The 72089-nt window shown below is 44.9% G+C and overlaps 3 protein-coding genes across 4 annotated transcripts in view; 2 read left to right on the forward strand and 1 right to left on the reverse strand.

Moving 5' to 3' along the window:
* The first annotated feature begins 27505 nt into the window (after positions 1 to 27505).
* Positions 27506 to 33929, forward strand: LOC123054784 (auxin response factor 11). Of its 2 annotated transcripts, none has more exons than XM_044478629.1 (14): positions 27506 to 27937; positions 28642 to 29011; positions 29116 to 29214; positions 29321 to 29377; positions 29501 to 29656; positions 29754 to 29838; positions 29951 to 30041; positions 30558 to 30722; positions 30804 to 30923; positions 31263 to 31338; positions 31419 to 31554; positions 31669 to 33026; positions 33142 to 33332; positions 33472 to 33929. In XM_044478629.1, the coding sequence occupies exons 2-14, from the start codon at positions 28790 to 28792 to the stop codon at positions 33581 to 33583; spliced, it is 2868 nt and encodes a 955-aa protein (XP_044334564.1). In that variant the 5' UTR covers positions 27506 to 27937; positions 28642 to 28789; the 3' UTR covers positions 33584 to 33929. The 2 variants fall into 2 exon arrangements, with proteins under 2 accessions (XP_044334564.1, XP_044334565.1); XM_044478630.1 differs by having other exon boundaries at positions 29754 to 29835.
* LOC123056002 (peptidyl-prolyl cis-trans isomerase NIMA-interacting 1) lies at positions 33773 to 37074 on the forward strand. The gene is made up of 3 exons (XM_044479780.1): positions 33773 to 33824; positions 34198 to 34734; positions 36715 to 37074. The coding sequence occupies exons 1-3, from the start codon at positions 33773 to 33775 to the stop codon at positions 36837 to 36839; spliced, it is 714 nt and encodes a 237-aa protein (XP_044335715.1). The 3' UTR covers positions 36840 to 37074.
* A 32818-nt stretch (positions 37075 to 69892) lies between these two features.
* The window catches only part of LOC123050228 (disease resistance protein Pik-2-like), a 3090-nt gene continuing 893 nt past the window's right edge, over positions 69893 to 72089 (reverse strand). The window contains exon 3 of the mRNA XM_044473052.1: positions 69893 to 71789. Coding sequence (XP_044328987.1) covers positions 69893 to 71789 — 1897 coding nt within the window. The remainder of the gene's footprint in view (positions 71790 to 72089) is intronic.

The following is a 72089-nucleotide window of genomic DNA, read 5'->3' on the forward strand; positions in this document are numbered from 1 at the left end:
CTTGGACATCATCATGTGCTCCTTCTATTCCACCATGAGTTCTTTCCATGCCTTTTCTTCTTTAACCTTGATCATCCTCTCCTCCAAGTCGGCCTTGCGCTTGGCTCCTTCACGCCTTACTTCAACTTGTGCAAGCTTCACCTCTTTCTTCTTCTCGGTGATAAGAAGCTTTGTCTCCAATGTCTTCATTGTCAATGTCTCCCTTGACCTCATCATATGCTCCATCTTCTCCCTTATGTTTGACTCTTCTACTTCCATCTTCTTCCTTAGCTTATCCTTCTTGGTTCCCTCAGACTTGCACAAGTTCCTTTCCTCCTCATCACTATCATCCATCCTAAGCATTGCTGCCTTCTTGGGTGCAGTCTCTTGATCCCTCAACTTCCACTTGTCAAAAGTTTGAAGAATTGCCCAAACATGCTTAAATGAGAATGCTTTGCCCTTGGTAGCGGCCATCTCCTTGTACCTCAAGCCGGCAATTGCCTCCTACAAACCCAACAATAGCATAGTAAACACACATAAGAACCTAACAATAGCTGTAAGAGCATCAAAATAGATGTGAAAACACACACATGTACTCACATAGTCACTCTCCACAGTTCCACTAGGCGGTGCATCCTTCACTTGGTCTATTGCCGCACTCCAACGAGCACATTGGGGCTTCATCAACTCCCACCGGCCTTGAAGCGACCGGTATGTACGAGAGATGTACCCACCGGTCTTCGGCTTGATCTTGCAATAGGTGTCCTCTATGCGTTGCCAATTGCGTTTACCGGTTTGATCGGTACCGGCGCTTGCATCCATCCCCACATGTGCCCAAGCACGAACCAAGAGAATATCTTCGGCCTCGGTATAGTTTGTCGAACATAAGGGAGAAGATGGCGGGGCGGGCAACGGCGGCGAACACCTCCTCCTCTATCTCGGTCACCTCCTCCTCATCTTCCCATTCCTCCTCCTCATCACCCTCTTCCTCCAAGTCATCACCAAACCCAAAGGGTTCGAGAGGAGGAGCCCCGAGGTCCACCTCCGCGCCTTGGAGAAGTCCCATGAACGACGTCGTCATTGCGGGCATACCGTCGAGCACCACGTGCACGACGGGCGGAGGGTCGGCGATTGGGGGCGCGGGCGTGGTCTTCATCCAGGAGGTGGTCCTCTTCACGACCAGGGTCCATCCCGCGGCGAGCTTGGCGACCGCATCACCCTTCGGCCCTACCGACGACTTCTTCCGACCGCGCTTGGTGGTGGGCGGCTGCGGCGGGGTGAGTTCGGGCGGGGCGAGGGAGGAGGCGGGGGCCGGGGCGACTGCGGGCTGCGGAGGGATGACGTGCTAGCCAACACGCCGCCGCTTGGCACCGATGACGTGGGTGGCGGCGACCACCGACGCGACCTGCGCCTGGCTCGGGACGGGCGGCTGCTGGGCCGACGCAGGCGTCGCGAAGTCGGCGATTGGGGGCGGGGCAACGGGTGGGGCAAGGGAGGGGTCGGGCATGAGGATGGAGGCGGGCGGCGGCTCCATGGCGCGCGGCGGCCGGCGGCTTGGGAGGGAGGAGGCGGGAGGTTGGGGACGGGATTTTTCCCTCCTGCGCGACGTGGGAAGAGGAGTGCGGGTTGGGGTCGAGTGCCCCTCTCCAACCCTCACTTCTACAGGTTGGAATTGGGTTTGAGGGTTGGACCCTTACTTTTTTTGAGGGTTTGAGGGTTTAGGGGTTCTAGTCTTTGCGTTTTTTTTGTTCCAACCCGGAAAAAGCGGTTTATTTCTAAGGGTTTGAGGGTTTAGGGGTACTACTAGACATGCTCTAAGGGCCTCTTCGAGTAGATGATAGTCGAGGATCGATGAGCCGTTTCATGAAGCTTTCCTTCGATACAGGCACTTCAAGCACGATCTTTGGCAAAACTCACAGTTGTTAGTCAACGAACGTGATCCCCTTTGAGGAGACTTTGCAAAGGTCTCATATTGGCAAGTCGGCGATGCCAAAGCCAGCCCACATCAACTTTAGCCATTAGGCACATCGCGGTCTTATTGGGTCGCTCTGAAAAGTTCACCACATAAAGACCGTTCTCGACATGCCCAACAAAGGCTACTTTAAGAGTCTTGCTCCACAAAAGGGCCACGGTGTCAAGATCAAAGAATGTTGCAAAGCCCATGAGTGCAAGTTGACGAATGAAAGCAAATTGTATGCAAGGGACACTATTGCAGGATGCTGCTAACCCGACAATACGGTCTGAGACCCTTCGAGAAACTGTGTGCGATGCAATAATCGCAAACGGTGGTGTATGAAAACCGTCAAAAATGTATAAAACGTTTGCGATGACGGATGCATCAAACACGGTTCAGATTTTAGTTGCGTGTGCGATGAAGGGCATACGGTTCAGTTTAATTAACTGTTTGTGATGAGGAGGAACAAAAGAAACGGGCAGCCAGATGAAGGCATGTGCAATACACAGCATACGGTTCACTCGGATGAACTGTTTGTGATTAGGCAACACAAAAGAAACGGGCAGCCAGATGAAGGTGTGTGCGATATACAGCATACGGTTCACTCGGATGAACTGTTTGTGATTAGGCAACACAAAAGAAACGGTCAGCCAAATCAAGGTGTGTGTGATTGAGGGCATATGCTTCAGAAGGATTAACTGTTTGCGATTAGGAAACAGAACAGAAACGGGTCAGCCAGATCAAAGTGTATGCGATTGATGGCATACACTTCACATGGATTAACTGTTTGCGATTAGCCACAACAAATTGAAACAGTTAGATAGATCAACGTGTGTGCGCTAGACGGGCACACACATTCTAATTAAAAGAAGCGTGCGCAATTCAAAAAATAAAATAAAAGAAGCATGCGCGATGGTAATAACGAGCGTGCATGGTTGTTGGAACAAGACGTGTGCTGGCATTGCCTATTGCGGTGCACCCTATGGGGAAAACTGAAGCAAATATGCCCTAGAGGCAAATAATAAAGTTATTATTTTTTCCTTAATTCATGATAAATTTTTATTATTCATGCTAGAATTGTATTAACCGGAAACATGATACATGTGTGAATACATAGACAAAACAAAGTGTCCCTAGTATGCCTCTACTTGACTAGCTCATTCATCAAAGATGGTTATGTTTCCTAGCCATAGACATGTGTTGTCCTTTGATGAACGGGATCACATCATTAGGAGAATGATGTGATGGACAAGACCCATTCATTAGCTTAGCATTACGATCGTTTTAGTTTTATTGCTACTGCTTTCTTCATGACTTATACATGTTCCTTAGACTATGAGATTGTGCAACTCCCGAATATCCGGAGGAACACTTTGTGTGCTATCAAACGTCACAACGTAAATGGGTGATTATAAAGATGCTCTACAGGTGTCTCCGAAGGTGTTTTTTGGGTTGGCATATATCGAGATTAGGATTTGTCACTCCGTGTTTCAGAGAGGTATCTCTGGGCCCTCTCGTTAATGTTCATCACTATAAGCCTTGCAAGCAATGTAACTAATGAGTTAGTTGTGGGATGAAGTATTACGGAACGAGTAAAGAGACTTGCCTGTAACGAGGTTGAACTAGGTATGATGATACTGACGATCGAATCTCGGGGAAGTAACATACCGATGACAAAGGGAATAACGTATGTTGTTATGCGGTTTGACCAATAAAGATCTTCGTAGAATATGTGGGAGCCAATACGAGCATCCAGGTTCCACTATTGGTTATTGACCGGAGATGTGTCTCGGTCATGTGTACATAGTTCTCGAACCCGTAGGGTCCGCACGCTTAACGTTCGGTGACGATCGGTATTATGAGTTTATGTGTTTTGATGTACCGAAGGTAGTTCGCAGTCCCGGATGTGATCACGGACATGACGAGGAGTCTCAAAATGGTCGAGACATAAAGATTGATATATTGGACGGCTATGTTCGGACACCGGAAGTGTTCCGGAGAAGTTTCGGATAAAACCGGAGTGCCGGAGGGTTATCGGAACCACCGGGGAACTAATGGGCCTCGATGGGCCTTAGTGGAAAGAGAGAGGGGCGGCCAAGTGATGACCCACAAGTATAGGGGATCAATCCTAGTCCTCTCGATAAGTAAGAGTGTCGAACCCAACGAGGAGCAGAAGGAAATGATAAGCGGTTTTCAGCAAGGTATTCTCTGCAAGCACTGAAATTATCGGTAACAGATAGTTTTGTGATAAGATAAATTGTAACGGGTAACAAGTAACTAGTGTAAATAAAGTGCAGCAAGATGGCCCAATCCTTTTTGTAGCAAAGGACAAGCCTAGACAAACTCTTATATGAAGGAAAACGCTCCCGAGGACACATGGGAATTATCGTCAAGCTAGTTTTCATCACGCTCATATGATTCGCGTTCGGTACTTTAATAATTTGATATGTGGGTGGACCGGTGCTTGTTATCCTTACTTGGACAAGCATCCCACTTATGATTAACCCCTATTGCAAGCATCCGCAACTACAAAAGAAGTATTAAGGTAAACCTAACCATAGCATGAAACATATGGATCCAAATCAGCCCCTTACGAAGCAACGCATAAACTAGGGTTTAAGCTTCTGTCACTCTAGCAACCCATCATCTACTTATTACTTCCCAATGCCTTCCTCTAGGCCCAAATAATGGTGAAGTGTCATGTAGTCGACGTTCACATAACACCACTAGAGGAGAGACAACATACATCTCATCAAAATATCGAATGAATACCAAATTCACATGACTACTAATAGCAAGACTTCTCCCATGTCCTCAGGAACAAACGTAACTACTCACAAAGCATATTCATGTTCATAATCAGAGGGGTATTAATATGCATAATGGATCTGAACATATGATCTTCCACCAAATAAACCAACTAGCATCAACTACAAGGAGTAATCAACACTACTACCAACCTACAGGTACCAATCTCAGGCTATGAGACAAAGATTGGATACAAGAGATGAACTAGGGTTTGAGAGGAGATGGTGCTGGTGAAGATGTTGATGAAGATTGACCCCCTCCCGACGAGAGGATCGTTGGTGATGACGATGGCGATGATTTCCCCCTCCCGGAGGCAAGTTTCCCCGGCAGAACAGCTCCGTCGGAGCCCTAGATTGGTTCCGCCAAGGTTCCGCCTCGTGGCGGCGGAGTTTCTTCCCGAAAGCTTGCTTATGATTTTTTCCAGGGTAAAAGACTTCATATAGCAAAAGATGGGCACCGGAGGCCTGCCAGGGCGCCCACGAAGCAGGGGGCGCGCCCAGGGGGGTAGGGCGCGCCCCCCACCCTCGTGGATGGTGGGTGGCCCCCTATGGTACTTTCTTCGCTCAGTATTTTTTACTAATTCAAAAATAACTTCTGTGGAGTTTCAGGACTTTTGGAGTTGTGCAGAATAGGTGTATAATATTTGCTCCTTTTCCAGCCCAGAATTCCAGCTGCCGGCATTCTCCCTCTTTATGTAAACCTTGCAAAATAAGAGAGAATAGGCATAAGTATTGTGACATAATGTGTAATAACAGCCCATAATGCAATAAATATCAATATAAAAGCATGATGCAAAATGGACGTATCAACTCCCCCAAGCTTAGACCTCGCTTGTCCTCAAGCGGAAGCCGATAACGATAAATATGTCCACATGTTTAGAGATAGAGGTGTTGATAAAATAAAATACGGACATGAGGGCATCATGATCATTCTTATAACAACAACATATATGGATATTGTCATATTATTTCTTATTCTAAAGTAACAATCTATTCACAATGTAAAGTATGAATCAGAAATTTCATTGAGAACTAACAAACTATAATCTCAGTCATTGAGGCAATTGCATTGTATCATAACATCAGAAAGAGTCAATATAATAACTTTTCAGCAAGTCCACATACTCAACTATCATTTAGTTTTTCACAATTGCTAACACTCACGCAATACTTGTGGTTACGGAGTTTTAATCGGACACAGAGAAAGATAGGGGCTTATAGTTTCGCCTCTCAACCTTTTACCTCAAGGGTAATGTCAACAATAATAGTTCATGCTAACTTACATCCAATTAGATATATATATATATCAGGATCACGATGTGCTTGCCAAAGGATAAAATGTAAAAAGGAAAGGTGAAGATCACCGTGACTCTTGCATAAGGGTAAGGGATAAAAGTAAAAGATAAGCCCTTCGCAGAGGGAAGCAGAGGTTGTCATGCGCTTTCATGGTTGGATGCACGAAATCTTAATGCAAAAGAACATCACTTTGTATTGCCACTTGTGATATGGACCTTTATTATGCAGTCCGTCGCTTTTATTTCTTCCACATCACAAGATCGTATAAAGCTTATTTTCTCCACACTAATAAATCATACATATTTAGAGAGCAATTTTTATTGCTTGCACCGATGACAACTTACTTGAAAGATCTTACTCAATCCATAGGTAGATATGGTGGACTCTCATGTCAAAATTGGTTTTAAGGGTATATGGAAGCACAAGTAGTATCTCTACTTGGTGCAAAGAATTTGGCTAGCATGAGAGGGAAAGGCAAGCTCAACATGTTGGATGATCCATGACAATATACTTTATCTCAGATATAAGAAAACATAACCCATTACATTGTCTTCCTTGTCCAACATCAACTCTTTAGCATGTCATATTTTAATGAGTGCTCACAATCATAAAAGATGTCCAAGATAGTATATTTATATGTGAAACCTCTCTTTCTTTATTACTTCCTATTAATTGCAACGATGACCAAAATTATGTTTGTCAACTCTCAACAACTTTTAATCATCATACTCTTTATATGTGAAGTCATTACTCTCCATAAGATCAATATGATCTATTTGTTTCTTTTTATTCTTCCTTTTTTTTATTCACTCAAGATCATAGAAAGATAATCAAGCCCTTGACTCAACACTAATCTTTATTATATAGCTCACAGACTCGATTACATAAGGGGATCATAAAGCAAAACTCAAAACTAGATCATACCAAAAACTTTATTCTAATAGATCAAGATATTACCAAAAGGATCGAACTAAGAAAAACAGTAAAGATAGGAGTGTGAATGTGATACGATACCGGGGCACCTCCCCCAAGCTTGGCAGTTTCCAAGGGGAGTGCCCATACCCATGTGATTATATCTCCTTCTTCGGGGGTGGTGATGTGATATTCTTCGCTATGATACCCCTCAGGATACGATTCTCCTCCTCGAGCTTGTTGACTTGCCGCTTAAGATCCATTATTTCCTTACGGAGCTTACCCGTGACAGTTAAAGCTCCTTGCACCCATGGATGCTGCATAGCTGCGGGAGAACAAGTAACACTCTTCTTCATATTTTCATAAGAAAGAAATCTAACATTGGAAGGGATAACCGAGTTTGGAATAGCCGAGCTCTGTAGTTCCCCCATCGTGAATCCGGCCCAGTAGCGAGAAGTGACTTCTTGATCCTCCTCCATGGCATCTATCCTTTTCAAATCGGCCTCCATCTCTTCCTCCATTACTGGCCCAAAGTGGTCAGCATCGCAGCTTGTTCCTAGTCTCGGTGTCGGATGAGACACCCGACTCTCCCCGACCGACTCTTGAGAAGACATCTTGCTCTAATCTGCGGCAGAAACGGCTCGAAACGATAACAGAGGATATTTGCGTGATACGAGAGTCAAAACCTTTGGGAGATTATATAATGAATTTTTACCAACCAAAAGAAGTATTGTGCAAGAAAACGGAGTCCGGAGAGTGCACGAGGTGCCCACGAGGCAGCGGGGTGCGCCCAGGGGGGTAGGGCACGCCTCCCACCCTCGTGGAAGCCTCATGTCCGTCCCGGACTGCTTCTTATTTTCCTATTTTCTTAAATATTCCAAAACGGAGAAAAATTGCCATTAGAACTGTTTTGGAGTCGGTTTACTTACCGTACCACGTACCTATTCCTTTTCGGAGTCTGAAACGTTCTGGAAAGTGTCCCTTATGTATTCCTCCGGGGTTACAGTTTCAATAATATTAGTTTCAAAATTTATAGGATTACCTGAGATATAATGTTTGATTCTTTGACCGTTCACCACCTTCGGATTTGTGCCTTCGAAGTTGTTGATTTTGATGGCACCGGAACGATAGACCTCCTCGATAACGTAAGGACCTTCCCATTTAGAGAGAAGTTTTCCTGCAAAAAATCTTAAACAAGAGTTGTATAACAATACATAATCACCTACATTAAACTCGCTCTTTTGTATCCTTTTGTCATGCCATCTTTTAACTTTTTCCTTAAACGGTTTGGCATTCTCATAAGCCTGGGTTCTCCATTCATCAAGTGAGCTAATGTCAAATAACCTCTTCTCACCGGCAAGTTTGAAATCATAGTTGAGCTCTTTAATGGCCAAGTATGCCTTATGTTCTAGTTCGAGAGGTAAGTGACATGCTTTTCCATAAACCATTTTATACGGAGACATACCCATAGGATTTTTATATGCAGTTCTATAGGCCCATAATGCATCATCAATTTCTTGGACCAATTCTTTCTAGATCTATTAACAGTCTTTTGCAAAATTAATTTGAGGTCTCTATTGCTCAATTCTACTTGACCACTAGACTGTGGGTGATAAGGAGATGCAATTCTAGGATTAACGTCATACTTAGCAAGCATCTTACGAAAAGCACCATGAATAAAATGTGAACCACCATCAGTCATTAAATATCTAGGGACTCCAAACCTCGGAAAAATAACTTCTTTAAGCATCTTATAGAGGTGTTATGATCAGCACTACTAGTTGGAATAGCTTCTACCCACTTAGTAACGTAATCAACAGCAACTAAAATATGAGTATACCCATTAGAGGAAGGAAACGGTCCCATATAATCAAAGCCCCAAACATCAAATGGTTCAATAACAAGTGAATAATTCATAGGCATTTCCTGACGTCTACTAATATTACCAATTCTTTGACATTCATCACAAGACAAGACAAACTTACGGGCATCCTTGAAGAGAGTAGGCCAATAAAAACCGGATTGCAATACCTTATGTGCAGTTCTATCTCCAGCGTGATGCCCTCCATAAGCCTCGGAGTGACACTTGCGTAGGATCTATTCCTATTCATGCTCAGGTATACAACGTCTAATAACACCATATACTCCTTCTTTATAAAGATGTGGGTCATCCCAGAAGTAATGTCTTAAATCATAGAAAAACTTTTTCTTTTGCTGGTATGTGAAACTAGGTGGTATAAATTTAGCAACAATGTAATTAGCATAATCAGCATACCATGGAGCAGTACGAGAAGCATTTATGACAGCTAATTGTTCATCAGGAAAGCTATCATCAATAGGTAGTGGGTCATCAAGAACATTCTCTAACCTAGACAAGTTGTCTGCAACGGGGTTCTCAGCTCCCTTTTTATCAATAATATGCAAATCAAATTCTTGTAGCAAGAGAACCCATCTAATAAATCTAGGCTTATCATCTTTCTTTTCCATAAGGTATTTAATAGCAGCATGATCAGTGTGAATAGTCACTTTAGAATCAACAATGTAAGGTCTGAACTTATCACAAGCAAATACAACTGCTAAGAATTCTTTTTCAGTAGTAGCATAATTTCTCTGGGCATTGTCTAGAGTTTTACTAGCATATTGAATAACATTTAATTTCTTATCAACTCTTTGCCCTAGAACAGCACCTATAGCATAATCGCTAGCATCACACATAATTTCAAAGGGTAAATTCCAGTCAGGTGGCTGACCGATAGGTGCAGAGATTAATGCTTTCTTAAGTACTTCAAATGCTTCTACACAATCATCATAAAAAACGAAAGGTATATCTATTTGTAATAGATTAGTCAGAGCCCGAGAAAATTTTGAGAAGTCCTTAATGAACCTCCTATAAAAACCAGCATGACCAAGGAAACTTCTTATACCTTTGATGTCCTTGGGACACGGCATCTTTTCAATAGCATCAACTTTAGCTTTATCAACTTCAATACCTCTTTCAGAAATTTTATGCCCCAAGACAATGCCTTCATTAACCATAAAGTGGCATTTCTCCCAATTCAAAACAAGATTAGTTTCTTCACATCTCTGCAAAACTCGATCAAGGTTGCTTAAGCAATCATCAAAAGAGGATCCATAAACAGAGAAATCATCCATGAAAACCTCACAAATCTTTTCACAAAATTTAGAGAATATAGCCATCATGCATCTCTGAAAGGTAGCAGGTGCATTACATAAACCAAAAGGCATACGTCTATAAGGAAAAGTACCGAAAGGGCAAGTAAAAGTGGTCTTTGCTTGATCATCAGCTGACACACGTATTTGAGAGAACCTAGAGTAACCATCTAGAAAGGAAAAATGTGTATGTTTGGATAATCTTTCTAGCATTTGATCTATGAATGGCAAGGGGTAATGATCCTTCTTCTCTGAAAGGTTAGCACTAATAATAACAGGATATATCTTCTTTTCATCAAGATAAGCATATTTAAGAGTATCAGGCAATGGTTTAAGCTCAAACACGGGATCACCCTTGGGTGGAGGAGGATCCCCTAGGATTTCAACAGGCAAGTTGTGTTTCAGAATAGGTCCCTGTTTAAAGAATACTTCATCTATTTCCCTTCTTCCATTCATAAACATATCATTTTCATGGTCTAGCAAATATTGTTCTAAAGGATCATTAGGAGGCACAACAATTGAAGTAAGACCAACAATTTCATCCTTACTAGGCAATTCTTCATCACGGGGTTGTCTACGAAATTTAGAAAAATTAAACTCATGAGACATATCATCCAAACCAATAGTAACAACATCCTTTTCGCAGTCTATCTTAGCATTAACAGTGTTCAAGAAGGGTCTACAAAATATAATTGGACAAAAGCTATCTTGTGGGGAACCAAGAACAAGAAAATCAGCGGGATATTTAGCTTTCCCACACAAGACTTCAACATCTCTAACAATCCCAATTGGTGAAATGGTATCTCTATTGGCAAGCTTAATGGTAACATCGACATCTTCTATCTCAGCTGGTGCAATATCATGCATAATTTCTTTGTATAAGGAAATAGGTATTGCACTAGCACTAGCACCCATATCACACAAGCCATGATAACAATGATCTCCTATTTTAACAGAAATAACAGGCATGCCTACCGCAGGTCTATGTTTATCTTTAGCACCAGGTTTAGCAATTCTAGCAGTCTCATCACAGAAATAAATAACATGCCCATCGATATTATCAGCCAAGAGATCTTTAACAATAGCAATATTAGGTTAAACTTTAACTTGCTCAGGAGGTGTATAAGTTCTGATATTACTTTTATGAACCACAGTTGAAGCTTTAGCATGATCCTTTATCCTAACAGGAAAAGGTGGTTTCTCAACATAAGCAGTAGGAACAATAGGATCAGTATAAGTGATAGTCTTTTCTTTAACTTTAATAGGTTCAACTACTTATACTTCTATGGGAGGATGATATTTAAACCACTTTCCTTAGGGAGATCAACATGAGTAGCAAAGGATTCACAAAAAGAAGCTACTATCTCAGAGTGAAGTCCATATTTAGTGCTAAATTTATGGAAAACATCGGTATCCATAAAAGATTTAACACAATCAAACTTAGGTGTTATACCTGACTCCTTACCTTCGTCGAGATCCCAATCTTCAGAGTTGCGTTTAATTCTTTCCAATAAATTCCATTTGAATTCAATAGTCTTCATCATAAAGGAACCAGTACAAGAAGTATCGAGCATGGAGCGATTGTTGTCAGAAAGCCAAACATAAAAATTTTGAATAATCATTTCTCTTGAGAGCTCATGATTGGGGCATGAATATAACATTGACTTAAGCCTCCCCCAAGCTTGAGCAATGCTTTCTCCATCGCGAGGCCAAAAATCATATATATAATTACGATCACGATGAACAAGATTCATAGATAAAACTTCTGATGAAATTCCAATTTCAATCGCTTGTAGTCCCATGATCCCATATCATCACCTAGCCTATACCATGTCAATGCATATCCCTTCAAAGATAAAGGGAAGACCTTCTTCTTGATAACATCATCGGGCATACCTGCAAGCTTAAATAATCCACAAACTTCATCCACATAGATTAGGTGTAAATCGGGATGCAATGTTCCATCTCCTGCAAAAGGATTAGCTAGCAGTTTCTCTATCATACCCGAAGGAATTTCAAAGTAAACATTTTCAGTGGGTTCAGTAGGTTGAGGGGTGGCTAATTGTGGTTCCGGACGGGGTGAAGATACCCCGAACAAGCCCCTCAAGGGATTACTTTCCATAGTAACAAGTGACAGTAAATTTCAGCACACTATATAAATTTTTCCTTACCAGATTCCACCTACCAAAGGCGCTTCACTCCCCGGCAACGGCGCCAGAAAAGAGTCTTGATGACCCACAAGTATAGGGGATCTATCATAGTCCTTTCGATAAGTAAGAGCGTCGAACCCAACGAGGAGCAGAAGGAAATGATAAGCGGTTTTCAGCAAGGTATTCTCTGCAAGCACTGAAATTATAGGTAACAGATAGTTTTGTGATAAGATAAATTGTAACGGGTAGAAAGTAATAAAGTGCAAAAAGATGGCCCAATCCTTTTTGTAGCAAAGGACAAGCCTGTACAAACTCTTATATGAAGGAAAACGCTCCCGAGGACACACGGGAATTATCGTCACGCTAGTTTTCTTCACACTCATATGATTCGCGTTCGGTACTTTGATAATTTGATATGTGGGTGGACCGGTGCTTGGGTGTTGTCCTTACTTGGACAAGCATCCCACTTATGATTAACCCCTATTGCAAGCATCCGCAACTACAAAAGAAGTATTAAGGTAAACCCAACCATAGCATGAAACATATGGATCCAAATCAGCCCCTTACAAAGCAACGCATAAACTAGGGTTTAAGCTTCTGTCACTCTAGCAACCCATCATCTAATTATTACTTCCCAATGCCTTCCTCTAGGCCCAAATAATGGTGGAGTGTCATTTAGTCGACATTCACATAACATCACTAGAGGAGAGACAACATACATCTCATCAAAATATCGAACGAATACCAAATTCACATGACTACTAATAGCAAGACTTCTCCCATGTCCTCAAAAACAAACGTAACTACTCACAAAGCATATTCATGTTCATAATCAGAGGGGTATTAATATGCATAATGGATCTGTACATATGATCTTCCACCAAATAAACCAACTAGCATCAACTACAAGGAGTAATCAACACTACTAGCAACCTACAGGTACCAATCTCAGGCTATGAGACAAAGATTGGATACAAGAGATGAACTAGGGTTTGACAGGAGATGGTGCTGGTGAAGATGTTGATGAATATTGACCCCCTCCCGATGAGAGGATCGTTGGTGATGACGATGGCGATGATTTCCCCCTCCCGGAGGGAAGTTCGGCAGAACAGCTCCGCCGAAGCCCTAGATTGGTTCCGCCAAGGTTCCGCCTCGTGGCGGTGGAGTTTCGTCCTGTAAGCTTGCTTATGATTTTTTTCTCGGACGAAAGACTTCATATAGCAAAAGATGGGCACCGGAGGGCCACCAGGGGGCCCACGAGGCAGGGGGCGCGCCCAGGGGGTAGGGCGCGCCCCCACCCTCGTGGCCAGGGTGTGGGCCCCCTCTGGTATTTTCTTCGCTCAGTATTTTTTATTAATTCCAAAAATAACTTCCGTGGAGTTTCAGGACTTTTGGAGTTGTGCAGAATAGGTGTCTAATATTTGCTCCTTTTCCAGCCCAGAATTCCAACTGCCGGCATTCTCCCTCTTTATGTAAACCTTGTAAAATAAGAGAGAATAGGCATCTATTGTGGCATAATAAATATCAATATAAAAGCATGATGCAAAATGGACGTATCACCAGGGCAGGCCGCACGCCCCCTCCCCCTGGAGTCCGAATTGGACTAGGAAGGGGGGCGCCCCCCTTTCCTTCTCCCTCTCCTTCTGTCTCCCTCTCCCCCTTTTGGTGGAAACCTACTAGGACTTGGAGTCCTAGTAGGATTCCCCTCTTGGGGGCGCGCCAAGGAGGGCCGACCGTCCTCCCCCTTGCTCCTTTATATACGGGGGCACCCCAAAGACACACAAGTTGATTGTTTAGCCATGTGCGGTGCCCCCTCCACAGATTTCCACCTCGGTCATATCGTTGTAGTGCTTAGGCGAAGCCCTGCGTCGGTAACTTCATCATCACCGTCATCACGCCGTCGTGCTGACGAAACTCTTCCCCGACACTCAACTGGATCAAGAGTTCGTGGGACGTCACCGAGCTGAACGTGTGCAGATCGAGGAGGTGCCGTGCGTTCGGTACTTGATCGGTTGGATCGCGAAGACGTTCGACTACATCAACCGCGTTACTATGCATCACCTAGATAGATCTTGCGTGATCGTAGGAATATTTTTGAAATTACTGCGTTCCCCAACAGCGGCATCCGAGCCAGGTCTATGCGTAGATGTTATATGCACGAGTAGAACACAAAGAGTTGTGGGCGATAATAGTCATACTGCTTACCAACATGTCATACTTTGGATTCGGCGTTATTGTTGGATGAAGCGGCCCGGACTGACATGACGCGTACGCTTACACGAGACTGGTTCTACCGACGTCCTTCGCACACAGGTGGCTGGTGGGTGTCTGTTTCTCCAGCTTTAGCTGAATCAAGTGTGGCTACGCCCGGTCCTTGTTGAAGGTTAAAACAGCACACTTGACGAAATATCGTTGTGGTTTTGATGCGTAGGTAAGAACGGTTCTTGCTAGAAGCCCATAGCAGCCACATAAAACTTGCAACAACAAAGTAGAGGACGTCTAACTTGTTTTTGCAGGGCTTGTTGTGATGTGATATGGTCAAGACATTGATACATCTCCATCGTATCTACTTTTCCAAACACTTTTGCCCTTGTTTTGAACTCTAACTTGCATGATTTGAATGGAACTAACCCGGACTGGCGCTGTTTTCAGCAGAATTGCCATGGTGTTATTTTTGTGGAGAATATTTTTGGAATTTATAAAAAATACTGGCGAAAGAATCAAGACCAGGGGCCCCACACCCTGTCCACGTGGGTGGGGGCGCGCCCCCTGCCTCGTAGGCCCCCTGGTGCTCCACCGACCTGAACTCCAACTCTATATATTCACGTTCGGGGAGAAAAAATCAGAGAGAAGGATTCATCATGTTTTACGATACGGAGCCGCCGCCAAGCCCTAATCTCTCTCGGGAGGGCTGTCCTGGAGTCCGTTCGGGGCTCCGCAGAGGGGAATCCGTCGCCCTCGTCATCATCAACCTTCCTCCATCACCAATTTTATGATGCTCACCGCCGTGCGTGAGTAATTCCATCGTAGGCTTGCTGGACGGTGATGGGTTGGATGAGATTTATCATGTAATTGAGTTAGTTTTGTTAGGGTTTGATCCCTAGTATCCACTATGTTCTGAGATTGATGTTGCTATGACATTGCTATGCTTAATGCTTGTCACTAGGGCCCGAGTGCCATGATTTCAGATCTGAACCTATTATGTTTTCATGAATATATGTGAGTTCTTGATCCTATCTTGCAAGTCAATAGTCACCTATTATGTGTTATGATCCGTTAACCCCGAAGTGACAATAATCGGGATACTTACCGGTGATGACCGTAGTTTGAGGAGTTCATGTATTCACTAAGTGTTAGTGCTTTGGTCCGGTACTCTATTAAAAGGAGGCCTTAATATCCCTTAGTTTCCAATAGGACCCCGCTGCCACGGGAGGGTAGGACAAAAGATGTCATGCAAGTTCTTTTTCATAAGCACGTATGACTATATTAGGAATACATGCCTACATTACATTGATGAATTGGAGCTAGTTCTGTGTCACCCTATGTTATAACTATTGCATGAGGAATCGCATCCGACATAATTATCCATCACTGATCCAATGCCTACGAGCTTTTTACATATTGCTCTCCGCTTAGTTACTTTTCCATTGCCACTTTTACAATTACTACAAAACTGCTACTGTTACTTTTGCCACCGTTACCGCTACGTCCATAATACTTTGCTACTAAATACTTTGCTGCAGATACTAAGTTATCCAGGTGTGGTTGAATTGACAACTCAACTGCTAATACTTGAGAATATTCTTTGGCTCCCCTTGTGTCGAATCAATAAATTTGAGTTGAATACTCTACCCTCGAAAACTGTTGCAATCCCCTATACTTGTGGGTTATCAAGACTATTTTCTAGCGCCGTTCCAGGAAACATAGCTCTATTCTTTGAGTCACTTGGGATTTATATCTGCTGGTCACTATGAGGAACTTGAAAGACGATAAAACCAAGATTTATCCCTCAACTACGAGGGGAGGTAAGGAACTGCCATCTAGCTCTGCACTTAACTCACCTTCTGTTTTGAGTAAGCTTGCGACACCTAAACCTGCTTCTGCTATTAATTCTGATATGTCGCATGTTATTGATGATGTCACTTCTGCTATGCATGATACTTATGAAGAAACTACTTCTATGCTTGATACTACTGTGCCACTAGGTGAATTTCTAGATGAACAACTTGCTAGGGTTAGAGAAAATGAAATTATTGAAACTGATAATATTGATGAATGTGATGATGAAGATTCTCCCTCTAGATATGAATTGCCTGTTGTGCCTGAGGGTTATGTTATGGATGAAGAAACTGCTAGAGATTTTCTTGCTTGCAATGATAGATATGATCTTAAGAAATTATTAGCTAAGCTAAAAGAAAAGTCTTTGAATGCTAGAATGAAATATGACCCTGCTTTTGCTACGTCACCTATCTGCATTACTGATAAGGATTATGATTTCTCTGTCGACCCTGAGATAATTACTTTGGTTGAATCCGATCCTTTTTATGGCTATGAATCTGAAACTGTTGTGGCACATCTTACTAAATTAAATGATATAGCCACCCTATTCACTAATGATGAGAAAACTCGCTACTACTATATCCTTAAATTATTTCCGTTCTCATTAAAGGGTGATGCTAAAACATGGGTTAATTCTCTTGATCCTGGTTGTGTGCGTAGTCCCCAGGATATGATTTATTACTTCTCTGCTAAATATTTCTCCGCTCATAAGAAACAAGCTGCCTTAAGGGAAATATATAATTTTGTGCAAATTGAAGAAGAGAGTCTCCCACAAGCTTGGGGGAGGCTTCGCCAATTACTTAATGCTTTGTCTGATCATCCTCTCAAGAAAAATGAAATACTTGATATCTTTTATAATGGACTAACCGATGCTTCCAGAGACCACCTGGATAGTTGTGCTGGTTGTGTTTTCAGGGAAAGAACAGTTGATCAAGCTGAATTGCTATTGAATAATATGCTGACTAATGAAAATAATTGGACACTGCCTGAACCAACTCCTAAGACAACTCCGAAGAAAAGGGGTATTCTATTTCTCAGTCCTGAAGATATGCAAGAGGCAAAGAGATCCATGAAAGAAAAAGGTATTAAAGCTGATGATGTTAAGAATTTACCTCCTATTGAAGAAATACATGGTCTTAATTTTCCACCTATTGAAGAAATACATGGTCTTGATAACCCGACACAGGTAGTAAAGGTAAATTCTCTTTATAGATTTGATGAAGGTGAAATTCCTCGTTATAAGTCTGCTAGCCAATGCTTAAATGAGTTTGATAATTTTATTGTTAAACAAGAAAACTTCAACGCTTATGTTGGTAGAAATTGAAACGCAATGCTTATATGATTGAACACTTGGGTGATTATATGTCTAGAGTTAAAGGTGAACTTAAACTTATTAGTAAACATGCTTCTATGGTTACCACTCAAGTAGAACAAGTACTTAAAGCTCAAAATGATTTGTTCAATGAATTAAATAGTAAGAAGAATGATAATGATGTTAGAGTTGTGACTAGAGGGGTTGAATGACTCATGAACCTTTGTATCCAGAAGGTCACCCTAAGAGAATTGAGCAGGATTATCAGAGAACTAATGTTGATGCACCTAGTCCTTCTAAGAGGAAGAGAAAGAAAAATGATAGGACTTTGCATGATTCTAGTGAACGTGTTGTAGACACACCTGAGAATCCCAATGATATTTCTATTTCTGATGCTGAAACACAATCTGGTAATGAACATGAACCTAGTGATAATGTTAATAATGATGTTCATGTTGATGCTCAACCTAGCAATAACAATGATGTAGAAATTGAACCTGCTGTTGATCTTGATAACCCACAATCAAAGAATCAACGTTATGATAAAAGAGACTTCGTTGCTAGGAAGCACAGTAAGGAAAGAGAACCATGGGTTCAGAAACCCATGCCTTTTCCTCCTAAACCATCCAAGAAAAAGGATGATGAGGATTTTGAGCACTTTTCTGAAAACTTGAATGCTGGCTTTACATATTTACAACAAATAGAGCAAACAGAGTTTGTAAAAGTTTTTCTTTATCACTTTCAGTTTGTCAACTGAATTGCTTGAGGACAAGCAAAGGTTTAAGCTTGGGGAAGTTGATACGTCTCCATCATATCTACTTTTCCAAACACTTTTGCCCTTGTTTTGAACTCTAGCTTGCATGATTTGAATGGAACTAACCTGGACTGACGCTGTTTTCAGCAGAATTGCATGGTGTTATTTTTGTGCAGAAATAAAAGTTCTCGGAATGACCTGAAACTTCACGGAGAATATTTTTGAAAATTAAAAAAATACTGGCGAAAGAATCAAGACCGGGGGCCCACACCCTGTCCACGAGGGTGGGGGGCGCGCCCCCTGCCTTGTGGGCCCCCTGGTGCTCCACCGACCTCAACTCCAACTCTATATATTCACGTTCGGGGAGAAAAAAATCAGAGAGAAGGATTCATCGCATTTTACGATACGGAGCCGCCGCCAAGCCCTAATCTCTCTCGGGAGGGCTGATTTGGAGTCCGTTCGGGGCTCCGGAGAGGGGAATCCGTCGCCCTCTTCATCATCAACCTTCCTCCATCACCAATTTCATGATGCTCACCGCCGTGCGTGAGTAATTCCATCGTAGGCTTGCTGGACGGTGATGGGTTGGATGAGATTTATCATGTAATTGAGTTAGTTTTGTTAGGGTTTGATCCCTAGTATCCACTATGTTCTGAGATTGATGTTGCTATGACTTTGCTATGCTTAATGCTTGTCACTAGGGCCCGAGTGCCATGATTTCAGATTAGAACCTATTATGTTTTCATGAATATATGTGAGTTCTTGATCCTATCTTGCAAGTCAATAGTCACCTATTATGTGTTATGATCCGTTAACCCTGAAGTGACAATAATCGGGATACTTACCGGTGATGACCGTAGTTTGAGGAGTTCATATATTCACTAAGTGTTAATGCTTTGGTCCGATACTCTATTAAAAGGAGGCCTTAATATCCCTTAGTTTCCAATAGGACCCCGCTGCCACGGGAGGGTAGGACAAAAGATGTCATGCAAGTTCTTTTCCATAAGCACGTATGACTATATTCGGAATACATGCCTACATTACATTGATGAATTGGAGCTAGTTTTGTGTCACCCTATGTTATAACTATTGCATGAGGAATCGCATCCGACATAATTATCCATCACTGATCCAATGCCTACGAGCCTTTTACATAGTGTTCTCCGGTTAGTTACTTTTCTGTTGCCACTGTTACAATTACTACAAAACTGCTACTGTTACTTTTGCCACCGCTACCGCTACTTCCATACTACTTTGCTACTAAATACTTTGCTGCAGATACTTAGTTATCCAGGTGTGGTTGAATTGACAACTCAACTACTAATACTTGAGAATATTCTTTGGCTCCCCTTGTGTCGAATCAATAAATTTGGGTTGAATACTCCACCCTCGAAAACTGTTGCGATCCCCTATACTTGTGGGTTATCAGACGTGATGAGATATAAGTTGTTGTATGAGATGATCATGTTTTGTAAAGTTATCGGCAACTGGCAGGAGCCCTATGGTTGTCGCTTTATTGTATGCAATGCAATCGCCATGTAATTGTTTCACTTTATCACTAAGCGGTAGCGATAGTCGTAGAAGCAATAGTTGGCGAGACGACAACGATGCTACGATGGAGATCAAGGTGTCGCGCCGGTGACAATGGAGATCATGACGATGCTTCGCTGATGGAGATCATGAGCACAAGATGATGATGGCCATATCATGTCACATATTTTGATTACATGTGATGTTTATCTTATTATGCATCTTATTTTGCTTAGAACGGCGGTAGCATTATAAGATCATCCCTTACTAAATTTCAAGGTATAAGTGTTCTCCCTTGAGTATGCACCGTTGCTACAGTTCGCCGTGCTGAGACACCACGTGATGATCGGGTGTGATAAGCTCTACGTTCACATACAACGGGTGCAAGCCAGTTTTGCACACGCGGAGTACTCGGGTTAAACTTGACGAGCCTAGCATATGCAGATATGGCCTCGGAACACTGAGATCGAAAGATCGAGCGTGAATCATATAGTAGATATGATCAACATAGCGATGTTCACCATTGAAAACTACTCCATCTCACGTGATCATCGGACATGGTTTAGTTGATTTGGATCACGTGATCATTTAGATGACTAGAGGGATGTCTGTCTAAGTGGGAGTTCTTTAGTAATATGATTAATTGAACTTTAATTTATCATAAACTTAGTACCTGATAGTATTTTGCATGTCTATGTTATTGTAGATCAATGGCCCGTGCTATCATTCCTTTGAATTTTAATGCGTTCCTAGAGAAGGCTAAGTTGAAAGATGATGGCAGCAACTACACGGACTGGGTCCGTAACTTGAGGATTATCATCATTGCTGCACAGAAGAATTATGTCCTGGAAGCACCGTTAGGTGTACCACCCGCTCCAGCAACTGCAGACATTGTGAATGCCTGGCATAGGGCTGGAAAAAAAGCTCGAAGCTCGCGAGCTAAATCAGTAGCTCGTGACTCGACTCGAATTGACTTGAACTCGAAGAATAATGAGCCGAGCCAAGCTTTATTTTCAGATCGTTTATAGACCAAGTTAAACGAGCCGAGTTCACGAGTACTCGTGTAACTCATCAGGCTCGGTATAAAACTCACCCACCCAACACCACCTTGCATCCCAGGCCAATCGCATAGGCACAACACAGGGTCCATCCGCATAACACTAGGCCCAACCACCTAGGAGACGCACGCCACAATAGCGAGAGACCAGTATGTCGATTCTCGTCCCGTCCCATCTATTTCTCAATCATGTGTTCGCGATAGCGGTAGTGCCGCGTAAACCCACATCCCGGGTCATGTACATGTTGCTAACTTGTTGATTATTGTGGTCATGTACCATTTGTATGTGGAATTGTGGTCATCTACATGTTACCGACTTGGTGATTATTGTGGTCAGGTACATGTTATTGACTTCCTGACATGTTGATGGTACTAACAATTGTAAGTTAAGCTAGTTACAATTGTTTGTGAACATCGTACATCCTTAATATGTACACGTTACATTCCCAATTAATAACTTTTTATCACATTACTAAGGTTTTATGTTCATACCTATAACGAGCTTAACAAGCTAAACGAGTTAGCTCGCGAGCTAAATGAGTCGAGCCAATCTTGGATTTGAGCTCGTTATAGTAACGAGTCGAGTCGAGCTAGCTCGTTAACAAAACGAGCTCTAGTGAGTCGAGCCGAGCTGGCTCGACTTGGCTCGAATTTTTGAAAGGTATAATCGGGACTTCAATGACGTTTTGAACGTCAAGGATTATATGAGATGTTGCAGGAGTTGAAGTTAATATTTCAAGCAAATGCCCGGATGGAGAGATATGAAGTCTCCAATAAATTCTCAGAATGTCCCTAGGAGTTACCATAGAATGATGCCCGGATGGAGAGATATGATGCCCGGATGGAGAGATATGAAGCAAATGCCCGAGGAGAATAGTTCTGTCAGTGAACATATACTCAGAATGTCTGGGTACCACAACCACTTGACTCAACTGGGAGTTAATCTTCCTGATGATAGTGTCATTGACAGAGTTCTTCAATCACTGCCACCAAGCTACAAAACCTTCGTGATGAACTATAATATGCAAGGGATGGATAAGACAATTCCTGAGCTCTTCGCGATGCTAAAAGTTGCGGAGGTAGAAATCAAGAAGGAGCATCAAGTGTTGATGGTTAACAAGACCACTAGTTTCAAGAAAAAGGGTAAAGGGAAGAACAAGGGGAACTTCAAGAAGAACGGCAAACAAGTTGCTGCTCAAGAGAAGAAACCCAAGTCTGGACCTAAGCCTGAGACTGAGTGCTTCTACTGCAAAGGGACTGGTCACTGGAAGCGGAACTGCCCCAAGTATTTGGCGGATAAGAAGGATGGCAAAGTGAAAGGTATATTTGATATACATGTTATTGATGTGTACCTTGCTAATACTCGTAGTAGAACCTTTTGTTTTCGCTATATCTGGATCTTGTATTATGAATGATGGTGTTGTTGTTTCTCCCTCTCCTACTATTGGTATGAATGTAACTGTTCTCGTTGCTACACTCTGTCCCTCATCTGTTGTTTCTTCTTCATCATCCATTTTCCGGAGCCTTTTCTGTATCCTGTCTAATTTTCCCAGCAGATATTCATACTTCCTCTTCTTCTTTGAAGCTATTGATGCCACATGCACCATTTTCCTTGCCAACACAGTGTACCTTAGTGTGGAGTTCTCAGCTGCAACAGCGGGTGTCTTTGTAATATCTAGCTTGTAGTGATTTTTCCTCCATCTATCAATGATGTATTTTTCTGGTATCTTCTCAATGTTGAGATGTATCATTACTCGAAGTATGTGTGAGCACAACAGTCCATCTTTCTGGAATGTGCAACAAATGCAAGAGTATTCTTCTTCTTTCAATCCAACTTGCACTAGGTATAACCTTTTCCGGAGTTCCTTTAGAGGGTAGTTTTCAGCCTGGGTAACAATGTAGTATTTGTCCTTTTCTTGTTCAAAGACATGCAGCCTTGTTGTATCTGCCATCTTAAACTGGAATTTTCTGAATATTCCAAGGTTGTACATCTCATGTGCTTGCCTTTCTATGCTGTAGTTTGACTAGAAGGATTTCCTTGCAACCTTCTTCTTTCTGGAAACATGGTCACATTCTTATTCCCTGTCATGCACAACATCAAGTATCCGGTCATACTCTCTTAAAAAGCTAGTAGCACTAAATTTAGTCCCAACCCCTTTCTTGAAAAGGGCATTAGTTCCTTCACTTCTAGCTGTAGTTTGAATGAATGGGAAGAACTTGTCCTTGAAATACACTAGTATGCACTTTTTCCTGTTTTCCCACATGTCGCTGAAGTACTTTATGTGGTGAACTTGGTATTTCTCTATCATTTCTTGCCAGTCTGTTTCAAATTCTTCCACAGTCAAGGAGTTGTCCAGAATGTCCTGGAAATCTTCATAGAGGCCTTCATTAGCTTGGAAACATGGCCCAACTTTCTCCTCTGCCTTTTTCTTTATGTGAAACAGGCAGCTCCTATGGGTAGCATTAGGAAATACTTGTTCAATAGCTCCTTGCATTGCCTTGTCCTGATCTGTAATTATCAATATAGGATGCTTGCCTCCCATAGCCATCAGGAATTGTTCAAACAACCAAGCAAACATGTCTTTTGTCTCATTGATAATGAATGCACAAGCAAACAAGTATGTGTTGCCGTGTGGGGATATTCCCACAAACGGTGCAAACGGTAAGTTGTACTTGTTTGTTAGGAATGTAGTGTCAAAACTGATGCAATCTCCAAAGATTTCATACATCATTCTTGACCTCACATCTGTCCAGAATAAGCTTCTCACTTTATTCTCTCCATCAAGCTCAAACGAGTAGCAAAAGCCATGATTTTCTGTTTGCTTCTTGTTGAACATTTGCACTACTTCCATCATGTCAGAGTTTGCGATGTCTCTGTTTATTTTTGCTGCATAGTTAGTGACATGTTTCTTTGTGTATGGTAGATGAGCCATTCCTCCTCTTATGTAAGCCAGGACAACAACAATCCTTCTTGTTTCAAGGTTTGTATGCTTCAAAACTTTTATCAAGCACTTCTCTTCATCCAACATGTACTTATGTGACCTGAAGAATCTACTGTTGGTGTTAACTCATGGTTGTATTATACTTGTTGTCTTGTGATTACCCATATGCCTCCTTTCTCAGATATGACCATCACAACTTTACAATCTGTTTTAGCAATGACTGTAGATTTTCTCATGGGCACTATGCATTCCTTCTCTATTTCTTTTGTCTTGACCCACTCGTTGCACTTCATAGTGATCCTTTTCACCTCATTGTTTCTTTTTTTGCTTGCTGTTCTTGAGATTGCTACTGTAGCAACTGAAAATCCTGCCACTTTCGAGTAGAAATTGAAATATTCCTGAGCTTCTTCCTTTGTTTTGAACTGCATGCCTAAATGCGGCTTGAAATTACCGCTAGTGTTCATCAGATTGCCCTCTGATGCAGCTTCTTGTTCATTTTGCAGGAATCTTTCAATGTATTCTTCACCGAGGAATTCATCGTCTCCTTCTTGTTCAAGTGAGTGTTCTGGTTCTTTTCTTTCTCCTTCTTCATTCATGCCTGTGCTTGAGTTCGTGTTAGCCGCTGCTCTGCTGGGATCAACATCTTGAGGCTCCTACAACATTTAGGGATTTTGTTTTAGTTACTTTCTTCTGAGATGTTCTCTGCACTTCTTTTATGTTCATCGTCTGTATTTCTGAATTTTCGTGGTGCGTACCTGTTGCAGATTCGTGTTGTAGAGCAGGTTTGTGTCCCAGGGATCGGATTCCCCCCCCCATCTTCGCTCGCTGGCATTTCGTGATGCAAGTCTGCCTCCAGTGTCTGCAAAGTAAGTTTAATGATTGTTAGTGCGCTTTCCTTCGGCATTTTCTTGCAATAGTTATTCAGCTGTTGTTTTGATTACATTGTCATCTCTTATTGTGATGAAACTGTCATTTGATTTGCTCCTGGAGTTTTCGTAGATAGTTTCGGCAATGTTCGTAGATCCATCTCCTGAATGTACCTGCAAGGTTCATCACAAGTTTTTTTACACATCACCTGAAATGTACTCGGTATTTTTTTATTTTTGATTCTTACCTTGTACATAATGTCGGAATGAAGGAGCACAGTGAAAGAAAATGTTTCCTGCATCATAATTGTGTTAGCTTTTTACCCTTTTATGTGTTTTAAACATATTCCCAAAGTTTTAGCAATTGTATCTCACAATTAGTATGAGTTCTTCGTATGACAATCTCATTAGATCCTCTTCAATTACTGCCCTCATCATGCTCCTCTCCTGTCACATTTTGGAAAGTAGAATGTCAGTTTAACATAATCATGAGCAACAAAGCATATAGTAAAGATGAAAGTATTTTTGTAATGTCTGCATGCTTCAATGTGTTATGTACTTTTGTGTTTCTATGCATTGGGTGAGGAGCAGGAGATAGTATGTGTGCGTACTGTATTTTTATAGGGGTTTTACACTGCATTTTACTAGGTACTTACAGTGATTTACAGTGCATTTTTACAGTGGATTTTTTACTGGGTACTTACATTGTAATTACCTAAGTACTTACAGTGGATTTACAGTGCATTTGTACTGGGTACTTACAGTGTAAAACCCTTAGGTTTACACTGGAATTTCTAGGGGTTTTACACTGTAAATTTCTAGGTAATTTTCACTGCAAGTCTGTATTTTACAGTCATATTTACTCTGTAACTTACAGTGCAATCTTCACTGAAAGTATGCATTTACAGTGTAAGTACATCACATTTGTGTATTGTTTTTTCTATGATTTACAGTGTAGATTACTGTGTTCTTTCAATGTAATTACATCATTTGTCTACATGTTTACACTGGAATTTATGGGGAATTTACATTGGAAATTTCTAGGTACAAGATTAGTTACATGGTGATTTGCACTGTAATTTTCTAGGATTTTACACTGGGAATTTGAACTAGGTTGCTGAATTTTTCTGAATGTTGATCTCTGGCTTGTAGGTGAAGGAAATTCCTTCAGTTTTTGTTCATGTAAGAGGTGAAGGGAGATGATGGTGAGGAGTTGGTGTAAGACTGTTTTGCTGACCTGCGGATTCTGTTGTTGATCTCCCTGCTGCTCCTCATCAGGGAGATGCCCCTCTCCCAATTTTGTGTTTGCTCTTCCTTCTTCTCCCCCTCCCCGCTGTGCCATGGCCGCCTCTCCCTTTCCCATGGGCGCGTCCCAGATCTGTTAGGTGAGGGGGAGGGGTGTGTATTGTGATATCTGTTCCAGTGCTTGAGGGGAAGGGGCGTGTATTGTGATATCTGTTCCAGTGCTTGAGGGGGAGGTTTTTTTTTCGAAACGGAGGGGGGGGGGGAGGGGGGTTTGGCCTTTGCGTGGGTTGCAAGTTGGTTGTGGTCCCTGATGAGGAGGGGGTTTGTTTGTGCAGGACGAACGGGCGAGATTTTCCTGCTAATACATGTGTAATGTGTTGATTGGTCAGAAAATTTGACTGTTTTCAAATTGAAAAACAGTCAGGCCCTCTTTGATTTGCAGGATTTTTAAAACGCGGGAATAGGGATAATACAGGATTTGAGTGGTATGTCCACTTGAATCCTATAGGATTAGCATAGAGTGTTTGATGCTACTGGAAAAATAAAGAAATTGAAAAAAGAGGTTGAAGTGGATGCTAGATTTCCAATGAAATGTAGTACACTTGATTCCATAGGAAAAAATCCTATAGAATTCAATCCCGTGAATCAAACGACAAACGTAGGAAAAAATCCAGGATTCTAACCCTCCAAAAGTCCCACGGAATTTCTTTGAATCAAAGGAGCCCTCAGATGTCAATTAGACAGTCCCTACAAAAATACTGTTCCAGTGCCCTGTCGTCATGGCATTGGGCAGTTGTCACGCAATGCCATACACTCGCTATCAAGCTGTGGACGTGACGTAGCCCGAGCGTATTACGAGTCTGTAAAATCCGCCCCAGTTTTGCGCGCCTTGGAAGGGTCACGTCGAAGCGGCACCTCGCTCGCGTCACAGGCGTAGCGCCCACGATTTGCCGCTGGAGCATCGCCGAAGTCCATGCATACATCCGCACATGAATCCCATCCAGAAAACCAGCGTCTCGCTCGCAAACCCAGCGGTCAGCAGCGCACATGCACACACACACACACACACACACACACACACACACACACACACACACACAAACTCGGCGGATTGGTGGCTGGTCGATAGCACGCCGGACAAGTGACGGCATCACCGCGTGCGCCGGACGGCGGCTAGACGTGGTGGTGTGATCTGTGATGGACGTACAACGAAATGGAGTAGTCCTACCATCCATCAGCAGGCAGAGCGGAGCAGTGCAGTGCAGCAGGTACGTTGGCGCGTGCGTACTCGGGCCACTGCTCCACGCCTCCCTCAGCTCGCTCGGCTGTGCCAGTGCCAATACGTACGTAGTCGCAGGCCAAGCCACAGGCGCGTACCAACACCACCTCCACCACCACGCCTCCCTCAGCTCTGCTCGGCTGCCCGGTGGCCAGTGGGGATCAAGCCAAAGGTGCTCGAATGAGGAATCAACGAAACCCTCGAAAGGTCGGCATCATTGTTGGCAAGGGAGGGAGAAGAAGCGCGCGCGCAGCAAAAGGCGCACACCGTATGTATGTATCATTGCCCTCTACTGCCCACTCTACCGCCCCGCCCAGGCCCATCCTACGCCCTACTACTGCTTCGCTCTACGCCGTACCGCCTCCACACCACTACCACCACCGCGGCCGGGGCTCCTCCGCTCCGCGCGTGCTCCCGGGCCTGCCTAGCACGCCTCCACTCCACCGCTTTGCCTTGCCTTTATCAGAGGCGGAGCGCCCCGCAGCCCCTGCCCGTCGCGCATTTGGCACCTGCCCCCTCCTCCTCTTTACACTCGCTCCGGCACTTGCACTTGCCCGTCCGTGCCTTCCTCCTCGGAGACATTGTTGGCGCTCTGCTCGCCCCCTCCCCGCGTGCCCGCCGGAGAAGGTAGGTTCTCGACCTCCTGCTTCTTCTATCTCGCTTCACCACTCGCAATACTAGTGGGTAGTGGCTTCGAATGGAATGCCGCCGGCCGGCGATCTCGATGCTTCTGCTCCCCCAGTCGGAGGTGCGGCGCCAGCCCCAGCCGGCGGCATTGCCCTTCTCCACACGGGTTCCGTTCACTGCACCTGCACCTGCATGGGCTTTCGTCCTCTTCTCCTTCCTGTGAAATGCCCCACACCTCGTCCCTCGCCTGCTTCAGGGACTAGTTCTAGCGATCCCATAGGATGGGGGCCTCCTTGTTCCGTGGTTCGACCCCACGCCATGCTCGACCTCGCAGGAGAGGGGACGGCATTCCGTCGAGCACCTAAGCTGGGCTAGTGTGCGAGTATAGCAAGATTCCCAGCGCCATTTTACTCTGCCCCCTAGCTCCAGCCCCTGTCGGCCCTCGGCTCCCGCGTCGCGTGACTGAAAACACAAAAGCCGCCTTCTTTCTCGGGAAAGTGAGGGAGAGGCGGGTTTTTAGCCAGCCATAGCCATACGGACCCGACCCGAGCTCTCTCTCTAGCTTGCTACTACTAGCTCGCCATTCCGAACGCATTTTTTGGGGCCTTCTTGTTCCCCTTTGCCTACATAACCCTGCCCCGCCTGCTTGCTTGCTTGCTCACACATTGACAGATATCCTCTGCTTCTCTTGCGACGACCTGCAGGCACTCTGATTCCCGAGAATCTGTGATTGATTCATCAATGCCGAAGTCTGGCTGAGCTGCTCGTCTGACGGTCGTGAATCCAGCTCCAGCTCCGTTCAGCAGCGGTTCTTCAGCGTCGTCTTCGTTTGGATTTGGTCGGGGGAGACAGATGGCGGCGGCCTCGCAGGAGAAGCAGCAGCAGCTGCTGCCGACGTTCGGCGTGCTGAGGAACGCGGCGGCGCTGCTCGACGAAATGCAGCTCATGGGGGAGGCGCAGGGCGCCAAGAAGGTGATCAACTCGGAGCTCTGGCACGCCTGCGCCGGCCCGCTGGTGTGCCTGCCGCAGCGCGGCAGCCTCGTCTACTACTTCCCCCAGGGCCACAGCGAGCAGGTCCGTCTGAATCCTTCTACTGCACCAACAGTCCTGCTCTGTTCATCTGGTTCAGATCACTTGACTTCATACATGGAATGCTGAAGTTTTTCTTGATCTGGCAGGTCGCGGCCACCACCAAGAAGACGCCCAACTCCCGCATCCCCAACTACCCGAGCCTGCCGTCGCAGCTGCTGTGCCAAGTCCACAACATCACCATGCATGTAAGATTACTTGGTTCATCGTCAGGTTCAGGTGTAGGGGTTAGTGGCCTTATGCATTACCATTACCCCTGATGGATGCTTGACTGCTTGTTTTTTGTTTTCACAGGCTGACAAGGACACCGATGAGGTCTATGCACAGATGACTCTGCAACCAGTAAACTCTGTAAGTACTGTCGGAAATGGAGCTTGGGTGAAAAATTCACAACATGCTGAACTGCATTTTTTCTACAGTGTTGACTGAATGTGTAAAACTGTCAACCTGATTCCAAGATTCTGTCAATTTCAGGAAACCGACGTGTTCCCGATCCCGTCTCTCGGCAGCTATGCCAAGAGCAAGCATCCCGCGGAGTATTTCTGCAAGAATTTGACCGCGAGCGACACGAGCACGCACGGCGGGTTCTCGGTGCCGCGAAGAGCCGCAGAGAAGCTGTTCCCACAGCTGGTATATATCAGCATCTTGTCCACATTTTCATTTATCTACTTGGTTACTCTTTGTGAGTGCCTCAGCTCATACATAGGTTATGTCTTTGGACTTGCAGGATTACTCGATGCAACCTCCTAATCAGGAGCTTATCGTGCGAGATTTGCATGACAACATGTGGACATTCCGTCACATTTATCGTGGTAGGGTCGAATGCTGTTTGACTTGCTTTTAAATTGTTCATTCAAGGGTACATAATTTGGGTGTCCTGGGTCCCTGTCTTCTAAAAGTTTCTTCACTTGGTGCTACTTACAGGACAGCCAAAGCGACATCTTCTAACGACTGGATGGAGTCTGTTTGTCGGCGCGAAACGGCTTAAAGCAGGGGATTCTGTCTTATTTATCAGGTATATATATGGACCCAACTTGCATGATAGTATGTATGTTTGGGATCTTAACCAAATGCATCTTGCACTACTGCATCTGAAAAGGTTCAGACTTATGGTATTGGTGTGAACTCTTAATTATTGGATGGAAAGAACCATACGGATTATGGAGACAATTCCTGCATTCAACTGCCATCATATTTCGGGGCTACAAAGTTGGTCACAGTGTAGAATCAATCTCAAATGATGTCCATGTTATTAAGATGTAACAAATGTACCATAATCCATTACTTATTGGTCTTTCTACTATCTGTTTATAGACATTTCCAACTTGCTGAATTCAATTTTTTCATGCACCCGTAGCTGTACTTAACTTACACATTTAAGCTACCCTGATTAGTGCTATAATGCTATGTGACACAGACACCAAACCTTTACTCAATCAGACTGGAAACAACTTATATTACCTTGAAGATTTCCACTCGGTGAATTTGTGAGAGTCGAACGTCCATTCCTGACAAAAGTTACTGGTTTCAGGGATGAGAAGTCACAACTACTTGTGGGTGTTAGGCGTGCCACCAATCAGCAAACGGCATTGTCATCTTCGGTTCTGTCCACTGATAGTATGCACATAGGTGTTCTGGCTGCGGCAGCTCATGCTGCATCAAGCGGTAGTTCATTTACCATTTACTACAATCCTAGGTACAAATCTTTCTCTATCTCCATTTTGCCTGGTTTACTGGTGGCATGTTTAACATATATACGCTCTTGAAATCTCTTCAGGACGAGCCCGTCGCCGTTTGTAGTTCCCGTTGCAAGGTACAATAAGGCCAACTATATCCAGCAATCTGTTGGCATGAGAATGGCTATGATGTTTGAGACAGAGGAATCAAGCAAGCGCAGGTTTGTCCACTAACTAGAACTAAATACTTTGTCATAGGCAGATAGCATATTTTTTCTGCTTTTGATTTGATGCTCTGTATTCTTCTCCAGTAAAATGCAACTGATATCTGAAGGCAATATATACTGTTATGCTTTCAAGTTTAAATTACTTGTTCTGCAAATCTTTCTCGCTTTCATCTCTGAGAAAAATGACCATATCAAGCCACCTCTACAATAATGAGTAGTAGTATAATGCAATATACCATTCACGGATGAAGGTTTAGCACCATCTTTCAATGTGTATATGCTCGGTGAAGTTGTTCTGCATCATATCTGAATAAAAATTGATCTGTTTGACAGATACACTGGTACAATCGTGGGAGTTAGCGATTCTGATCCGATGAGATGGCCCAACTCCAAATGGCGCAATTTGCAGGTGCCTTGCTTTCCTTCCAAAAAACTTGAATGAACCTGCCTATCATCATGTGGCCCTCCTAATATACTTTGCATCAACAGATTGAATGGGATGAACATGGATACGGAGAAAGACCCGAGCGTGTGAGCATATGGGACATTGAAACTCCGGAGAACACTATAGTGTTCCCTTCTGCATCATTGAATTCGAAGCGACAATGCCTGCCTGGTTATGGAGGTACTTCTCAACCATGCTTTATTAATTGCAGTACCTGGGGTAGTGACTGAATCTGCAAATATTTGTTGTATCATTTTGTAAGTTGGATACTAACTCTTTTTTCTTTATTCGCAGTACCTGGGCTAGATATTGCATCTGTAAATATGTCACCATTTCAGAGGGCACCTGGAAATCCATATGGTAACTTGCAGCACATGCCCGCTGTTGGATCAGAATTGGCCATGATGATGTTTCTGAATCAATCTGGCCAAAACATGGGGACTCCACTCAGTTGTCACCAGTCCTCTTATTCTAGTATTATTCAAAATGTCAAGCAAAACTACATGCCTCCTTCAACATTTGGTCATCCCATTGGTTCAATAAAGCCAGAAAGCATGCCTTCCAATGAAGCCCAGCAGCAGCAGCTGCATGCTCCTAAGATGCAGAGAGGCGATTCGGAAAGCTGTGAAGTTCAGCCTGCCGCTGATTCAGTTTCTGCGTCGGAGCTACATGTTGCAGGAAGAGAGCCAAGAAACACAGATAAATATCCAAGTCAAAGCATTTCAGAGCAAAATGGCAAGGGTGAGCCTAGAGTCAAGCCTCGGAGGAGCAAGAAAGGCTCATCTCGCAAAACCATTTCAGAGAATTCTGAACTTTCTTCGGCACCTTCACGGATTTGCGACGACCAACAGCATGTTTCAGAAGCAGAACTAGTCAGTTGTGACACCAAACATGTTAACTGTGGTAACAATGAAGGTTCATCTGGTGCACTTACTCATGGTGATTTTGCTGGGCAGCTGCAGTGTCAGCAGGTCGAACAAAATGAACTAGTGTCACCACCAAAGTTGGAATCATCAATATCACCTGATGGAGGGAAGTCAGTCAACTCATTTCCCAACCAGGCGTCTTTTTCGCAGTTCTTTGATGGTCTGGATTGGATGGTTCAGCCTCCCAATTACCAAGACTCCAATGGCATTCAGTCAGTTAGTGCATCAGAGAACATCTTCAGTCCATCTGCTAATATAGGTTCCACAATAAATACTGATACTCTGGAGACTTTTCAGAACTCTTGCCTCTCAGACTGCTTCCCCAATTCCATACAAGACTTCATCGGCAGCCCGGATCTGCATTCGCTAACATTTCTGTCACCTGAGATGCAAAATCTGGATGTGCACCACGACGGAAGTAACGTACCGAGCACATCCAACTCATATGTACAAATGAGCTTCTCTGAAGAAGATAGTGGAAATCACATGGAATCCATGCAAAGAGGAATGAATAACATCTCCTCATGCTCTCAACCGCAGACTACTGAGGGCTTTAATCTGGGGATGTACTCGAAGTTGCCAAGTTTGAAGGAGTCCCAAGTTCTGTCTCTGCCAGAGATCCATAACAGTTCCAGGGGGACATCGTCTTGCAGCATGGATGCCGCAGAGTACAGCATCGGCCGAAGTGCGAAGCCGATGAAACCACCGGTGCGGACATACACAAAGGTATGGTACTACAACACTTCTAAGTAGGCAGCATTTGCTGAAACTTCTTTGATAATGAGGTAGTGACTTCAAACTTTTGCTATGCTTATTTTATCTTCTGATCCATGACATGCAGGTTCAAAAGCTAGGATCCGTCGGAAGATCCATCGATGTCACACGGTATAGGGATTACCGTGAGCTGAGATCAGCCATCGCGTCAATGTTTGGGCTCCAGGGGAAACTCGAGCATCCTGCGAGTTCAGACTGGAAGCTAGTGTACGTCGATTACGAAAATGACGTGCTTCTCGTCGGCGACGATCCGTGGGAGTAAGTATATTGGCAGCTTTCCATCGATTTCATGACAAAATCCATCACACCATATCCCTTGGGTTCATCCATTTCCAAATGTAGTAGTAGTTCTTAGGAATTCTTCACTCACTATGTGTGCTTCCCTGAATCTTGGCAGGGAATTCATCAACTGCGTCCGATGCATCCGGATCCTATCGCCTTCGGAGGTACAGCAGATGAGCGAGAACGGCATGCAAGTCTTGAATGACTGCATCCAGGCAGACCAGTAGGCCAACTCACTGATCAGGATGCGTCTGGAAAATCAAAATAAAGCAGAGAGCAGGATTTAAGCTAGATTGCTGTTCTGAACACAGTAGTGCCTTCCTTAGTTGACCGTAGGCTGATTTTCTGACAGTGTATTTTGGTAGGGGATTTAGATTTATTACCGGCGTTTTGTGTGGTGTTATCATCTTTCCCAAATGCTGAAGAACCCCCAGGCAGTTTGCTGTGTGATTGCTACTTCCAGTGCTTGTTTGCCATGATGCGCTTTATAGAGAGAGCCTGATGTGTCAACACCAGTGTAAATGTTAGGGCTGTTGGATTTTGTTTTGTTAATTGTAGATTTATTTACAACTAGTTTCAGTGATGTGGATCTTGGTTGGCAGCGCTGGATTTGTGGTTGACAAATGCTATGCAAATAGGGCTTTTTTCTCGTACCTGGATCTGGATCTGGCGCTACATTCTTTGTGGTCGCCTCATGTGTCGTTTTCGTTAGTACTCTCTTCGTCCGGGAATACTTGTCGGACAAATAGATGTATCTAGACGTAGAGAATATAAAAATTCAGAATGTTTGTGTTCCCAAAATTGGTCAGGCAGACAGTTTAAGGTTGAGGTCGAGGTCAAGCCTCCTCGTGCTATAATAATGGGCTCGGCGACCCTGACGACAGACCAAGAAGAGCTTCAGAAACGGAAACCGAAATCCAAACCCCCGACCCACCCAAGCGTCTCCGCTCCTCGGCCCGCCGCGACGCCAAGATAGGGACCGACGCCCCTGCCCCCGCCCCGGCCGCGGCCCGGAAGCGGCCGGGCGGGCAGGACGCGGCCGCGGCCGCCGACAGCAAGCGCCGCCGCGCGGAGCACCCCTCCTCCGGCTCCCGCGACCGCAACCCCCACCACCGGCCGCAGCAGAAGCCGGGGGACGAGGGCAAGGGGAAGAGGGAGACGATGCGGGCGTCGCACATCCTGATCAAGCACGAGGGGTCCCGGCGCAAGGCCTCGTGGCGGGACCCCGACGGCGTCGCCATCTCCGCCACCACCCGCGACGACGCCGCCGACCTCGCCCGCGCCCTCCGCGACCAGATCGCCGCCGGGGAGCTCCAGTTCGACGCCGCCGCCCGCGACAACTCCGACTGCAACTCCGCCAAGCGCGGCGGCGACCTCGGTCAGTGCCTCCCCCCTCCCTCCTCCCCGCCCGCCCGATTTGCTGCTCTGTGTGTATGTGCTGCTGCTATGGATGTGTGGATTTGCTTCCGGGTGTGGCCAATTTTGGGGGTGTCGGTGGCGCCTGGTGTGTGGAATGCCGATCAGAATCGGCAAAACCAGCTTGCGTGGCGTGTTACATAACCTGGATATGTTGGCTAGTCCCATACAGCCTCACTGGAGTGCTGCTGCATCTGACTGAGAGATGTGCACTATAATTCAGGCAATAATCTGAGTTGTTATGCAGGAGTAGCTTCAATTGTGTGCAACAGTGCATGAATGCCAGATGTTTCCTCTTCAACTCTTGAAGCATTCTACAAGTTCTTTTGGCTTTTAGCCCCACTATAAGGCGGTTTGTTGTCAGTACCCATGTCTGTTATATTTTAACTGACCAATTAGTATATCTCTCTTATCCAAGCTTAGTCCACCATAAGGTGGTTCGTTGTTGGCACCCAAGTCTGTTGTATTCGAACTGGCCAATTGATATCTCTCTGTTATCTAATCTTAGTCCACTATAAGGCGGTTCGTTGTTGGCACCCAAGTCTGTTGTATTTGAACTGACCAATTAATATCTCTCTGTTATCTAATCTTAGTCCACTATAAGGCGGTTCTTAGTCGGTACCCAAGTGTGTCGTTTGAACTGACCAATTAATATCTCTCTGTTTCTGTTATAATTTTTTTGTTGTCCGTTGAACCTCCAGTAATTAGGTAACTACTTATATCCACTAGAACGAATAACGGTCGCGTTAACCAACACAGGATGATTTACTCCAGTTAGTTCCCTAATTTGTTCTTTCTATGAGTTTTGTTAATAATGGGCTAAGGTTTCCTTGTTTTCTCTGATTTTTGGTTGCCTGCAACTATATGTAAAACCTGGTGCACACTTTATGTATGCTTAATCCCAATGTTCAGGCTGCCTTTTGAGCCTGCCTTAGCCAGTTCATTTTTTTGCTAAGATTCCTACCTGTATGAATATTGTGGAATGTTGCAGGGACAACACACGCCTGTGGGACACACCACAGTACACTATAAAGACGTGGTGATATATTATTTTTCCTAAAACTAGAAGCTGACCAACTGAACATGATGACATGTTTAAATTGTACAGTATCTCATAGTTGCTCTGTCCAAAGTTACAGCATGCTTCTCTGCAGTACCTTTCTATAATTGATAATTTCCTAGGGTTATCGAATCATCGATTTTGGAACATCAAATGGGACAATTGAGCACCATTATGAGCAGAACGTTGAAAAAAAATTAAGTCGACCAACCAGGCACTAGCACCCAGTGGCATTGTTCTAAAGAAGTACGACGGGCACCAGCCAGTCAGTCCCCGGCGCGTAAACAAATTCCACCTCATGCAGGTGTCGAACCCTGGTGGGCGTGTTGGCACTGGAGCACCCTCAGAGTGACGTTCAGTTTCTCAAATATGTTCTTATTGTGTTGACATATTTGCACCGCCTGCACCCAGTATCCACAAGGGACTAAAATCATGAAAATTAGCACGCATCACTATAGTGTATTCTTGCTGGCGCGGTATTTTTTCTAGTGTTCTTAATGAACTGCATCTTACATTGCTAAGAAATGTGAATTGCTCTAGGCCTTTTCAGGTAAACTCTATTTTGCATGGGAGTATGGGATGAAACATCTGTACAACGTAGACAATCCCTGCATTAAAATGCTATCATATTTAGGGGATGAGTCTAGAATCTGTTTCGCCTTTATTTACGTTATTTGGATGCTGTAATGAAGGAAGGACATGTGCATCAGATTGTTATGTCTTTGTCTTTTTCTGCGACAAACTCGTGCTCTTTCCAGTTTCTACTAGTTCATTACTGTCTTCTATTGTACCCCTGATGCTTCAATTCAGTCATTCTCTTTATGATTCAAAAATTCGTTCATAATCAGGCCTAACTTAGCGTTTCACGATTTATGGCCGTAGGTCCATTCGAGAAGGGCAAGATGCAGAAGCCTTTCGAGAAGGCGGTGATTGCTCTGAAGGTGGGGGACATGAGCGACGTGGTTGATACTGAGAGCGGGGTGCACATCATCTTGAGGACCGGGTGACAGCGCCCGTGAAAGCTCTGTCGATCCATATGAGATTGGCTTGAAACATTGCGCGTTCTCTTAAGCAGAGACCTTTTGTCATTTAACTTGCATTGTAACAGTGCTGACTGCAAAGCTACTATGGGATTGGTTGTATGCCAGGATTAGACGTCGGTGGTGCTTGTGTTGTCTCGATAATGTTACAGCTTTTGAGTGAAATTCAGTTGTTATTTAAGGTTTAAGTGTTGAACAGTCATTTCGAGTCCAGCCACTTTCTCATTCACATATCCCTCTAGCTTTGCGTTTACCTTGACCACTGCACTTGTCTGGGGAAGATCACTAGCGAACAGAAGCAACAACTAAAACAGAGGAAATGACAACCACAACAGTAAGTAGTATCCTTCTAGCTTTGCAGTTCACACCATAAGATAGTAATACGAATCAACGAAAAGAAAACGATCTCTGCCAGCCGAGACTGCTGCCAAAAGAATCAAAATCGCAGCAGAATACCACCTATTCCGTCAAAAAACAATTCAAATCATGCATGAGAAAAAGGAGGAGAACACCCACTAATAAAGAAAACTTATGGGCGGTAAATCATAGCAGCAAGAGGGTAAAAAATGGAGGTTCATCAAACTATTCCGTGATCATGTTTTGGCAGGGCACCCATACATCACACGTTCAGCATTCACCAAATTTGATTAGACATATGCGTGGAATATTCGGAAAACGAGTGTGTCAGCTGGTGAGTTCTGGGGACCGAAAAGAAGAGTTCCATATCAACATGGCTCTGTGCAAAGAGGTTAAGGGCCAATTCTTTTGAATGCAACGCAATATAGGGCTTGTTTTTTTAGGAGATTGTAGGGTTTGTTGGTGCTCCACAAACTGTATCATTGGCGAGAAACAATTACAGAAGAAACCACCTTACTTGCTGCACAAATATAAATATGTATTTGCATGTTAGCTAGAAGAAAACATATAGTTATCATGTTTTCTTGCAGACTCAAGACATAGTTCCTTTAGCAGTATGCATCTGTAGCATCTAGACTAGCATCTGTTTTGTAAAGCTTATGAATCATCAAAATAAATAAAACCAACGATGTGAGCAAGTATAGCCGAGTCCAGACGGCCGTTTCCGATTGACGTGTGATCGATACTGCATGATAGTGTAAATGCTATCGCGTGTAGCCCCAAGTGTAGACCCTCTGTGATGTTGGTGCGAACAAGCCCATATGCCTTGTCAATTATCATAATCTTGGCGCTCATAAGCACTATGAATAGGAACAACCAACAACATACTTCTCTCTATGAAGCCGCCACATCACTTTTCATGTACTTGAGTAGCAGTTCCTTGATTGTGAGCATAATAACACAAACTGCTTAGTTCAACATTGCATTTCTAGTGATGGGGTTACTTAATCTTCCAGGATAACTATCGGGCGATGGTTGCGGGAGAACTATCACTTGTTTATACTAAATTTTTGTATTTCTTTATAATTCACTTTCTCGACACACAATATTAACAACTATATTTCATAAATTAACCACATAACATTGTAGCTAAATATTAAAATGCAATATTCTTACTATGTAAGTAGAATCTAATTCTTCAACAATATGCTTGGAAAATATTTTTAAGATGTTTTTAATATGCCAAGCTTGGAGGAGGTGCCGCGGTATTTTACATCGTTATTATTTTCTTTTATCACAATCTTTAGTAATATGAGTTTATAGTTCAAAATATTATATTGCAAAGTGTTCTATTTGCTCCTTTGGAGCAATATATCAATGTATTCATTGGTGCGAGACTATATAATAAAGAGATGGCGTGAGACCGCGCTTTGCTTTTCGTTATTACATATGCTAATACTACAACTCAATCTTATAGAATTATCTAGAGGGAGGTCATGACTTTACATTGGAGGTTTGATAATTAAAAATTATTGAAATTTAACAAATAAGCATTGATAAGTTACATAATTCTGATTTTTTGTTGGCTGCAACTATATGTAAAACCCGGTGCACAATTTATGTATGTTTAATCCCAATGTTCAGGCTGTCTTGTGAGCCTGCCTTCATTTACGTTATTTGGATGCTATAATGAAGGAATGCCATGTTGCATTAGACCATTAAGGCTTGTCTTTTTCTGTGACAAACTCGTAGTCTTTCCAGTTGCCACTTGTTCATTACCATCTTCTCTTGTATCCATGGTGCTTGCATTCTTATATTTTGTTTTATGATTCAAAATTTCATCCATGATCAGGCCTAGCTTCGGGTTTCACAATTTATGGCCATAGGTCCATTCAAGTGGGGCAAAATGCAGAAGCCTTCCGAGAAGGCGGTGATTGGTCTGAAAGTAGGGGAGATGAGCGACATGGTTGGTACTGAGAGCGGGGTGCACATCCTCTTGAGGACTGGGTGACAACATCCGTGGGAGCTGTGTCGATCCATATGAGATTGGTTTGAAACATCGCGGGTTCTATTAAGCAGAGACCTTTTGTTTTTCACTGACCTCATGCAGGTGTCGGACCCTGGTGGGTGGGTTGGCGCTGGTGCACCCCCACCAACCAAGTGACGTCCAGTTTCTCAAATATGTTCTTATTGTGTTGACATATTTGCACTGCATGCGCCCAGCATCCAGAAGGGACTAAAATCATGAAAATAGCACACATCACTACATTGTTTTCTTGCCGGTGCAGTATTTTTTTCTGGTTTTCTCAACCAACCACATCTTACAATGCTAAGAAATGTGAATTGCTCTAGGCTTGTTCAGGTAAACTCTATTTTGCATGGGAGTATGGGATGAACCATCTGTACTACGTAGACAATCCCTGCATCCAAATGCTATCATATTTTGGGGATGCAAAATCATTAATCCAGAATATGTTTTCCCTTTATTTACGTTAGTGGGGTGCTGTAATGAAGGAATGGCATGTGCATCAGACCGTCACGTCTTGTCTTTTTCTGCAACAAACTCGTGGTCTTTCCAGTTTCCACTAGTTCATTACTCTCTTCTCTTGTATCCATGATGCTTGCATTCTTACATTATGTTCTTTGATTCAAAATTTCATCCATGGTCGGGCCTAACTTTGGGTTTCACGATTTATGGTCGTAGGTCCATTCGAGAAGGGCAAAATGCAGATGAAGGAAATATGAACTAGAGGCAATAATAAAGTTGTTATTTATATTTCCTTATATCATGATAAATGTTTATTATTCATGCTAGAATTGTATTAACCGGAAACTTAGTACATGTGTGAATACATAGACAAACAGAGTGTCACTAGTATGCCTCTACTTGACTAGCTCGTTGAATCAAAGATGGTTAAGTTTCCTAGCCATAGACATGAGTTGTCATTTGATTAACGGGATCACATCATTAGAAAATGGTGATTGACTTGACCCATTCCGTTAGCTTAGCACTTGATCGTTTAGTATGTTGCTATTGCTTTCTTCATGACTTATACATGTTCCTATGACTATGAGATTATGCAACTCCCAAATACCGGAGGAACACTTTGTGTGCTACCAAACGTCACAACGTAACCGGGTGATTGTAAAGGTGCTCTACAGGTGTCTCCGATGGTACTTGTTGAGTTGGCATAGATCGAGATTAGGATTTGTCACTCCGATCGTCAGAAAGGTATCTCTGGGCCCTCTCGGTAATGCACATCACTATAAGCCTTGCAAGCAATGCAACTAATGAGTTAGTTATGGGATGATGTATTACGGAACGAGTAAAGAGACTTGCCGGTAACGAGATTGAACTAGGTATTGAGATACCGACGATCGAATCTCGGGCAAGTAACATACCGATGACAAAGGGAACAACGTATGTTGTTATGCGGTTGACCGATAAAGATCTTCGTAGAATATGTAGGAGCCAATATGAGCATCCAGGTTCCGCTATTGGTTATTGACCGTAGACGTGTCTCGGTCATGTCTACATAATTCTCGAACCCGTAGGGTCCGCACGCTTAACGTTCGGTGACGATCGGTATTATGAGTTTACGTGTTTTGATGTACCGAAGGTAGTTCAGAGTCCCGGATATGATCACGGACATGACGAGGAGTCTCGAAATGGTCGAGACATAAAGATCGATATATTGGAAGCCTATATTTGGACATCAGAATAGTTCCGGGTGAAATCGGGATTTTACCGGAGTACCGGGAGGTTACCGGAACCCCCCGGTAAGTGTATGGGCCTTATTGGGCCATAGTGGAGAGAGAGAGGAGACCAGGGCAGGCCGCGCGCCCCCTCTCCCTCTGGTTCGAATTGGACTAGGAGGGGGCGGCGCCCCCCTTTCCTTCCTTCCTCTCTCCCCCTTCCTTCTCTCCTAGTCCAACTAGGGAAGGGGGGGGGGGAATCCTACTCCCGGTGGGAGTAGGACTCCTCCAGGGCGCGCCATAGAGGGCCGGCCCTCCCCCCTCCTCCACTCATTTATATACGTGGCCAGGGGGCACCCCATAGACACAAAAGTTGATCATTGATCTTTTAGCCGTGTGCGGTGCCCCCCTCCACCATAATCCACCTCGGTCATATCGTAGCGGTGCTTAGGCGAAGCCCTGCGTCGGTAGCATCATCATCATCGTCATCACGCCGTCGTGCTGACGGAACTCTCCCTCGAAGCTCTGCTGGATCGTGAGTTCGTGGGACGTCACCGAGCTGAACGTGTGCTGAACTCGGAGGTGCCGTGTGCTCGGTACTTGGATCGGTCGGATCGTGAATACGTACGACTACATAAACCGCGTTGTCATAACGCTTCCGCTTACGGTCTACGAGGGTACGTGGACAACACTCTCCCCCTCGTTGCTATACATCACCATGATCTTGCGTGTGCGTAGGATTTTTTTTAAATTACTACATTCCTCAACAGTGGTATCAGAGCCAGGTTTATGCGTAGATGTTATATGCATGAGTAGAACACAAGTGAGTTATGGGCGATACAAGTCATACTGCTTACCAGCATGTCATACTTTGATTCGGTGGTATTGTTGGATGAAGCGGTCCGGACCGACATTACGCGTACGCTTACGCGAGACTGGTTCTACCGACGTGCTTCGCACACAGGTGGCTGGCGGGTGTCAGTTTCTCGAGTGTGGCTACGCCCGGTCCTTGTGAAGGTTAAAACGGCACATACTTGACGAAATATCGTTGTGGTTTTGATGCGTAGGTAAGAACGGTTCTTGCTCAGCCCATAGCAGCCACGTAAAACTTGCAACAACAAAGTAGAGGACGTCTAACTTGTTTTACAGGGCATGTTGTGATGTGATATGGTCAAGACATGATGCTAAATTTTATTGTATGAGATGATCATGTTTTGTAACAGAGTTATCGGCAACTGGCAGGAGCCATATGGTTGTCGCTTTATTGTATGAAATGCAATCGCTATGTAGTTGCTTTACTTTATCACTAAGCGGTAGCGATAGTCGTAGAAGAAATAGTTGGCGAGACGACAACGATGCTACGATGGAGATCAAGGTGTCGCGCCGGTGACGATGGTAATCATGACGGTGCTTTGGAGATGGAGATCAAAGGCACAAGATGATGATGGTCATATCATATCACTTATATTGATTGCATGTGATGTTTATCCTTTATGCATCTTATTTTGCTTAGATCGACGGTAGCATTATAAGATGATCTCTCACTAAATTTCAAGGTATAAGTGTTCTCCCTGAGTATGCACCGTTGCGAAAGTTCGTCGTGCCGAGACACCACGTGATGATCGGGTGTGATAAACTCTACGTTCACATACAACGGGTGCAAGCCAGTTTTGCACATGCAGAATACTCGGGTTAAACTTGACGAGCCTAGCATATGCAGATATGGCCTCGGAACACTCGAGACCGAAAGTTCGAGCGTGAATCATATAGAAGATATGATCAACATAGTGATGTTCACCATTGAAAACTACTCCATCTCACGTGATGATCGGACATGGTTTAGTTGATATGGATCACGTGATCACTTAGATGATTAGAGGGATGTCTATCTAAGTGGGAGTTCTTAAGTAATATGATTAATTGAACTTTAATTTATCATGAACTCAGTCCTGATAGTATTTGCATAACTATGTTGTACATCAATAGCTCGCGATGTAGCTCCCCGTTTATTTTTGATATGTTCCTAGAGAAAAATAAGTTGAAAGATGATAGTAGCAATGATGCAGACTTGGTCCGTGATCTGAGGATTATCCTCATTGCTGCATAGAAAAATTATGTCCTTGATGCACCGCTAGATGACAGATCTATTGCAGGAGCAGATGCAGACGTTATGAACGTTTGACAAAGCTCGGTATGATGACTACTTGATAGTTTAGTGCACCATGCTTTACGGCTTAGAACCGGGACTTCAAAAACGTTTTAAAAGCCACGGAACATATGAGATGTTCCAAGAGTTGAAATTGGTATTTCAGACTCATGCCCGTGTTAAGAGGTATGAGACCTCTGACAAAGTACTTTGCATACAAGATGGAGGAGAATAGCTCAGCTAGTGAGCATGTGCTCAGAATGTCTGAGTACTACAATCACTTGAATCAAGTGGGAGTTAATCTTCCAGATAAGATAGTGATTGACAGAGTTCTCTAGTCACTATCACCAAGTTACTAGAATTTCGTGATGAACTATAATGTGCAAGGGATAACGGGAATGATTCCCAAGATCTTCGCACTGAAATCGGCGAAGGTAGAAATCAAGAAAAAACATCAAGTGTTGATGGTTGGCAAGACCACTAGTTTCAAGTAAAAGGGCAAGGGAAAGAAAGGGAACTTCAAGAAGAATGGCAAGCAAGTTGCCACTCCCATGAAGAAACCCAAAGCTGGACCCAAGCCTGAAACTGAGTGCTTCTACTGCAAATAGAAATGGTCACTGGAAGTGGAGCTGCCCTAGATACTTGGCGGATAAGAAGGATGGCAAAGTGAACAAAGGTATATTGGATATACATGTTATTGATGTGTATTTTACTAGTGTTTATAGCAACCCCTCGGTATTTGATACTAGTTCAGTTGCTAAGAGTAGTAACTCAAAACGGGAGTTGCAAAATAAACAGAGACTAGTTAAGGGCGGGGTGATGATGTGTGTTGGAAGTGGTTCCAAGATTGATAAGATCACCATCACACACTCCCTTTACTTTCGGGATTAGTGTTGAACCTAAATAAGTGTTATTTGGTGTTTGCGTTGAGCACGAATATGATTTGATCATGTTTATTGCAATACGGTTATTCATGTAAGTTAGAGAATAATTATTATTCTGTTTACATGAATAAAACCTTCTACGGTCATACACTCAATATAAGCGGTTTATTGAATCTCGATCGTAGTGATACACATATTCATAATATTGAAGCCAAAAGATGAAAAGTTAATAATGATACTGCAACTTATTTGTGGCACTGCCGTTTAGGTCTTATTGGTATAAAGCGCATGAAGAAACTCCATGCTGATGGGCTTTTGGAATCACTTGATTATGAATCACTTGATGCTTGCGAACCATGCCTCATGGGCAAGATGACTAAAACTCTGTTCTCCGGAACAATGGAGCGAGCAACTGACTTATTGGAAATAATACATACTGATGTATACGGTCCGATGAGTGTTGAGGCTCGCGGCGGGTATCGTTATTTTTTGACCTTTACAGATGATTTTAGCAGATATGGGTATATCTACTTGATGAAACATAAGTCTGAAACATTTGAAAAGTTCAAAGAATTTCAGAGTGAAGTGGAAAATCATCGTAACAAGAAAATAAAGTTTCTACGATCTGATCGCGGAGACGAATATTTGAGTTACGAGTTTGGTCTTCATTTGAGACAATGTGGAATAGTTTCGCAACTCACGCCACCTGGAACACCACAGCGTAATGGTGTGTCCGAACGTCGTAACCGTACTTTATTAGATATGGTGCAAACTATGATGTCTCTTACCGATTTACCACTATCGTTTTGGGGTTATGCATTAGAGACAACTGCATTCACGTTAATAGGGCACCATCTAAATCCGTTGAGACGACACCATATGAACTGTGGTTTGGTAAGAAACCAAAGTTGTCGTTTCTTAAAGTTTGGGGTTGCGATGCTTATGTGAAAAAGTTTCATTCTGATAAGCTCAAACCCAAATCAGAGAAATGTGTCTTCATAGGATACCCAAAGGAGACAGTTGGGTACACCTTCTATCACAGATCCGAAGGCAAGACATTTGTTGCTAAGAATGGATCCTTTCTAGAGAAGGAGTTTCTCTCAAAAAAAGTGAGTGGGAGGAAAGTAGAACTTGATGAGGTAATTATACCTGCTCCCGAATTGGAAAGAAGTTCATCACAGAAATCAGTTCTAGTGATGCCTACACCAATTAGTGAGGAAGTTAATGATGATGATCATGAAACTTCAGATCAAGTTACTACCAAACCTCGTAGGTCAGCCAGAATAAGGTCCGCACCAGAGTGGTACGGCAATCCGGTTCTGGAGGTCATGTTACTTGACCATGACGAACCTACGAACTATGAGGAAGCGATGATGAGCCCAGATTCCGCGAAATGGCTTGAGGCCATGAAATCTGAGATGGGATCCATGTATGAGAAAAAAGTGTGGACTTTGGTTGACTTGCCCGATGATCGGCAAGCCATAGAAAATAAATGGATCTTCGAGAGGAAGACGGACGCTGATAGTAGTGTTACTATCTACAAAACTAGACTTGTCGAAAAAGGTTTTGACAAAGTTCAAGGTGTTGACTACGATGAGATTTTCTCACTCGTAGCGATGCTTAAGTCTGTCCGAATCATGTTAGAAAATTGCCACATTTTATGAAATCTGGCAAATGGATGTCAAAACTACATTCCTTAATGGATTTCTTAAAGAAGAGTTGTATATGATGCAACCAGAAGGTTTTGTCAATCCAAAAGACGCTAACAAAGTGTGTAAGCACCAGTGATACATTTATGGACTGGTGCAAGCATCTCGGAGTTGGAATGTACGCTTTGATAGTGTGGTCAAAGCATATAGTTTTATACATACTTGCGGTGAAGCCTGTATTTACAAGAAAGTGAGTGGGAGCACTACAACCTTTCTGATAAGTATATGTGAATGACATATTGTCGATCAGAAATGATCTAGAATTTTCTGGAAAGCATAAAGGAGTGTTTGAAAGGAGTTTTCAAAGAAAGACCTCGGTGAAGCTGCTTACATATTGAGCATCAAGATCTATAGAGATAGATCAAGACGCTTGATAAGTTTTTTCAATGAGTACATACCTTGACAAGTTTTTGAAGTAGTTCAAAATGGAACAGTCAAAGAAAGAGCTCTCGCATGTGTTCCAAGGTGTGAAGTTGAGTAAGACTCAAAGCCCGACCACGACAGAAGATAGAGAGAGAATGAAAGTCATTCCCTATGCCTCAGCCATAGGTTCTATAAAGTATGTCATGCTGTGTACCAGACCTATTGTATACCCTGCCCTGATTTTGGCAAGTGAGTACAATTTTGATCTTGGAGTAGATCACTGGAATGCCGTCAAAATTATCCTTAGAAGACTAAGGAAATATTCCTCGGTTATGGAGGTGATAAAGAGTTCGTCGTAAAGAGTTACGTCGATGCAAGCTTTTACACCGATCTGGATGAGTCTAAGTCACAATCCGGACACATATTGAAAGTGGGAGCAATTAGCTAGAGTAGATCCGTGCAGAGCATTGTAGACATAGAAATTTGAAAAATACATACGGATCTGAATTTGGCAGACCCGTTGACTAAACTTCTCTCACAAGCAAACATGATTATACCTTAGTACTCTTTGGGTGTTAATCACATGGCGATGTGAACTAGATTACCGACTCTAGTAAACCCTTTGAGTGTTGGCCACATGGTGATGTGAACTATGGATATTAATCACATGGTGATGTGAACTATTGGTGTTAAATCACATGGCGATGTGAACTAGATTATTGACTCTAGTGCAAGTGGGAGACTGAAGGAAATATGCCCTAAAGGCAATAATAAAGTTGTTATTTATATTTCCTTATATCATGATAAATGTTTATTATTCATGCTAGAATTGTATTAACCGGAAACTTAGTACATGTGTGAATACATAGACAAACAGAGTGTCACTAGTATGCCTCTACTTGACTAGCTCGTTGAATCAAACATGGTTAAGTTTCCTAGCCATAGACATGAGTTGTCATTTGATTAACGGGATCACATCATTAGAGAATGATGTGATTGACTTGACCCATTCCGTTAGCTTGGCACTTGACCGTTTAGTATGTTGCTATTGCTTTCTTCATGACTTATACATGTTCCTATGACTATGAGATTATGCAACTCCCGAATACCGGAGGAACACTTTGTGTGCTACCAAATGTCACAACGTAACTGGGTGATTATAAAGGTGCTCTACAGGTGTCTCCGATGGTACTTGTTGAGTTGGCATAGATCGAGATTAGGATTTGTCACTCCGATTGTCGGAGAGGTATCTCTGGGCCCTCTCGGTAATGCACATCACTATAAGCCTTGCAAGCAATGCAACTAATGAGTTAGTTGTGGGATGATGTATTATGGAACGAGTAAAGAGACTTGCCGGTAACGAGATTGAACTAGGTATTGAGATACCGACGATCGAATCTCGGGCAAGTAACATACCGATGACAAAGGGAACAACGTATGTTGTTATGCGGTTTGACCGATAAAGATCTTCGTAGAATATGTAGGAGCCAATATGAGCATCCAGGTTCCGCTATTGGTTATTGACCGGAGACGTGTCTCGGTCATGTCTACATAGTTCTCGAACCCGTAGGGTCCGCACGCTTAACGTTCGGTGACGATCCGTATTATGAGTTTATGTGTTTTGATGTACCGAAGGTAGTTCGGAGTTCCGGATATGATCACGGAAATGACGAGGAGTCTCGAAATGGTCGAGACATAAAGATCGATATACTGGAAGCCTATATTTGGACATCGGAATAGTTTCGGGTGAAATCGGGATTTTACCAGAGTACCGAGAGGTTATCGGAACCCCCCGGTAAGTGTATGGGCCTTATTGGGCCATAGTGGAGAGAGAGAGAGAGAGGAGACCAGGGCAGGCCGTGCGCCCCCTCTCCCTCTGGTCCGAATTGGACTAGGAGGGGGGCGGCGCCCCCCTTTCCTTCCTCCCTCTCTCCCCCTTCCTTCTCTCCTAGTCCAACTAGGGAAGGGGGGGATCCTACTCCCATCGGGAGGACTCCTCCAGGGCGCGCCATAGAGGGCCGGCCCTCCCCCCTCCTCCACTCCTTTATATACGTGGCCAGGGGGGCACCCCATAGACACACAAGTTGATCATTGATCTTTTAGCCGTGTGCGGTGCCCCCCTCCACCATAATCCACCTCGGTCATATCGTAGTGGTGCTTAGGCGAAGCCCTGCGTCGTTAGCATCATCATCACCATCATCACGCTGTCGTGCTAACGGAACTCTCCCTCGAAGCTCTGCTGGATCGTGAGTTCGTGGGACGTCACCGAGCTGAACGTGTGCTGAACTCGGAGGTGCCATGTGTTCGGTACTTGGATCAGTCGGATCGTGAAGACGTACGACTACATCAACCGCGTTGTCATAACGCTTCCGGTTACGGTCTACGAGGGTACGTAGACAACACGCTCCCCCTTGTTGCTATACATCACCATGATCTTGCGTGTGCGCAGGATTTTTTTTGAAATTAGTACGTTCCCCAATAGCAGAAGCCTTTCGAGAAGGGCAAGATGCAGAAGCCTTTCGAGAAGGCAGTGATTGGTCTGAAAGTGGGGGATATAAGCGACTTGGTTGATACTGAGAGTGGGGTGCATATTATCTTGAGGACCGGGTGACAAGGTCAGGGAAGCTCTGTCGATCCATATGAGATTGGTTTGAAACATTGTGCGTTCTCTTAAGCAGATACCTTTTGTTTTTAACTTGCATTGTCACAGTGCTGACTGCAAAGCTACTATGGGATTGGTTGTATGCCAGGATTAGACGTTGGTGGAACTTGTGTTGTCTCTATAATGTTACAACTTTTGAGTGAAATTCGGTTGTTATTTAAGGTTTACCTGTTGAACAGTTGATTCGAGTCCAACCACTTTCCCATTCGCAGATCCCATTAGCTTTGCATAGACCCTGACCACTGCATTTGTCTGGGCAAGATCACTAGCGAACAGAATCATTGATGGATCTGGCGCCTAGTGCTGACGTTTGGTTGTTGGTGGTCTCCGCAAGGTGCGGTTGGCTCCGGCGGCTTGTCGTGCTTCTTCGTCTTTTGAAGGGTTCGATGGTGGTGGTGGTTGGTTGTCGTCTTATTGTAGGGATGTGCTCAAACTCCGGGTGAGAACCCTGCATCGACTATGTCGATGCCGGCGGTAACGACGTCTATGGACATCGTTTTCCTTGCAGGAGGTGCCGTTGTGGAGCTCTAGCACCTACAATACTTTGCTTTGTGGTCTCCGGGTGAAAACCTAAGATCGGGCTTGCGGGATCGGATGGCGATGTTGTGTCCTCGACAACACTACCTCCTTGGAGGCGTCGTCTTGGACACCCAAACGACGGCTTCAGTTACTACATCCGGTTGAGGGTGGTTTGCGTGGTGGTGGTGGTGTGGCCTGCTCAGGACCGAGGGTGGTGTGTTCTTCTTCAGGTGTTTCTCTTCGGTTGTCCTACGTGTGGTCTCCGGCCTGCTTCTTTGCATGCTCATGACCCTGTTCTGTTGAGGCGAGCCTCGGGCTCTTGGTCTCGTCTTGGCTCATCTTTGCTCAATGACGACGCAATGACGCCTCCCCGACTTTCTAATCGTCTTGAACATCCGTGGCGGAGCTCTCAGTCAAGGTTCGTGTTAAGAGTTGGCACTCGTTGATTGTGGATGCTCCTCTGTTGTGCCGTGGGGTTTGATACGCACGCCGGTGCGGTGCGTTAGGCTGTTTGTAGAGTCTTGGTATTGTGATCCCTCGATGCACCCCTCATCTACCTGGTCTTGTTAGTTTGCTAACTAGGTCTTTCCTTATGCTGGGCGTCATGTTCCTCTCCTTTTCTTGTAACACTTGTTACTTGTCTGGTTTTCGGCTCGGGTTTCCTCATAAACATGGTCAATTTGTTAAGGTTTTCGATCCGGTTTTCCTTATAAACTGGATCACTCTCCTGGCATTATGGCCACTTTGAGCAATATATTCAGGTGGAGGGAATCCTCCCCTGGTGATTCTAAAAAAACTAGCAAACAAAATGAGCACTTCAATATATTAGCATGGTGATCATGCCATTTTTCCAAGGAATCAAGAACTGCACATTCACCGGAGGTGCCACAGGCACATTCACCGCCCAACGTACGCCCAACGTAGAATGCGGGAATGTTGGCCTCAATGGCTTGGAATGTGCTGAGGGAGTCCTGGATTAAGGGGTCCTCGGGCATCCGGACTATGGTACGTGGGCCAGACCGATGGGCTGTGAAGATACAAGACCGAATAGGACTCTCCTTGGCGTGGAAGGCAAGCTTGGCGTCCTGATATGAAGATTCCTTTCTCTATAACCGACTTTGTACAACCCTAGTCCCCTCCGGTGTCTATATAAACCGGAGGGCTTAGTCCGTAGAGGCAATAAGAATACTCATAGTCATACAGGCTAGACTTCTTGGGTTTTAGCCATTACGATCTCGTGGTAGATCTACTCTTGTAATACTCATATTCATCAAGATCAATCAAGCAGGAAGTAGGGTATTACCTCCATAGAGAGGGCCCGAACCTGGGTAAACATCGTGTCCCCTGTCTCTTGTTACCATCGACCTCGGACGCACAGTTCGGGACCCCCTACCCGAGATCTGCCGGTTTTGACACCGACATTGGTGCTTTCATTGAGAGTTCCGCTGTGTCATCATCAAGAGGTTTGATGGCCCCGTCAATCATCTACAACAATGTTGTCCAGGGAGAGGACTTCCTCCCCGGACAGATCTTCGTATTCGGCGGCTTCGCACTGCAGGCCAACTCCCTTGGCCATCTGGAGCAGATCGACAGCTACGCCCCTGACCATCAGGTCAGATTTGGAAGCTTGAACTACGTCGCGTATATCTGCGGAGACTTGATCTTCGACCGATTCGAGACCACGGCAGCCGCTCCCTGTCACCACGATGAACACGACTTAAATCTGTCATCGGACCATACCCAGGAGATAGCACCTGTAACCGCTCCGGCCCTAGATCTGGAGCAGATCGCGTCGTCCGAGGATGGGAGGCCCAGCCCTGCCACGGAAGCCGCAGACTCTGCGGCGTCGGAACCTCGGACGACCTTGAGTGGGATCTGTGTCACCGGAACCTCGGACTCGTTTCCGACTACAGGATCCGAACCATGTGCGTCCGCGCACGTTGAGCTCGATCAGGCATCGATCGTCGAGTTCAGCTCCGCGGACATCTTCCGGCACTCGCCTTTAGGCGACGTGCTAAACTCATTAAAAACACTCTCCTTAGCGGGGGACTCACAGCCGAATTATATCCGGTTCGAACTGGAGGCTGATGACGGAGAATTTCATTTCCCACCCACCGCCCACTTCATAGCCACTGTCGAGGACCTAACCGACATGCTTGATTACGGCTCCGAAGACATCGACGGTATGGACGACGATGCCGGAGAAGAGGAGGCCCAAAACCCGCCGTTTACCGGACACTAGACGGCCACTTCCTCATATGACGTATACATGGTGGACACACCTAAAGAGAACAATGGCGACAATGAGAAGGATCCAGTGATGCAGCCAAAACGCCGACGTCAGCGGCGCCGCTCTCAATCACGCCGTGCAAAAGACAGCGATACCGGCACAAGAGAAGATAACACTCCGGACGGTGCCGAAGACAATGAAGACCCCGTTGAGGCAACTTCTGAACAGGTCGAACGGGAAGACATGCAAGTTAGCCCTGATGAACAGGCCATACACGAAGACTCGGAGGACAGTAATTATCTTCCGCTCTCCGAGGATGAGGTGAGCCTCGGCAATGAGGATTTTATCGTGCCTGAGGAACCTCTCGAGAAGGAGCTCTTTAGGCGCCGGCTAATAGCCACTGCAAGGAGCCTGAAAAAGAAGCAGCAGCAGCTTCAAGCTGATCAAGATCTGCTCAACGATAGATGGATTGTTGTCCTGGCAGCCGAGGAATACGGCCTCAAGCGCCCAGCCAAAAGTTACCTGAAGCACAAATTGCTACCTCAGTTTGATGATGAGGCGCTGGAGCCCGTACCATCATCGCACAATGCGGCTGACCGACCACCACGTGGCTGGGACAAAGCGGCAACCCAAGCCGAACACCAGCCCGCCCCACCTCACCGTAAAGGTAGAGATAAAACAGCTCGGGGACATACATATGACCTGCGGCAGGACTTGGATAGTAGAGCAGGTCAGAACAGATCGATCTACGGATCACGGGGACGTGCCCCGACACGCGACAACGGCTACCTAGCCGGACGCAACAATCATACTCACGCCCGGGCCGAGTACCGCAGGAGGACTCCATCCGAGCTACGTCGTGACGTGGCCCGATATAGAGGCGCCGCACACCCCCTTTGCTTCACTGACGAGGTAATGGAGCACGAATTCCCAGAAGGGTTTAAACCTGTAAACATCGAATCATATGATGGGACAACAGACCCCGCGGTATGGATCGAGTATTTTCTTCTTCACATTCATATGGCCCGCGACGATGATCTCCATGCCATCAAATACCTCCCACTAAAACTCAAAGGACGAGCCCGGTACTGGTTGAACAGTCTGCCCGAAAACTCCATCGGCAGCTGGGAGGACTTGGAAGAGGCCTTCCTTGAAAACTTCCAAGGTACATATGTTCGACCCCCGGATACCGACGACTTAAGTCATATAATTCAGCAGCCCGGAGAGTCAACCAGGAAATTCTGGACTAGGTCCTTAACCAAAAAGAACCAGATCGTTGACTGTCCGGATGCCGAAGCCCTGGCGGCCTTTAAACACAGCATCCGAGACGAATGGCTTGCCCGACACCTCGGCCAAGAAAAGCCAAAGTCCATGGCAGCCCTTACGGCACTTATGACCTGCTTTTGCACAGGCAAAGATAGCTGGCTAGCCCGTAGCAACAACAATGCAAGCGAACCTGGCACTGCGAAAGCCAGCAATAGCAATGGCAAGCCCCGACGCAACATACACAAGCGTCGAAACAACGGTGATAATACCGACGACACGGCGGTCAACGCCGGATTCAGCGGCTCCAAGTCCGGCCAGCGGAAGAAGCTGTTCAAAAGGAACAGTTCGGGCCCATCCAACTTGGACCGCATACTCGATCGCCCATGCCAGATACACGGCACCCCCGACAAACCAGCCAATCACACCAACAGAGACTGTTGGGTTTTTAAACAGGCCGACAAGTTAAATGCCGGGAACAAGGAAAAGGGGTCGCAAAGTGAGGAGGATGACGAGGAGCCTCGTCCACCGAACACAGGGGGACAGAAGAAGTCCCCCCCCAAGTTAAAACGGTGAACATGATATACGCTACCCACATCCCCAAGAGGGAACGCAAGCGCGCGCTCAGGGACATCTACGCGATGGAGCCAGTCGCCCCAAAGTTCAACCCATGGTCTTCCTGTCCGATCACTTTTGATCGCAGGGACCATCTGACTAGTATCCGTCATGGCGGTTCAGCCGCACTGGTCCTCGACCCAATCATTGATGGATTCCACCTCACGCGAGTCCTCATGGACGGTGGTAGCAGCCTGAACCTGCTCTATCAGGATACAGCGTGCAAAATGGGCATTAATCCCTCAAGAATTAAGCCCACAAAGACTACCTTTAAAGGATTCATACCAGGTGTAGAGGCCCGCTGTACGGGCTCAATCACCCTAGAGGTTGTCTTCGGATCCCCGGACAACTTCCGAAGCGAAGAGCTGATCTTTGATATCGTCCCCTTTCGCAGCGGCTATCACGCACTGCTTGGACGAACCGCATTTGCGCGCTTTAACGCGGTGCCACACTACGCTTATCTTAAGCTCAAGATGCCCGGACCACGCAGCGTCATAACAGTTAATGGAAACATGGAACGCTCCCTCCGTACCGAGGAGCACACCGCTGCGTTAGCAGCAGGAGTACAGAGCGGCCTTCTCAAGCAGAACCTTAATTCGTCCGAGCTCCCGGACACTGTCAAACGAGTCCGGACTACTCTGCAGCAGGACAGCCCAGCTCGTCAAGAGCTCGATTAGCAATTTGGCCTCCGTCCCAGTACCAACCAAGTGGCGGCATTCGTACCGCGCGTACATAACTACGCACTCAAATTACCATGGGCACAGACGGAGGCATAACTAGCTTGTGATCCATACTACGGCTCGACCGCTCCTGGACACACATACTTTCAATTTTTCTTTTCTATCCTTTTCAAGTTTCTTTTCCGCAGGCTTCTTCTGATGACCTGATCATCGGTCCTCTCGACAGGATGGATACACCAAGCTGGCAAGAAGCACTGGTGTACAAGGGAATTTCTAGGTGGTCTCTTTAAAGATCACTCTACCTGTTTTCAGGACCTGGTGGTGGCATGTTAAATAGCCCGGTTGCTTATTGCACCACTTTTACAAATACGCTTTGACATATTAATCAAACTATAATGGAAACAGTTTGCGGCCCAACTTTTGCGGCACTAGCTTACTACCCCCCTTTTTCCTTTTTTGATAATCTTCTCAAGTTTCACCCGTGCACTTTGGTACGCTTTAATCTGCCAGCGGCTTCACTGCAACCCATAATACGGCAACAAAGTCCGAACACTTTTTACAATATAGTTCGGCACCCCAAATTTAGCATTATATGCATTGGCTCCGAATCATGTCTTTGGTCAATAGTTGGGTTGCCCGGCTCCTGTGCTTACTACCTTACGTTTCGCTATATCGGCTAGGGTAGTAAAGGGAGAACTACTGCGATTGTGTCCTGGTTTATCCGGATGAGCACCTCAGTAGAGAAAGCCGAAAACTGACTCTCATGATGCGGCGAGAGCCGGTCAGCTCTTCGGAGGTTTCAAATCTTTAGCAATTTTTTCCGCATTATGCGATGAATCGGCTCCTTCAAGGACCAAACAATTGGATCAAGAGTGTTTAGATTCCATCCTGAACACCCCCGTACTACCTACGTGGGGGCTGAAGCCGACGACTGGCCAACTCTCAAAATTTCATAAACACGGCCGCACAGGAGGTAAAATATTAAGCAAGCATTATATTACATAACCGATCTTGTTTCATAATACAGAGCAAGACAATATGAATGAACTCATTCAAAGATTACATCCTTCGTACATTGCTCCGCCACAATGCGGGATCCCTCCAGGACATCGCTAAAATATCGCGCAGGCGTGCGGTGCTCCTTGCCCACGGGTGGTCCCTCGGTCGCGACCGTGACAGCATTCATCTTCGCCCACTGCATCTTGACACGGGCGAAGGCCATTCGCGCACCTTCGATGCAGACCGACCGCTTGATGGCGTCAAGCCGAGGGCAGGCATCGACTAGCCGCTTCACGAGACCAAAGTAGCTGCTGGGTATGGCTTCGGCAGGCCACATCCAGATTATTAAGTCCTTCATGGCCAGTTCGGCCACCCTATGCAGTTCGACCAGCTGTTTTAGTTGATCGCTAAAGGGTACCGGATGTTCTGGCGCAAGGTATTGCGACCAGAATAGCTTCTCCGTTGAGCTCCCTTCTTCGGCTCGAAAGAATTCCGCAGCGTCAGAAACACTGCATGGCAGATCCACAAACGCCCCTGGGGAACTCCAAATTCGGGTTAGTAACAGATACCTCTTCTTCACATACTTGCTTTGCATACTAAAAGCCTTACCTGCCGCGATTTTCTTGGCCTCCTGGATCTGCTGGAGGGCGCCCTGGGCTTCAACCCGGGCCTCTTTCGCGCTTTGGCGAGCCTTGGCGAGTTCGGTCTGTTGAGCCGAAACATCGCGCTCCAAGGACTCGCATTTCTTCATGGCATCCTAGAGCTCTTGCTGGACCTCATTAAGCCTGGCCTCGTGCTTATCACGGGCGGCTTGTTCCTGGCAGCTTCCTCCTCGGCATCGGCCAGCGCCTTTTTAAGGACCTCGACCTCGGTCGCCGCTCCTACAAATATCATGGCACTACGGTCAATACACATCATTCATTCTTTCCGAATATACAACAAGTCACCACATACCTTGCTTGTCCTCCAGCTGCCTTTTTACAAGGCCGAGCTCTTCTTCGGTCCGCTCCAGATTCTGCTTTAGTCCGGAGACCTCAGCAGCATGAGAGGTTGCGGCCAGCAACGACGCCTGCTTATGCACATAAGACATATTTAGGTAGTTTCCTGCGAAAATTACTTGATCCTCTGTCTGGCTTGTCTTTCCGAACACCGGACAGTGTCTCAGGGGCTACTGTCTATACTATGACTTTCTCTTTTGCGTCGCTTACCTCAAAGCCTGTCAGTAGGCTAGTGCAGGCTTCGGTCAGTCTGCTCCTGACGGACTGTACTGATACGTCTCCAACGTATCTATAATTTTTTATTGTTCCATGCTATATTATATTCTGTTTTGGATGTTTAATGGGCTTTATTATACACTTTTATATTATTTTTGGGACTAACCTATTAACCGGAGGCCCAGCCCAAATTGCTGTTTTTTTGCCTATTTCAGTTTCGCAGAAAAAGAATATCAAACGGAGTCCAAACGTAATGAAACCTTCGGGAACGTGATTTTCAGAACAAACATGATCCAGAGGACTTGGAGTCTACGTCAAGAAATCAACGAGGAGAGCACGAGGCAGGGGGCGCTCCCTCCACCCTCGTGGGGCCCACGTTGCTCCATTGACGTACTTCTTCCTCCTATATATACCTACGTACCCCCAAACCATCAGAAGCATCCACGAAAACCTAATTCCACTGCCGCAACCTTCTGTACCCGTGAGATCCCATCTTGGGGCCTTTTCCGGCAACCTGCCGGAGGGGGCATTGATCATGGAGGGCTTCTACATCAACACCATAGCCTCTCCGATGATGTGTGAGTAGTTTACCTCAGACCTTCGGGTCCATAGTTATTAGCTAGATGGCTTCTTCTCTCTCTTTGGATCTCAATACAAAGTTCTCCATGATTCTCGTGGAGATCTATTCGATGTAATCTTCTTTTGCGGTGTGTTTGTCGGGACCGATGAACTGTGGGTTTATGATCAAGTTTATCTATGAACAATATTTGAATCTTCTCTGAATTCTTTTATGTATGATTGGTTATCTTTGCAAGTCTCTTCGAATTATCAGTTTGGTTTGGCCTACTAGATTGATCTTTCTTGCAACAGGAGAAGTGCTTAGCTTTGGGTTCAATCTTGCGGTGCTCGATCCCAGTGACAGTAGGGGAAACGACACGTATTGTATTGTTGCCATCGAGGAAAAAAAGATGGGGTTTATATCATATTGCATGAGTTTATCCCTCTACATCATGTCATCTTGCTTAAAGCGTTACTCTGTTCTTCTGAACTTAATACTCTAGATGCATGCTGGATAGCGGTTGATGTGTGGAGTAATAGTAGTAGATGTAGGCAGGAGTCGGTCTACTTGTCACGGACGTGATGCCTATATACATGATCATACCTAGGTATTCTCATAACTATGCTCAATTCTATCAATTGCTCGACAGTAATTTGTTCACCCACCGTAATACTTATGCTCTTGAGAGAAGCCACTAGTGAAACCTATGGCCCCTGGGTCTATTTTCCATCATATTAATTTCCCGTCAACAAGCTATTTCTGACGCCGTTTATTTTTGCTTTCTTTACTTTTAGTCTTTATCATAAAAATACCAAAAATATTATCTTATCATATCTATCAGATCTCACTCTCGTAAGTGACCGTGAAGGGATTGACAACCCCTTTATCGCGTTGGTTGCGAGGTTCTTATTTGTTTGTGTAGGTGCGCGGGACTTGAGCGTGGTCTCCTACTGGATTGATACCTTGGTTCTACTTACGCTAGTTTACTGCATCACCCTTTCCTCTTCAAGGGAAAAGCCAACGCAGTGCTCAAGAGGTAGCAAGAAGGATTTCTAGCGCCGTTGCTGGGGAGATTCGCGCCAAGTCAAGTCAAGATTTGATTTCCCGACAACGAGCCATTTCTGGCACTGTTGCCGGGGAGATTCGCGCCAATTCAAGTCAAGATTTGATTTCCCGACAACGAGCCATTTCTAGCGTCGTTGCCGGGTGAAAGAACATGCGGTGCCCCCATGTTTGGTTTTGGTAATTGATGACAAGGTTGCCTTGAGTTATATTTGAAGGATTTGTCCATAGGCATTTCTTGAAGTTCATGTGTTGGTTTCAAGGAGTTTATGTGGTGACCAAGGTGTTATTAAGGAATTATCCAAAGATTGGTCATGTGAGAGTTGAGCTTATTGCAAGCATGCCTTGGAGAAGAAGATCGTGTGATCATTCATGTATATCTTCAAGACATCATCCAAATGAAGAGAGTTGAAAAGATTCATGGTTGATCAAGACTAAGTCAAGAGTGAATCAACTTGATCAACTCACAAAGCGTAGAAGATGTACTGAGAGGGATCAAGCGATCCAATGGTGTGGTAAGCATTGTCAATTACGCTTTGTGTACTAACCCATGATCTTTGTGAGAGTTCTTTGTGGGGTTAGGTTGCGGTGTGCAAGTTCAAGTGAAGCATCATGAAGAGATCAAATGCTTGAAGCTTGCCGTCCATTGTGGTGACAATGGACTTGTGAAGATGTTGCGGTGTGCAAGTCCAAGTGAAGCATCATGAAGAGATCAAATGCTTGAAGCTTGCCGTCCATTGTGGTGACAATGGACTTGTGAAGATGTGCGGAAGAGTGGCTCACCCATAGTGGAGCATGGGGGAGCAATCAACTAGTCTTCATCGAGCCAACGCAACCAAGAAAGGTGGTCCAGCTTGCGGGAGTCAAGATCGTCATCATCTAGCTCAAGTGGACCATGTGCAAGGCAAAGGTTTGCCCTTGATAGGTTTTCTATTTTACCGGTCTCATGATGGTAGTTGGGAGACCGGGTTATAGGATCGATTGCCGTACTATCAAGGGGGGCTCTCGATGAGTAGCTTGATCATATCATTCGTAGAGAGCTCAAACCATTGCATCCTTGCATCATCCTTATTGGTTCTTGTTTGGTTCTTTTCTTTGTGAGTTTTGGAGCTTATGGTCATCTTGTTGACAAGCTCGAGTTCATCGAAAACGGAGTTCACTCGCATCTTCTATGATGTTTTTGATGTTGGAGGTTATGCCGGTTCTTCTCGGTTGGAGGTTTCACTCCTCTCGGTTGGAGCTTATGCTGTTTTGATGCTACTCGTCTTCCTCTTTCCAACAAGCTTGAGTTTGCTCAATTCGGAGCTCATATGCAGAAGTTATGGCAGTTTTGGTCCCAGCGGTAGTACCGCGGGCCGGAGCGGTAGTACCGCTTGGGTGCTACAAGCGGTAGTACCGCTCTAGAGCGGTAGTACCGCTCCAGAGGGGTAGTACCGCTGGTAGCCCCCAGCCGTAGTACCGCTGCGGTCTCGTTCTAGTACCGCCTCGATTCGAGGGGTCTTTTTCGTGTCGGGTTCTACGGTACTAGCCGCGGCAGTGGGGCCGTAGTACCGCTCGTTTGCGGTAGTACCGCCCTGCCACCGTGGTAGTACCGCTCTGGGCCCAGCGGCAGTACCGCGAGGGGGAGCGGTAGTACCGCTTATAGGGGCAAGCGGTAGTACCGCTGGCCAAGCGGTAGTACCGCTCTCTGCGGGGCTGAAGTGGGGGTAACGGTTGGATTGTTCCCCCCACTATATAAGGAGGTCTTCTTCCCCAATGAACCTTATCCTTTGAGCTCGTGTTCTTCCCCCATTGTTGACCTTCTTCGAGCTTGCTAACTCTCAATCCCTCCATGGATTCTTGCTAGTTTTTGAGGGAAAAGAGAGGAGATCTAGATCCACATTTCCACCAATCACTTTCTCCTCTATGTGAGGGGAACCCCTTGGATCTAGATCTTGGAGTTCTTGGTGTTCTCCTTCTTGTTCTTCCTCTCTTTTTCTTCCCTAGCATTAGTTGCTTCGGTGGGATTTGAGAGAGAAGGACTTGGGCACTCCGTGTACCCTTGCCATTGCATTTGGTGCATCGGTTTGAGTTCTCCACGGTGATACGTGGAAGTTACAAGTTGAGAAGCTTATTACTCTTGGGTGCTTGGTGCCCTTGAGCTTGTTCCTCTTGGGTGCTTGGGCGCCCTAGACGGTTGGTGGTGTTCGGAGCTCAATCATTGTGGTGTAAAGCTCCGGGCAAGCGTCGGGGTCTCCAATTAGGTTGTGGAGATCGCCCCGAGCAATTTGACGGGTACCGGTGACCGCCCCCAAGGGTTGCCAAAGTGTACGGGTTCGGTGACCGCCCCCAAGGGTTGCCATTTGTACGGGTTCGGTGACCGCCCTCAAGGGTCCCTTAGTGGAATCACGGCATCTTGCATTGTGCGAGGGCGTGAGGAGATTACGGTGGCCCTAGTGGCTTCTTGGGGAGCATTGTGCCTCCACACCGCTCCAAACGGAGATTAGCATCCGCAAGGGTGTGAACTTTGGGATACATCGTCGTCTCCGCGTGCCTCGGTTATCTCTTATCCGAGCTCTTTACTTATGCACTTTAGTTTGTGATAGCCATATTGCTTCTTGTCATATATCTTGCTATCACATAGTAGTTTATCTTGCTTAGCATAAGTTGTTGGTGCACATAGGTGAGCCTAGTTGTTGTAGGTTTTGTGCTTGAGAAATTAACCGCTAGGTTTATTCCGCATTTGTTCAAGCCTAAACCGTAATTATTTTAAAGCGCCTATTCACCCCCCCTCTAGGCGACATCCACGATCTTTCACCGGGGAGTCTACGCAAAAGTCAACATACCAAGTACCCGTCACAAACCCTTATCCCTCGCATTACATTATTTGCCATTTGCCTCTCGTTTTCCTCTCCCGCACTTCACCCTTGCCGTTTTATTCGCCCTCTCTTTTCCACTCGCCTTTCCTTCGCCATGTCGGAACCAAAAAGAGTTGGGGGTTCTCTCCCGAGTTTTAGTACTTTGGATGATCCTTCTATTCTATCTAAACTCATAAATAATGCTATGGAAAAACCTGCCGGAGTTGTCAATGAGAGTCTTAATAATTTTGATGAAGATGATTCCGGAATTTTTCGTTATTTACTCGATGAATCTTTGAAACATGCTTGGGATAGACTGTTAAGGATACGGGCTAACTATGTGCCCCAATACCAAATTGAAATTTACTTGAAGAGCTTTTACGTTGCCCTACCTTCTTCGTTTAAGCATGTCTTAGATTCTATATTTGAAGAAGGCTTTCTTGAAGGGGATGCCGTAGATACTTATGAAAAGATGAAAACCATATTTGGGCACCCCATGAATGAGAAAGTTGAATCTACATCTCTTTTGCTCTCCTACCAAAACGAATCTATCAAAGAGATAAAAGCTAGCTTAGATGCAAATTTCCGCAACGTGCTTATCTTTCTTCTACCATTAATAGCCACGTGCTTTATCAAAATAGAAAGATTAATTCCATAGATAACAAGTTTGCACTTTTCTTCCCTAAAACCAAAGATGGCAATACCTAGATCTATCCATGTTTTTATGCCTAGCTAGGGGCGTTAAACGATAGCGCTTGTTGGGAGGCAACCCAATTTTATTTTTAGTTTTTTTTTGCTTTTTGCTTCTGTTTAGGAATAAATATTTGATCTAGCCTCTGGTTAGATTTGTTTTTATATTTTAATTAGTGTTTGTGCCAAGTTAAACCTATAGGATCTTCTTGGATGTTAATTATTTGATCTTGCTGAAAATTCCAGAAACTTTCTGTTCACGAAAACAATTGTTAAAAATTACCAGAACGTGATATAATAGTGATTCCAATAGCAGCAGATCAATAAACAAATTATTTAGGTCATCCTATTTTTGCTGAAGTTTTAGAGTTCCAGAAGTCTGCGTTAGTTACAGATTACTACAGACTGTTCTGTTTTTGACAGATTCTGCTTTTCGTGTGTTGTTTGCTTATTTTGATGAATCTATGGCTAGTAAAAGAGTTTATAAACCATAGAGAAGTTGGAATACAGTAGGTTGAACACCAATATAAATAAAGAATGAGTTTATTACAGTACCTTGAAGTGGTGTTTTCTTTTCTTTCACTAACGGAGCTCACGAGATTTTCTGTTAAGTTTTGTGTTGTGAAGTTTTCAAGTTTTGGGTAAAGATTTAATGGAGTATGAAACAAGGAGTGGCAAGAGCCTAAGCTTGGGGATGCCCCGGAAGGCATCCCCTCTTTCGTCCTCATCCATCGGTAAATTTACTTGGAGATATATTTTTATTCACCACATGATATGTGTTTTGCTTGGAGCGTCTTGTATGATTTGAGTCTTTGTTTGTTAGTTTGCCACAATCATCCTTGCTGTACACACCTTTTGAGAGAGACACACTTGATTCGGAATTTGTTAGAATACTCTATGTGCTTCACTTATATCTTTTGAGCTATATAGTTTTTGCTCTAGTGCTTCACTTATATCTTTTAGAGCACGGTGGTGGATTTGTTTTACAGAAACTATTGTTCTCCCATGCTTCACTTAGATTATTTTGAGAGTCCTACAAAACAGCGTGGTAATTTGCTTTAATTATGATAGGCATTCAAGATTAGTAAAGAAAAAAATTTCTTATGAGTGTGTTGAATACTATGAGAAGTTTGATGCTTGATAATTGTTTTGAGATATGAAGATGGTAATATTAGAGTCATGCTAGTTGAGTAGTTTTGAATTTGAGAAATACTTGTGTTAAAGTTTGTGATTCCCGTAGCATGCACGTATGGTGAACCGTTATGTGATGAAGTCGGAGCATGATTTATTTATTGATTGTCTTCCTTATGAGTGGCGGTCGGGGACGAGCGATGATCTTTTCCTACCAATCTATCCCCCTAGGAACATGCGCGCAATACTTTGTTTTGATAACTTGTAGATTTTTGCAACAAGTATATGAGTTCTTTATGACTAATGTTGAGCCCATGGATTATACGCACTCTCATCCTTCCACCATTACTAGCCTCTCTAATACCGCGCACTTTTCGCCGGTATCATAAACCCACCATATACCTTCCTCAAAACAGCCACCATACCTACCTATCATGGCATTTCCATAGCCATTCCGAGATATATTGCCATGCAACTTACCACCGTTCCGTTTGCTATGACATGCTTCATCATTGTCATATTGCTTTGCATGATCATGTAGTGACATTGTATTTGTGGCAAAGCCAGCGTTCATAATTCTTTCATACATGTCACTCTTGATTCATTGCATATCCCGGTATTCCGCCGGAGGCATTCACATAGAGTCATATTGTTGTTCTAAGTATTGAGTTGTAATTCTAGAGTTGTAAGAAAATAAAAGTGTGATAATCATCATTATTATAGCATTGTCCCAAGTGAGAAAAGGATGATGGAGACTATGATTCCCCCATAAGTTGGGATGAGACTCCGGACTAAAAAAAAAGAGAAAGGCAAAAAAAGAAAAAAAGAGGAAGGCCATAAAAAAAGAAAAAATGATGAGAGAAAAAGAGAGAAGGGACAATGCTACTATCCTTTTACCACACTTGTGCTTCGAAGTAGCACCATGATCTTCATGATAGAGAGTCTCTTATGTTGTCACTTTCATATACTAGTGGGAAATTTTCATTATAGAACTTGGCTTGTATATTCCAATGATGGGCTTCCTCAAAATGCCCTAGGTCTTCGTGAGCAAGCAAGTTGGATGCACACCCACTTAGTTTCTTTTGTTGAGCTTTCATATACTTATAGCTCTAGTGCATCCGTTGCATGGTACTCCCTACTCACTCACATTGATATCTATTGATGGGCATCTTCATAGCCCGTTGATACACCTAGTTGATGTGAGACTATCTTCTCCCTTTTTGTCTTCTCCACAACCACCATTCTATTCCACATATAGTGCTATGTCCATGGCTCATGCTCATGTATTGCGTGAAGATTGAAAAAGTTTGAGAACACCAAAAGTATGAAACAATTGCTTGGCTTGTCATCGGGGTTGTGCATGATTTAAATATTTTGTGTGATGAAGATAGAGCATAGCCAGACTATATGATTTTGTAGGGATAACTTTCTTTGGCCATGTTATTTTGAGAAGACATAATTGCTTAGTTAGTATGCTTGAAGTATTATTATTTTTATCTCAATATTAAAATTTTGTCTTGAATCTTTCGGATCTGAACATTTATACCACAATTAAGAGAATTACATTAAAAATTATTCCAAGTATCATTCCACATCAAAAATTCTGTTTTTATCATTTACCTACTCGAGGACGAGCAGGAATTAAGCTTGGGGATGCTTGATACGTCTCCAACGTATCTATAATTTTTTATTGTTCCATGCTATATTATATTCTGTTTTGGATGTTTAATGGGCTTTATTATACACTTTTATATTATTTTTGGGACTAACCTATTAACCGGAGGCCCAGCCCAAATTGCTGTTTTTTGCCTATTTCAGTGTTTCGCAGAAAAAGAATATCAAACAGAGTCCAAACGGAATGAAACCTTCAGGAATGTGATTTTTGGAATAAATGTGATCCAGAGGACTTGGAGTCTACGTCAAGAAATCAACGAGGAGAGCACGAGGCAGGAGGCGCGCCTACCCCAACAGGCACGCCCTCCACCCTCATGGCGCCCATGTTGCTCCACCGACGTACTTCTTCCTCCTATATATACCTACGTACCCCCAAACCATCAGAAGCATCCACGAAAACCTAATTCCACCGCCGCAACCTTTTGTACCCGTGAGATCCCATCTTGGGGCCTTTTCCGGTGTCCTGCCGGAGGGGGCATTGATCACGGAGGGCTTCTACATCAACACCATAGCCTCTCCGATGATGTGTGAGTAGTTTACCTCAGACCTTCGGGTCCATAGTTATTAGCTAGATGGCTTCTTCTCTCTCTTTGGATCTCAATACAAAGTTCTCCACGATTCTTGTGGAGATCTATTCGATGTAATCTTCTTTTGCGGTGTGTTTGTCGGGACCGATGAACTGTGGGTTTATGATCAAGTTTATCTATGAACAATATTTGAATCTTCTCTGAATTCTTTTATGTATGATTGGTTATCTTTGCAAGTCTCTTCGAATTATCAGTTTGGTTTGGCCTACTAGATTGATCTTTCTTGCAATGGGAGAAGTGCTTAGCTTTGGGTTCAATCTTGCGGTGCTCGATCCCAGTGACAGTAGGGGAAACGACACATATTGTATTGTTGCCATCGAGGATAAAAAGATGGGGTTTATATCATATTGCATGAGTTTATCTCTCTACATCATGTCATCTTGCTTAAAGCGTTACTCTGTTCTTCTGAACTTAATACTCTAGATGCATGCTGGATAGCGGTCGATGTGTGGAGTAATAGTAGTAGATGCAGGCAGGAGTCGGTCTACTTGTCACGGATGTGATGCCTATATACATGATCATACCTAGATATTCTCATAACTATGCTCAATTCTATCAATTGCTCGACAGTAATTTGTTCACCCACCATAATACTTATGCTCTTGAGAGAAGCCACTAGTGAAACCTATGGCCCCCGGGTCTATTTTCCATCATATTAATTTCCCGTCAACGAGCTATTTCTGACGCCGTTTATTTTTGCTTTCTTTACTTTCAGTCTTTATCATAAAAATACCAAAAATATTATCTTATCATATCTATCAGATCTCACTCTCGTAAGTGACCGTGAGGGGATTGACAACCCCTTTATCGCGTTGGTTGCGAGGTTCTTATTTGTTTGTGTAGGTGCGCGGGACTTGAGCGTGGTCTCCTACCGGATTGATACCTTGGTTCTTAAAAACTGAGGGAAATACTTACGCTACTTTACTGCATCACCCTTTCCTCTTCAAGGGAAAAACCAATGCAGTGCTCAAGAGGTAGCATCAACCACCATACCCATAATGATACGGTGTTCCTCCACAATGGAAGCGCCTCGTCGCGCTTCCAGCAGATTATCCGGTGCCTCTGGATGGACAGAGGTCACCGGCGGAATAGGCGCACCTCCTCCCTTTGGAGGATGCTGTTCGCTTGATTCCGGAGCCATGTAGGTCTCCGGAATGGTATTCGGCAGGGGGCCGAATTGGATATGGCCCCCATCGCCACTTTCCATGGGGATTTTCTCCCCAAGGTGTCCGGTGGCCGAGGGTTCACCCTCCGGCGCCACCCTGACGGCCTCCTAAACCTCTCCCTGGCGTGGGAAGGTCCTTCGGGACAACACCTCGGTGTCGCCCTTGGCCTTGGGAGAGTAAGCCGTCGGCGGTGACTCGCTGGCCATCACCTTCGAATCCAGCAAACCCCCTGATGAGGATCGCAGGGAGCTGTCGTGGGCCGGACTGCAATTGCATAATTCAACATGTTAAAGCTATGAAGTAGAGATGCCGGATATATGGATGCATCAGGGGTTTTTAGTACCTACGATGCGGCCAGAGGCGTGTTTCGGGGGCGCGACTCTGGGCTATTGTCAACATCCCACACGGAGTTATCCGCGAGGGAACCCTTCCCACTCTTGGATGCTCCTGCCTCCAGACTTGTGGAGGCCGCCCTCTTCTTCCTTCCCCCTCAGGGGGAGAGTTGCTTTCTTCCTCCTCCTCGTCGTCGTCTTCGGTGGCAGAGGAGTGAGTCTTGTTGTCTTCGGACGAGACGTCCGAAGCTCCCTTGCGGCGGAGGCCACTTCTGGCCCCCTTGGCCTTCTTCTCCGGTGCCTGGTAAGGCGCCGGTACCAACATCTTTGTCAGGAGCGGGATGACTGGTTCCTCGGGCAGCGGAGCCGGACACTTGATCCGCTCTGCTTTCTCTGTCCATACCTGAAAAAATAAATAGTGAAGTTTAGGTATCTTCCTTGAATAAGCAAGTAGAGGATACACCTTGAAACACGAAAGACTTACCGCACTGGAGGGATGGGCCAGACCGTGCCCACGGTCCTCGGTGGTCTCCGGCGGCGTCTCGTTGCCCTTGAAGAGCAACTTCCAGATATCTTCGTGCGTGGTTCCGAAGAGCCTTTCCAAGGTCTGGTGCTCCTCCGGATCGAATTCCCATAAAGGGCAAGTTCGGCTCTGGCATGGAAGGATCCGGCGAACTAGCATCACCTGGATCACGTTGACGAGCTTGATGTTTTTGTCCACCATGCTTTGGATGCGCGTTTGCAGCGCTATCAGTTCGTCCGACGAAGACCAATTCGGGCCCTTCTCTAGCCAGGAGGTGAGGCGCATTGGAGCTCCGGACTTGAATTTAGGAGCCGCGGCCCAGGTGGCGTCGCGGGGCTCTGTGATATAGAACCACAGTTTCTGCCACTCTTTGACGGTCTCCACAAAAGTACCCTTGGGCCATGTGACATTGGGCATCTTGCTCACCATGGCACCTCCACACTCCGCGTGTTGGCCATCCACCACCTTCGGCTTCACATTGAAGATCTTAAGCCACAGTCCGAAGTGTGGTGGAATGCGGAGGAAAGCATCGCACACGACGATGAACGCCGAGATGTTGAGGAAGGAGTTTGGGGCTAGCTCATGGAAATCTAGCCCGTAATAGAACATGAGTCCGCGGACGAAAGGGTGGAGAAGAAACCCTAACCTGCGGACGAAGTGGGGGATGAACACCACCCTTTCATTGGGTTTCGGTGTGGGGACAATTTGCCCCTTGGCCGGCAGCCGATGGGCGATTTCTTTCGCCAGGTACCTGGCCTCCCGAAGCTTGGTGATGTCCTTCTCCTTGACGGAGGAGGCCATCCACCTGCCTTGTGCTCCAGATCCGTACATGGTCGAGTGCTTTCTCGAGGCGGAAAAAATGAGGACTTGGGCGCTGAGCTCGAGAATGGGAGCGTAGAGAGAGAGAGAGAGAGAGAGAGAGAGAGAAGGCGTGGGTGAAAGAAGGGAATCCTTATCTCCTTATAAAGGCAGTGAATATCAAGCGCCTCCCCACTCGCCTTAAAACTCGCCTGTTCCCAAGGGTCATGCAGACGGCACGGTTGGATTACCCACGCCCGTATTGATGAGAATCCCGCAATAAGGGGACACGATCTCTGCTTTAACAAGACGTGCCAGTGAGACCGCATCTCGAAGCGGCAGGCCGAAAAATGGTTCGAAATGATAACTGGGTAATGACGTGGTATCACGTTACAAAAGTTGTCAGCGGATTGGACTCATGAAATATTATACTCTCTGCGGTTATGCGTGGTGCTCGTTTTGCAGAGCCGGACATGGTCTTTCTCTCCGAGGACTGTGTTGGAGTATTCGGAGAAGGAACCCGCCTTGCAATGCCGAAGACAATCTGCGCGCCGGACACATCGTCATTGAAGCCTGGTTCAGGGGCTACTGAGGGAGTCCTAGATTAAGGGGTCCTCGAGCATCCGGACTATGGTACGTGGGCCGGACTAATGGGCTGTGAAGAATACAAGACCGAAGACTCTCTCCCGTGTCCGGATAGGAGTCTCCTTGGTGTGGAAGGCAAGCTTGGCGTCCTGATACGAAGATTCCTTTCTCTGTAACCGACTTTGTACAACCCTAGCCCCCTCCGGTGTCTATATAAACCGGAGGGCTTAGTCCGTAGAGGCAAGAAGAATACTCATAGTCATACAGGCTAGACTTCTAGGGTTTTAGCCATTACGATCTCGTGGTAGATCTATTCTTGTAATACTCATATTCATCAAGATCAATCAAGCAGGAAGTAGGGTATTACATCCATAGAGAGGGCCCGAACCTGGGTAAACATCGTGTCCCCTGTCTCCTGTTACCATCGATCTCAGACGCACAGTTCGGGACCCCCTACCCGAGATCCGCCGGTTTTGACACCGACATGCGCCTCGGTGGCGTCATCCCTCACCCCTGGCCGACCATTTGTCTTAGGTAGCGTGCGCAAGGGCCCAAATATGTTGCTCTAGATGTGCATCCATTTGCGCGGCCTCCTCCAGGGCCACGTCCATCTGTTCCCAAAGGGTGGGTGGAGGATCCATGGGTTGCTCCTCCTCCACTTCATCCCCAAAATTGAAGACGATGGGATCTCCTTCAAGTGCGTCATGGACGAAGAACTGGGTGTCAGATTGAAGGCGGACGAGATTGCAACGGGATGCGCCGGAGATAGGATTGAAGCGAGAGAGTAGAGGCCGTCGTCCCTTAATAGGCCATTGTAGGTGCCATTAAGGAGGCGGATTGGGAAGCGGCAGGCGGTTGATGACACATGGTCAAAGGGCGCGCCTCCTGGTGAGAAATGTTGCAGTGGCCTACTCGCCCGCCTCCCGGCTTGCTCACACGCAAGCTCGGAGATGATCCCGCGTGATGGCCATCTGATGGGCCGCCATGGGAATCCGGTGGTCGGGTGTCCGTCGGTGGTGGTGCGTGGGAGATCGTAGTTGCTTTCAAACTAGACCGTGGTACAAAGAGTAAGAAGCTGAAACTTTGCTCTTGCGCTGGCGGTTGGGTTTGGAGCGAGCTCTATATTGGACCTCCCTAGCTACGGAGGCTGCACGCTCATCTATGGAGGGAGCTCCATAAATTATGGCGATTCTCATAGAGTGCCATTTTGACAATTATTATGATAATCGGGGTCATATAGTGACTCATCTAGAGTTGCTCTTAGCTTAAATGAGAATTGGGTGAATTGGGATCTCTGCATGTCAGTTACACTGTTTTTTTGCCTAGGAAGGTGCTCACTGCTCAGTGGTAAACGAACCTGGAGCCCAGTGATGGTGTCACATCTTGAGCAAGTTGCTTGTTTAAAGGCGTATAAAACTATTTTTTTTGTGGTGGGGTATAAAAGCATTTGTAGTATGCTGGAAGCGTACATGTGAGAAGGTTGGTAAAACATGGGAACATAACCAATCAGAATCAGGGTGCCAGAAAAGGAAAAACTAGAGAAACAAATGCACGGCCATCATGATGCTCACAGAAGATTATTACATTACTTGTGTTCCACTTCATACAGGGTAAATACCGGCCGGTAAAAAAACAAACAAGAGCTAGACACGAACCGAAAAACATCAACTTGAAGGAAAGATGCAAGGAGATGGAAAGATGATCCTACTAGTTCAGATCAATACGATTGGCACTGGAGTTCAGTAGGACTTCAAAACTGGGAGATTTTGATTCATACCAAGCTGCTCCTGCAAGTCTGCCACGAAGGCGGGCTCGTAGGCACCGACGAGCTTAAATTCCTTGAATCTCTGAAGATGTTGTAGTCCAGAAAACAACCCAACCTTGGCTGCTTTAGGCGAACCACCGAACTGCAGCAGCTCTAGCTTAGGTGTTGCTTCTGGTTCAAACTCCACAGTTTTGAGGTCACCAGCGCGATCCAACTCCAGTACCACCAGGCTCCGGAATCTGTACCGAGGAAAACTGACACGAATCTCATCTCCATCGAAAGACTCCTTCCACAGGCGTAGTATGACCAGGTTTGGCAAATCCCCAAGGGCTTGTATCGCAGTATCACATTCCAATATCCTTGAGCTCCGTAGCTTTAGCTTCACGAGATTTTGGAGCCGATACATCCATCGTGTCAAAGTGACCATGTTGCCATACAACTTGAGGCTCTGAAGGTCTTCCGGAGGCGACCTCAGTTCATCCAAGCAGCCAGATAAGCCAGGCTTGCCCTCCGACTCTATTAACAGCGATTCCAGGCACATGAGATCAGCAATTGTAGAACACAACTCTTGGCTGTTTCTCTTGTTGATGCCAGTTACCCTTAACTTGCGGAGCCAGAGGAGTCTTCTTATCTCTTCTAGAGCGGCCTTCCGCCATGCCATGTTCACAGTACCTAGGGTGTGTAGAGCTTTCAGTTTACAGATTCCTCTGGGAAGTGCAACACCACGTACACCTTGGTGCATTGCTGACGCAGGTAAATGCGAGCAACAACACGCATTATGAGGTGCACAGCGTACCACACATAAAGCCACTGAAGAGAAGGTCGAAACACATAGCCTGTTCCTCATTAGCATCGGCGCACCTTCTAAAGATGTCTCAACATCGTCGTTGCCATCTTGAATTTTTATGGCACCCGCAAGAATATGCTGCAGCTGAATAAGCTTGACAATGCTCCTTGGTAGCATGAATATCGATGTACCTGCAATATCTAATGTCTGGAGTAGCCTTAGGTTGCCCAACGAATTAGGAAGGTGATAAATATTAAGGCACCCTCTTAGGGAAAGGTATCTTAGGTGAAGAAAATTCCCAATTTGCTCAAGGTCACGATCAACTAGACCTGTTGTGTCTTCCAACTCCAGTACTTGCAACAACCTCATCTTCTGAGAAATGAAAAATGGCCTCCACTTTCCAAATACTGTTAATGATCGTATACGGAATATATCGACTATTGTCTCGAATTCACCCTGGTCTCCCTCCCACTTGCTACTTATAGCAAGGTGGCAAACTCTGTCCACTCTGTTTAGGCCAGAGCCTTCATCCAGTGTGAAAACAAGATTTTCTTCCTTTGACTTCGAGATGGCGATTCCACGGATGATATCATGGACCTGGCACGAGTCGATTCTTGTTGTGCTGCGAACTGAGAATTGAGACGGTAAGAGCATATTCCTGCTAATGAGTTCCATGAAATAGTTCTCCGTCGTTGCCTCCCTAGATTTGACTTGCACCACCTTCAAGTAACCCTCCGCACTCCACCGCCGCACTAAACGTCTACGGCTAACCTTTTGGTCTTCACGGAAGATGGACATGTATAATAGACATGATTTTAGGTGATAGGGTAAACCATCGTAGCATTTGATAATGACTGCTAATATGGGATTATATGTATTAGCCTCACGCTCAGCACTGATATGCTCATTAAGTTTCCTCCACTCCTCCACCGTTTTTGACTGGCTTGCCAAGAAGTTACCTACAGTGGCTATTGCCAGTGGGTGTCCACAGCACTTCTCCAATATCAGTTCTGCTTCTTCAACTAGCTCAGGATATATCTCTTCCAAATTTACGGTCTCCTTAAATACCTGAAATATATATAATCTAGTTAGTACACAAAATAAATTGAAATACTCCTTTTGATTCATATTAATTGTTGCTGATTATTACAACTAAATCAGTGACAATTAACAATAATTGTCGTTGATTTAGTATATGGATAGGAGAGAGTACTTCTGTATGGCGTCTTTCTTATACTTTGCAGTGCCATTTCTCTGTTCTGCGGTTGAAATGAGGAATTATTCATGCAAAAAGATAGGAATTAAAGAAGCAGAAGTTTAGCACATTCATCTTTTCTTGTTTATTAACTCTTTTTTCTAAGGAAATCGGTAAGGGAGGTTTACA

This window comes from Triticum aestivum, chromosome 2D (genome assembly GCF_018294505.1).
Source record: "Triticum aestivum cultivar Chinese Spring chromosome 2D, IWGSC CS RefSeq v2.1, whole genome shotgun sequence".
Classification (NCBI taxonomy): Eukaryota; Viridiplantae; Streptophyta; class Magnoliopsida; order Poales; family Poaceae; genus Triticum; species Triticum aestivum.

Excerpts from the sequence above, each read along its gene's own strand:
- LOC123054784 (XM_044478629.1), top strand. The coding sequence starts at position 28,790 with ATGGCGGCGGCCTCGCAGGAGAAGCAGCAGCAGCTGCTGCCGACGTTC. Across the intron at positions 33,027-33,141 it reads CGGTGCGGACATACACAAAG|GTTCAAAAGCTAGGATCCGT; the intron begins GTATGGTACTAC and ends CATGACATGCAG. Across the intron at positions 33,333-33,471 it reads GTCGGCGACGATCCGTGGGA|GGAATTCATCAACTGCGTCC; the intron begins GTAAGTATATTG and ends GAATCTTGGCAG.
- LOC123056002 (XM_044479780.1), top strand. The coding sequence starts at position 33,773 with ATGCTGAAGAACCCCCAGGCAGTTTGCTGTGTGATTGCTACTTCCAGT. Across the intron at positions 33,825-34,197 it reads GATTGCTACTTCCAGTGCTT|CCTCCTCGTGCTATAATAAT; the intron begins GTTTGCCATGAT and ends GTCGAGGTCAAG. Across the intron at positions 34,735-36,714 it reads CAAGCGCGGCGGCGACCTCG|GTCCATTCGAGAAGGGCAAG; the intron begins GTCAGTGCCTCC and ends TTATGGCCGTAG.